Source organism: Dryas octopetala, chromosome 4, assembly GCF_963921425.1.
Source record: "Dryas octopetala chromosome 4, drDryOcto1.1, whole genome shotgun sequence".
Classification (NCBI taxonomy): Eukaryota; Viridiplantae; Streptophyta; class Magnoliopsida; order Rosales; family Rosaceae; genus Dryas; species Dryas octopetala.
The window spans coordinates 6,636,024-6,708,112 of NC_141369.1; the positions used below are offsets into that span (position 1 = coordinate 6,636,024).

At 37.2% G+C, this 72,089-nt stretch overlaps 2 protein-coding genes, 1 long non-coding RNA gene and 1 pseudogene across 12 annotated transcripts in view; 1 reads left to right on the forward strand and 3 right to left on the reverse strand.

Moving 5' to 3' along the window:
* The window catches only part of LOC147286376 (CDPK adapter, putative (DUF1423)), a 5,008-nt gene extending 373 nt beyond the window's left edge, over window positions 1-4,635 (reverse strand). The window contains exons 1-6 of one of the 2 annotated variants that reach the window (XM_086241299.1): window positions 4,505-4,635; window positions 4,318-4,382; window positions 3,258-3,650; window positions 1,829-2,391; window positions 1,665-1,731; window positions 1-811 (exon numbers count right to left, since the gene is read on the reverse strand). The exon at window positions 1-811 is cut by the window's left edge and continues 373 nt beyond it. In XM_086241299.1, the coding sequence (XP_086097425.1) occupies window positions 375-811; window positions 1,665-1,731; window positions 1,829-2,391; window positions 3,258-3,636 (1,446 nt within the window). In that variant the 5' untranslated portion in view covers window positions 3,637-3,650; window positions 4,318-4,382; window positions 4,505-4,635 and the 3' untranslated portion in view covers window positions 1-374. Of the gene's footprint in view, window positions 812-1,664; window positions 1,732-1,828; window positions 2,392-3,257; window positions 3,704-4,317; window positions 4,383-4,504 lie in introns of both variants that reach the window. The other variant, XM_086241298.1, reaches the window with a different exon arrangement.
* Window positions 4,636-18,343: 13,708 nt separating this feature from the next.
* On the reverse strand, window positions 18,344-23,498 carry LOC147286377 (uncharacterized). 7 transcript variants are annotated; one of them, XR_015121837.1, is made up of 8 exons: window positions 23,112-23,498; window positions 22,203-22,265; window positions 21,216-21,376; window positions 19,512-19,570; window positions 19,364-19,409; window positions 19,193-19,274; window positions 19,055-19,111; window positions 18,344-18,542 (listed from the first exon to the last, which is right to left on the reverse strand). It is a non-coding gene; the product is annotated as an uncharacterized LOC147286377 (long non-coding RNA). The 7 variants fall into 7 exon arrangements; XR_015121836.1 differs by having other exon boundaries at window positions 22,112-22,265; XR_015121834.1 differs by having other exon boundaries at window positions 22,112-22,369.
* An 11,796-nt stretch (window positions 23,499-35,294) lies between these two features.
* LOC147286378 (long chain acyl-CoA synthetase 1-like) lies at window positions 35,295-41,151 on the forward strand. 3 transcript variants are annotated; one of them, XM_086239350.1, is made up of 20 exons: window positions 35,295-35,397; window positions 36,228-36,391; window positions 36,597-36,660; window positions 36,757-36,846; window positions 36,971-37,027; window positions 37,166-37,214; window positions 37,539-37,615; window positions 37,714-37,753; window positions 37,837-37,931; window positions 38,184-38,351; window positions 38,520-38,630; window positions 38,842-38,929; window positions 39,045-39,111; window positions 39,191-39,266; window positions 39,379-39,496; window positions 39,628-39,873; window positions 40,093-40,232; window positions 40,400-40,582; window positions 40,711-40,830; window positions 40,967-41,151. In XM_086239350.1, the coding sequence occupies exons 2-20, from the start codon at window positions 36,246-36,248 to the stop codon at window positions 41,012-41,014; spliced, it is 1,983 nt and encodes a 660-aa protein (XP_086095476.1). In that variant the 5' UTR covers window positions 35,295-35,397; window positions 36,228-36,245; the 3' UTR covers window positions 41,015-41,151. The 3 variants fall into 3 exon arrangements, with proteins under 3 accessions (XP_086095476.1, XP_086095477.1, XP_086095478.1); XM_086239351.1 differs by lacking the exon at window positions 35,295-35,397 and adding an exon at window positions 35,987-36,122; XM_086239352.1 differs by lacking the exon at window positions 35,295-35,397 and adding an exon at window positions 35,997-36,056.
* Window positions 41,152-47,179: 6,028 nt separating this feature from the next.
* On the reverse strand, window positions 47,180-57,757 carry LOC147286379 (uncharacterized; annotated as a pseudogene).
* Window positions 57,758-72,089: the final 14,332 nt, after the last annotated feature.

The window sequence follows — 72,089 nt, forward strand, 5'->3', positions numbered from 1 at the left end:
CCCTTGTTGGTCTTTTCTCAATCCCTCAATCAATTCTTTCACAGTTCTTGAGTAGACAACGCCACAACCTCTACATAACCTCTGCATAATCTCTACATAACTTCCACATATTATCCGGTATGCTCTGTTTCATAAACCACTAAGGATTTCTGCTTCTTCAGCAGGCAATTCATCCCATTGTCCTGCTTCTGAGGATGAAATTTCATCACTACGACGCCAGCAAGACCGTCATGCATATGAACCTCAGACAAATGTGACAGCACAATCACAAGAATATTGTACGGCTACTCAGTTCGAGCCACAAGCCAGTTCAAAGTCAAAATTTAATGAACAAATGATGAAATTAGACCATCATAATCAGATAAGGGTTCACTTCATCCCTCAATTTCCAAATTGAAGTGCTCCTTAAGGATAGCTCTAGAAGTCTTTCCAAATCCATTGGCCACTTCTTCCATATCCTTGAGCTTTGTGACCTCCCTTTTAATCTGCTTCACCCTGCTCAACACAGTATCCAGCAAAGCATCTGGGTCAGCTGATGTGCGACATGCCAGATCAGACTTCTCCTTCTCAAGTTGCTGATACAGATTAAAAAGATAGTTCTTCTGTGCATGAAGGCTTTCCTCCGCCATTTTATATTCAGACTCTTGTGACTTTCTTAGTGCCTGCAGAACCTGATCAATCTCTTCCTCAAGTTTTTGAGATTGAGTTCGATAATCAAAAGATATAGACATCATTTGCGAGCTTGTTCTAACATCTAAGGGGTCTTGATGGTTTGTAACTTCCAGGGCAGTATTTCCTCGATGAGAAACATCTGTACATAAATGAACACAGTCCATGAGAGAGAGAGAGAGAGAGAGAGAGAGAGAGAGAGAGAGAGAGAGAGAGAGAGAGACAGTCGTGTCTACAACTACAATTTAATGAAAAGGGATACCCATTTCTGACTTTGGGATGAGAGAGAAAATGTGTCTTGTGCCCTGTGGGTGGGTTGGTATCAATGTTCTAATCCAACGTATTAACAAGCATCCCCATTGGCATCACAGCAATGAATTTCAAGAACTCATTGATATGCACAAAGCCTATATCATTAGGAAAAAAAAAAAAAAAAGCACTACCATTTCCACGAGAGAGGAAAAGAAAATAAATAAATGAAAGAATATTTGTTATATTCTTGTATGGCCTGGCATATCAAGTGTGCACATCTGCACTTAAAGACTATACTCTTGTATGGCCTGGCATAGTCAAGTGTGCACATCCGCACTTAAAGACTTCCCAACCAGTGGTCCAATGATCATATCTATCCAATTTTTAAATGTTCCTTCAAAAAAAATAAAAACCTTGAAAAAATGAGCCAAATCGAAAATGGTTTAGCCCTTTGATTACCATCACCATTTCAATCTTATTGAACCTAATTAGACAACCAAACAGTTTTCAATTTGGCTGATTTTATGTAGGGATGATCTTAAGGATATCCATTGACAGTTGAACAACATTGCATACTAGCACGTCCGCACTTTTCTTAAAATGTGATGTCCCACACTTGAAACTCCTTACTTTACATACATACTCAAATTAAAAATTTTAACGAATTATATTTCTGTCCTGCATCCAAACAGTTGTAAGTTGTTCATAACATAATTACTTGATTTCATAGGGGGGAAATTTACCAGTAGAAATAGCTGAATTGTTGTCTTCCTCTTTCCAAATATCTTCAAGATGAGTCCCATATTTGAGCTGATTAAAATAGCAAAGGGTTATAGTGTTAAATTTTTGGTCTTTGAGAACTCTAAATGTAAGCAATGCTAAACTACTGTAAAGCTATTGCTTTTACCTTTGCAATGGCCAATTCAATACGTTTCAGCAACTCCTTTGCACTGGTTTTTTGTGAGTCACGCAAAATGCATATACCAATATTTAAAATCTTCTCAATGTCATCCCGAGAATGAAGAGATTCACATGTATGTAAAATCCTTGTAACATGGGAAACCAGATCTGTCCTTTCATCACAGCGCCGGCAATAATACTCCGCATCTAACCCAATGCTTCCTCCAACTGTTCCAGCCATGTAACACCGCACAGCACAGCCAATGTGGGCAGCATGCCCACATATACAACCCTCACGTATCATTGCTTCACATCTGATGTAATCATACCCTCCATAGGAAGAATTTATAGTCTTCCAACAAAGAATGCAACAGCAATCACGGCAGAACTTAGGTTCACTGCAGCAAATATCACAATCCATGACTGCTAGAGGTGGCTTTTGTGCTTGTTCCAACAAACTGTTGCACATCTTATTTCCGGCCTTACAGCAGACATTGTCGGACTGGGAATCAGATTCTGCAATCTCTTCGGGAGGTGGAATAAATTGCATACTCCGAAGCACCGCAGTACCTATATAAACTCCAAAAAAAGAAAGGACATAGTTAGATTAGGAAAAACCATTTCCAATGACAAAAACTCATGCATGTCAACAACTATGTACGAGATCATTCCAAACATGAAGTCTCAACATGAAAGTAATGGTATTGATTCTCAATAAACTGAGAAGTATAAGAACTAGCATGACATGTATAAATCCATGTTAGATGTCTGTCCATTAAAAAGCAAAATTTATTCAAAAAAATCTTGAACATGGATTTTTCTTCTTAAGTTTTTTTTTTTTTGGGGTGAAAAACTTAAAAACCAAAATCAAGAATATCATGTTATCGCAGTTTGAATTTTTTGTGCATGCACATCACACAATGTTCACTATGCATAAAAATCTCAAGAATCATATAAAATGAGGAGAAAAGTTGAAAATAAACATCAGTCCGGATAATGGATAAGAAAAGAAAACTTTAACTTATAGGGATTTAAATTAGAATCTGACAGCCTTTAAATACCCCATTAGTTTTTTCCAGAATTGAGACCACGAGTCCAGCCATTCATTGCAGGAATTTCATAGAAGTTCATACTCATTAGAAAACAAACAGTTATTACAGATGTGACTTAAAGACATGAGTTCACGATTAACAGCTTAGCCACCCATCATCTTGAAGAACAATGGATAATTCCTCTGAGTTCAAGAAATTGCAAGCAAAAGAAAACAAAGAAAAAAGAAGAAGCAAACATTGTTAACAAAAACCAAATCATTTCATAGACAGACAAGGAGGTGTGACTATTTTATTTACATAGAAATTCCAAAATTAGATATGAATATAACTGAATGTAAAAGCACAAAACTTGGGAAAAGAAAATCAACATTGGTAACAACTGACCATTTGCCAAGGATGACTGTTTTGCTGGGATTTTCCAGGAGAATGATGCAAAAAATGCATCAGCGTTTGTACCCGGAAATTCTGTTTGGATATATCGTTCAACTGCAAGCTTGCTTGCAAAACCATGTTTCCTACTTGTTCCATTCCCAGAACGACGAAGACGCTTTGGAAGATACAGGTACCTATCCAGAAAGTGTCCAGTTGCAGCAACTCTCTTTCCTACCTTCCAGCGCCAATTATCACCAGGATTAGGCCAATCCATGGGAGCATAAGGCAAGCCTTCACCAGACTCGTCAGGTAAAACTGGACTAAGGGAAAAACCATTTTCCGTTGTCCTAGGTGTGCTTCCATCAGTTTCATTGTAAATTTCAATCTCCATGATTGCTTTATCAGCTGACAAGTGGCCAGGGGTAGTGTACTTTTAAGCAGTTAAAAAGTATGATAACCTACAAATAACACAAGTATAAAACCACTCTGTAGACTCCAAAATTATTCATTCTGATTACAAAATAACTTCAGAGTGGAAATATCACAACTAAAGCATATGCCAATAATTCATTTATTCCAAGAAATCATATTCTTGACGTTGCATAAGTAAATGATATCCATGGGGTTGCGTCAATTCATAATACTTTGCAATACATACAGGCAACCGACCTTGACCTCAATTTGCAGCCTACCCAAATGGATAGGCCTAGTTAGGACATCAGTATGAGCAGGGGCGGACCCAGGATTTTAAAATAGGGTGGGCTGAATGTCCAAGCTAATTTCTCATTATTGTTAGTGAAAAAAATTTGTGAAATTTCGACAGCATCTTATTTGTTTTTATGAAATTTCCCAAATTTACACAACCTATTAAAGCACTCCTATAATTTACTATCAAACAAAACTCGACGGCACGAGTCATTTACTATCAAAGACAATATGTATATATGCAATGCCCAGCCCTAATTTTTTCTATTCCATAAATCCCTAATTAAATCTTAATTAGGGTTATTCAAATCCTAAATCAGACCCTAAAACTTGAAATTCTATATAAAATAAATAGTAAGTTAGTTACCTCCTTAGACTTGGGGTGACTGCCGAGTGCCGATTGGGGTAAAAACAATCACAGAACAACTTCAGCTGGATTAAAAATGAAGAGCATATAAGAAAATCAAAGTTAATCAAAGAAAAAAAGAGATAGAGAAAAAAAAAAAAAAAAAAAAAAGGAAGAAGAGGGATTGAGTATATGAGTGAAAACTTACTTGGAAATTGGAAAAGTGTGTGAGATTAGACGTCTGGAGCCTGGAGGAGTGGAAGGGGAAGTTGAGTTGGTGCAGGGGCGGAAAACGCATAGATGACCTCAAGGCTGAAGGTCCTGAACTCAGCGTGAAAAGTGAATAGGACAAATGGGTTTGAGCTGGGTATATTTTTTTTATGTTTTTTAACAGTTACCCAGACTCTATTTGCACCTCATTTTTGGAATTAAAAATTAAATTAATTTGTCACATTAATTTAAAAAAATTTAAAATATACACCTTCCGTCGAAGTTCGTCAATATTTTTATTAAAAATAAAGAAATTTTAGTCTTTCTATGTTAGTTTTCTATTAAAAAAAAAAATCACCACTTCATTATATGTTTGACATGTGTCATATGCATTAAACATAGACTTTTGAGGAATTAAAAAGTAATGGAGTATTCAATCAAGAAATCAAGAGATAATCTATCAAGAAAAAGTCTTTGAAAGTCAAGTAGAAGTATTCAAAATGTCAATGAGTTTTATGGATTTTTCTAGATAATAGACTTTTGTGAACTTTTAGCCTTGAGGTATAAATATCAAACCACATTATTTGTCTCTTTTTCCCCATAAAAACTTTTGTAGATTTTCATAAGAGAGAGAAAATGTATTATGAACAGACGCACAAAGATGAACATCATTATCACCACAGTTGAGATAAACATTTGAATAGTTACTAGGCCATACTCGTGGATGATGAACTACTGGTAGTTTGACAAAAAATAATGACAGTTGGCCACTGTTGAACGAATTGAAAATAATCAAACGGTTGAACAACAAAGCTTATACTAAAACACCCAGCCAAAGAAAAAGCAAAAACAAAACCAATGACAGTGTATACTAGAATAACTTAAAGCTTAAAACTTTGATTTTGGATGATTCAAAGTTTGATTCACTGAATAAACTAGTTTGTGTCTGGTTAATTAGCCCTTTTAACTAATGTATTTTGTTTATATATCAATCAAATCACATCCTTGGATGGATGCCTATATAGTGCTTGATTATTGTTTTGGTCATTGTTTGTTTGACATAGTTGAAGCCTGAAGAAGTAAATGGCATTATGAATGACTTTGCTGAACTTGGTTCACTTGCTCCAACTGGGTTGTATCTTGGGGGCACAAAGTACATGGTCATCCAAGAAGAGCCATGAGCTGTCATTCGAGGCAAGAAGGTAGATTAACCCAATGTTACACGGGTCGTGGGTCGTTGTGGTACGTGGAACGGGTACGGGAACGAGGGACGTTAGTGTTAGGCAACGAGGTACGTTGGGATATACCCAGTCGGTACCCTATTTCGGGTCGTGGTTCGTTCTAAAATTTAATTTGGATCGTTTTCATTATTATATTTATAAATAAATTTTTTATATGTGTTGAACCGTAAAAAAATTCAAAAAAATACAAAGGTTGAGGTTGAGATAAGATCCCCATATACCATGTGCCACATTAATTTCAAATGAAAACAAATTGAAAAGTGAGATAATGTGGATTTATCTGAAAGCTTAATTATCCCTTATCTGATGAGTTTAAATTTAAATGGAGAGAGTTATCTCATCTCCATCTGATCTCATCACTTGGACTTCCCATGGACTCTATAAATAGAGCATAAGGGATTCAGAAAAGAGGAGAAAAAAAGAGGGGGAAGACCGAAAGGTTGAAGGAGAAAGTGCAGAGAGAAGAGAGAATTACTGCAAGACCGTTGCTGTTCAAATTCAAGGTAGTGGCCCTTGGCAGTGTTCTTTCTTTTAAAGATGGGGGTTCTGGTCTGAACCCCCCCCCCCATAAATCTATCCTCTCTCAAGAGATGGGGGTTCAGAGACAGAACCCCCCATAAATCTATCATCTCTCAAAAGATGGGGGTTCTGGTCTGAACCCCACAAAATTAATTTTCCAAGTTGGTGGTTCTATGCTGAACCCCACAAAGGAAATCACCTTTTCTACCATCAGCCAACAAAGAAATCAAGTCTCATGGCTGAGATATATTTCCTTTGCATTAGACAAAGAAAATAAAGCCAAGGAAAAATATAAATGGCATTTGTCATCTTTGTAGCGGCATAAAGTCAAGAAAGCCAAGCAAAAAGCAATGATTGGCCTTCTTGCTCTCTGTACGTCAAACAGAAATGAATGGAGACTTCCAGCTACAAAAGCAAAGTAAACAAAAAATATCTCACTTTGCGGGCCCGTGGACACAAGATTGCTGTTTGGAATTGCTCCAAGTTAGAGACCAAGAGAAGGCAAGGCAACAAAAAAAAAAAGACATTGAAAGAACAGCCCTCAAAATGACGAAAAGGAAAGAGGAGTCATGGGGAATTTCAATCTCTCCTCTAATAGTCGGTCCTACATGAGAATGCCCATTTCAATTGGGAATGTTTAAAGACCAGTATTGCATGCCTAAAATTCTAAGCAGTTCATCTATTCACGCTAACAAACACACCCAGCAAAAGAAAGCAAATGCTACTCCAAATCAAAGCTAAAGCAGTGTGGGTCACAAATAACATTTTCTTTAAGTTGGAAGCTGGAAGGTTTATGTTAATTGAATGAGCTAGCAGAAAAGCAAGTGCCTTCAATTAAAGTTCAATGGGCAATTAGGCATGTTATCCGAAACAGCCCATCAACAAAACAAACCACCAATTGACAAATCTTTTATTGGTGTGAATTCAAATTAAGGTTAATTGGGCTTGTCTCCAAAATTACAATGCCCATTAATAAATAATTACCAATTAACATTTAGTTGGTACAAAATCTAATGGATCTCTTTCAAATTCTTTTTGCCCATTAAAAATATAAAGAGTATCAATTAATAAATAATTGATACAAAGATATTAGTGGGCACATAACCAAATTCATGTTAGCCCATTATAAAAAAATGTGTCATTTAACAAATAAATGATACAAAAATATTAATGGGCACATTTTTCCTCAAAATCCCAAATTCTTAAATTGGTACAAAACCAACACTTTCAAATCGGTATAAAACCAACTCTCTCAATCGGTACAAAACCGAAACCAAATCCAAACCCCAAATTTAAACTCTCAAATTGGTACAAAACCACCTTTCTCAAATGGTACAAAACCATCTCTCTTAAATTGGTACAAAACCAAATATCTCAAATCTAAATCCTAAACTCAACTCCAAAAATGGCACGAAGCCAATCAAGTCAAATTCTTTCACCGAACTACGTCTGGTTTGATCTCATCATGGGTACGTAGGCAATGTGAGCAAAATTCACACTCAACCTCATTCACAAAATTCTTCAAATTCCCTTAGGAATTAATTCATACAAATTTCTTTGAATTAATTTCGTATCAAATCAAATCCACCCAAATCCTTCAGAAATTAGTTCTACACACAAAAGTTCTTGAATTAATTTCTCAAATCAAATCCAAGGGCTTTAAACCCTACCCAAATTATACAAATCTTTTGAGTGGGTCATCCACCCATTTAATTCCCAAAAACTTGGAACTACGTGTGGTTTGATCCTGCAATGGGTACGTAGGCAACCTAAAATACAGGTGCAACCGCAATCACAAATAAATCACATTTCAATGGGTCGTTTACCTATTGGAAATCCAAACACTTGCAAGATGATCCATTGGTTTCATTGCAATTGGAATCAAAGGGTATTCCCTTGAGTCAAGGGACTGTAATTAAGAGATGTACTTCATCTTGAATGGGTCGTACCCAAAATAATAAAACCCTCCTTCCATAAATGAATTTGGGTGAAATTATGTTGGGTAATATTATTTGTATTTATTTACAATTTTTGTTCAACATAATTTTTGGCACGCCCGGTGGGATCCATTCTCCCTTTCATCTCCAATATAATGGAACTAATCCTTTATATTACATTTGCCTCTCAGGAAAGTCAAAGGAGACAGAGAGATAGATCAAATGGCACCACAAGTCACAATCTACTTCCATGAGCTTTCAGCCTCTCAAACAGAGAGCGGATGCTCGAAACATGCTGGTTACCATACCACATTTGTCATCGATCAAGCACCATTTTCAAGCAACGTTCCAGGGCTAAATGCTGGAGTCAAAGCTAAGGTCACCAAGGCCCAACAAGTAAGGACTTCATCAAAGAATGCCACCAAAACTTCAAAGAAGCGGATGGCAAGAGCTCTAAGGAAGAAAGCCACAAAAGCTAGTGCTGTTGAGGTTGCTAAAGCCATTTCAAAAGTAGCTGTTGGAGCAACATCCACCACAGCCAATGCCAGCAAGGCCAAAAGTCACATAGTCACCAAGACTGCCCAAATTTTGATTGGGTCTATACCAATCAACTTGACCATTACAGAGTCAACCATGTTAATTTCCAGCAAAGAAGAAGAGGAGGTTCCAACAAGCCGAAAGGCCGAGACCCTCAAATCTACAGAACAAGCATTAATGGAAGCTACAACAACACTTCCACCACCCATTAAAAAAGACATCATTGACACAAGTGCCCAATCCCAAGTACAAGATTTTGGTTCACATTCTACCGACCCACACATGGGGCATGGTAGAGATGTTCAAGGACCATACCCATGGGGGCAGTCAACAATGAACGAGTTTGTGGACCCGACGAAGGGGGCATTTCTTGAGTCCCAGGTCGAGTCAAGACCCCACCTAGTCCCCATCATTCCTGCATGGGTCTGGGCGATGTCATATGGGTACCCAGAGGATATGTCGATCCCAAATGATACCTCTGAGGATGAAGACCCAGCATGGTCTTCCAATCCTTTGTATGGAAACGCTGAGTCTTTCTTTCAAGAAGAGGAAACTCTAAAGGAATCAACAACCCAGTCTGATGTGTCCAAGACAAATGAGGACGTAAAGTCCGAATACATGTCAGTTATGGTTATTAGCGCAATGAGTATTGAGGAACAAAATCATGAACTGCAAAGAAAGATTGCTGAAAAAGAGGCAGAAATGAAAAAATTGAAGGATGAACATGATGTAGAAATAGCAAGATTGACTGCTAAATTAGCCAAGGCTAATGTCAACAATAGTGGAAAATCAGAAAAAGGACAGGGTTCCACATGTCCGCTTACTAAAAAGGACATAGAGTCACTGGTAGCTGAAGAAATCAAGAAAGCTCTGATGTCCCAAAATCCACCAATTCTTGGGTATTTGAAACCTTACCCGGACCACTACGATGCATGCCCATTCCCTAAAAATTATCATAAACCAGTCTTTGATAAGTTTGATGGGATAAACGGCTCTCCCCTTGAACATCTAGCTCATTTCTATTCAGCTTGTGGGGAGACTTCACGGTCAGATGCCTTGCTCATAAGACAATTTGTTCAGTCGCTCAAAGGATCAGCTTTCACCTGGTATACTCATTTACCACCATATTCCATTCACACATGGGAAGACATGCAAAAAGCATTTCTAGCTCAATTTGTCAACTCCAAGAAAAAAGTCACACTTCTTGACTTGACTGAAGCTAGGCAAGGTCCCTATGAGAATGTCAATGAGTTCATTGCCAGATGGAGAAGCCTTAATGTTCAATACATAGAGAAATTAAGTGAACAATCTGCAGTACAAATTTGTTCAAGCAATCTCTTGCCTGAGATAGCATCATTTATCTGCGCTCGAGAACCCCAAACATTTGATGCATTAGTCTCAAAGGCATGCAACGTTGAAAAACAAATTGCGCGCCAAAAAAACATAACCCAAGAGGTGTACTCAAGACATGACACAACTAACAGTGAGGAGGAGACCGAGTCAATGGCTACCTTTGCTGAAATTGACAAAAAGTCTGATAGAGGCAAAGGAAAAGAGGAACCAAGGGAGCTAATGCTCAAAGAAAGGAAAAAAACCAAATTCACCTTTGACGAAGAGGATGTCGAGGAAATATTCTTTGAGCTTCTCAAAGCCAAAGCCATCAAGCTTCCTGAGCCAAAACGACCAAATGAAGCCAAGAAGGCAAATAGCTCCGGATATTGTCGGTATCATCAAGTTACTGGTCATCCCACAAAGGATTGCAACGTTCTCAAGGACATAATCCAAGAGATGATCGACAACAATGAGATAGTGGTGGATTTAACTTAAAGCCACATGTTTCAAAAAAAAAAAAAAAAAAAAAAAAAAAAAAAAAAAAAAAAAAAAAGCTCGCTAGGCTGAAAACCCGAAAGGGCGGTCTAGGCAAAAGTTAGAGCAAACCCGTTGGATTGAAAACCTGAAAGGGCGGTCCAAGCAAAAGTTAGGGTTGAGCTTTAAAAAAGGCCTGTTGAGCTAAAAATCCGAAAGGGCAGCTCAAGCAAAAATTAAGGCACAAAAAAAAAAAAAAAAAAAGAACTCTATTCTGAACTACGGCTGGCTTGATCCCTCTAAAGGGGTACGTAGGCAATCTAGTCTCCAAAGCTAGATGCAGCCACCCAAAAAAAAAAAAAATCATTTCTTCCCCAAATCAAAGGGGTGAACTACGTATGGCTTGATCCCTTAAAAGGGTACGTAGGCAATTTAGCCCCAAAAGCTAGATGCAGCCGTAAAATCTCAAAATTCACTTTTCTCCACCAATAGTATCTGCACGTGACTAAACTGCTGTGTACTACAAAGTCTTCCATTTATGTTATGGACAAGTTGCAAAGAAGCCTTAAGTGTGTCTTTATAAATGGATCTCAAAAAAGAAGAAATTTCAAGCCTCGCACGTGCAAAGCCGTTCCACGCACGATGCTTGAGGGGGCATCTGTTGAACCGTAAAAAAATTCAAAAAAATACAAAGGTTGAGGTTGAGATAAGATCCCCATATACCATGTGCCACATTAATTTCAAATGAAAACAAATTGAAAAGTGAGATAATGTGGATTTATCTGAAAGCTTAATTATCCCTTATCTGATGAGTTTAAATTTAAATGGAGAGAGTTATCTCATCTCCATCTGATCTCATCACTTGGACTTCCCATGGACTCTATAAATAGAGCATAAGGGATTCAGAAAAGAGGAGAAAAAAAGAGGGGGAAGACCGAAAGGTTGAAGGAGAAAGTGCAGAGAGAAGAGAGAATTACTGCAAGACCGTTGCTGTTCAAATTCAAGGTAGTGGCCCTTGGCAGTGTTCTTTCTTTTAAAGATGGGGGTTCTGGTCTGAACCCCCCCCCCCCATAAATCTATCCTCTCTCAAGAGATGGGGGTTCAGAGACAGAACCCCCCATAAATCTATCATCTCTCAAAAGATGGGGGTTCTGGTCTGAACCCCACAAAATTAATTTTCCAAGTTGGTGGTTCTATGCTGAACCCCACAAAGGAAATCACCTTTTCTACCATCAGCCAACAAAGAAATCAAGTCTCATGGCTGAGATATATTTCCTTTGCATTAGACAAAGAAAATAAAGCCAAGGAAAAATATAAATGGCATTTGTCATCTTTGTAGCGGCATAAAGTCAAGAAAGCCAAGCAAAAAGCAATGACTGGCCTTCTTGCTCTCTGTACGTCAAACAGAAATGAATGGAGACTTCCAGCTACAAAAGCAAAGTAAACAAAAAATATCTCACTTTGCGGGCCCGTGGACACAAGATTGCTGTTTGGAATTGCTCCAAGTTAGAGACCAAGAGAAGGCAAGGCAACAAAAAAAAAAAGACATTGAAAGAACAGCCCTCAAAATGACGAAAAGGAAAGAGGAGTCATGGGGAATTTCAATCTCTCCTCTAATAGTCGGTCCTACATGAGAATGCCCATTTCAATTGGGAATGTTTAAAGACCAGTATTGCATGCCTAAAATTCTAAGCAGTTCATCTATTCACGCTAACAAACACACCCAGCAAAAGAAAGCAAATGCTACTCCAAATCAAAGCTAAAGCAGTGTGGGTCACAAATAACATTTTCTTTAAGTTGGAAGCTGGAAGGTTTATGTTAATTGAATGAGCTAGCAGAAAAGCAAGTGCCTTCAATTAAAGTTCAATGGGCAATTAGGCATGTTATCCGAAACAGCCCATCAACAAAACAAACCACCAATTGACAAATCTTTTATTGGTGTGAATTCAAATTAAGGTTAATTGGGCTTGTCTCCAAAATTACAATGCCCATTAATAAATAATTACCAATTAACATTTAGTTGGTACAAAATCTAATGGATCTCTTTCAAATTCTTTTTGCCCATTAAAAATATAAAGAGTATCAATTAATAAATAATTGATACAAAGATATTAGTGGGCACATAACCAAATTCATGTTAGCCCATTATAAAAAAATGTGTCATTTAACAAATAAATGATACAAAAATATTAATGGGCACATTTTTCCTCAAAATCCCAAATTCTTAAATTGGTACAAAACCAACACTTTCAAATCGGTATAAAACCAACTCTCTCAATCGGTACAAAACCGAAACCAAATCCAAACCCCAAATTTAAACTCTCAAATTGGTACAAAACCACCTTTCTCAAATGGTACAAAACCATCTCTCTTAAATTGGTACAAAACCAAATATCTCAAATCTAAATCCTAAACTCAACTCCAAAAATGGCACGAAGCCAATCAAGTCAAATTCTTTCACCGAACTACGTCTGGTTTGATCTCATCATGGGTACGTAGGCAATGTGAGCAAAATTCACACTCAACCTCATTCACAAAATTCTTCAAATTCCCTTAGGAATTAATTCATACAAATTTCTTTGAATTAATTTCGTATCAAATCAAATCCACCCAAATCCTTCAGAAATTAGTTCTACACACAAAAGTTCTTGAATTAATTTCTCAAATCAAATCCAAGGGCTTTAAACCCTACCCAAATTATACAAATCTTTTGAGTGGGTCATCCACCCATTTAATTCCCAAAAACTTGGAACTACGTGTGGTTTGATCCTGCAATGGGTACGTAGGCAACCTAAAATACAGGTGCAACCGCAATCACAAATAAATCACATTTCAATGGGTCGTTTACCTATTGGAAATCCAAACACTTGCAAGATGATCCATTGGTTTCATTGCAATTGGAATCAAAGGGTATTCCCTTGAGTCAAGGGACTGTAATTAAGAGATGTACTTCATCTTGAATGGGTCGTACCCAAAATAATAAAACCCTCCTTCCATAAATGAATTTGGGTGAAATTATGTTGGGTAATATTATTTGTATTTATTTACAATTTTTGTTCAACAATATGTAAAATATCAAAGGATCACGGGCCAACATTGATTAAGCATTAAATGATTCAAATTTCAAGAATCTTCATTTTCTCTCCTAAAAAATTAAGAGCCTCAAAATTAAGTCACATAACTCTTCATTTTCTCTCCAGATCTCAAAAGTCACAGAACTCTTCATCTCAGAAGTCAAATTCCAAAACTCTTCATCTCATAAGTCACAGAACTCTTCCTTTTCTCTCCTGATCTCAAAGCCTCTTCTTCCTCACCTTAAGCCAGCCAGAGTCGCCAGACTTCCAGAGAGAAAACAAGGCCACAAGGGTTGATCTCCATGCCAGCAGAGTGAGCGACAACCAGAGTCGAACGTCGATGCCAGTAGAGTGAGCGAAAACCAGGGTCGCTTGCAAGAGAGAACTGGTGCGCGAATGCACCGCGTTTTGGGTCGAGTGATCTGGATCTCCGATCGATGCTGAAAGGAGTGAACCATGTAAATCTGGATTAACCACAATCCACATGCATAATTTATGCCTATGCTTTTTATTCTATTATGTACCCAGCCAAAGAAGATGGGTTAATTTCTTTAAAACCACGGGCGCATGCAGTATTGATCTAGCTTCTTTGTTGTTCTTTGCTTAGATTTTGAATTTTGGGTTAAATAGTTATTCCAAATCACTAAGAATTAAAAGCAAAAGCGTGTGCACGTACAGAATTGAGAATTCTTCCTAATAACCAATTTTGATCTTGGATTGTTTCATTAAAACCACGTAGTATTATGCTTCTATTTGTAGACTTATCCCTCTCATGGACCATAGCAACAACAACAACATGCTGCATTGAACAAACCTCATTGGGCACTCTTGAAAATTTATAAGAAAAATTCTAAACTGGTAGAATATAAAAGGATGATCTAGAAAAATGATAAAATTTTTAGCACAAATGAGCGTATGTGATATATAGATAACGAGAGATTATAAGAAAAAGTTTGTTGTTGACATCTTTCTTGGACTCCAAGGCAACTATTATAATTTATTAAAATTCATTGAAAGTCTATCAATCTCTATGTAAGTCTTTTATATAAACTCTATTAAAGTCTATAAAAGTCTATGAAAGTCTCTCATAATTCTGTGAAAGTCTATAAAAGTCTATAAAGTCCACAAAACTCTGTCACTTAAAAAAAGTCTATAAAAGTATGTAAAAGTCAGGATTGAATACACCACCCTAAGATTAATAAATAAATAAAATATTTTTTCCCTTATTTATCTTTAAATAAAATTAAAGGATAGCTGAGGTAACGGAGAACCAAAGCCTACTAAAAGAAAACCATGTACAGATCTGATACTTCTCTTATGACTGGACCTCCTGTGAATGAGGATGAGAACTTATCCTTGCTGACTGGGGAGACCTAGTTAAAGAAGGATACTTGACCCTAGAACCAAAATCAAACTTGCCAGTAAATTAACCTGAAGAGAGAGAGAGAGAGAGAGAGAGAGAGAGAGAGAGTGGAAAAGAGGGGAGGCGACTAGTCGAGAGGAGGGGAGGGGGAAAGGGTGGTCAGAGTGAGGGACCACAGCCTCTGAATGGAGGGTGGGGTGGTGCAATTGCTGCTTTGTCTTTATCTTAAACAAATCTTCTGGGGACCCAAAAAGACTAAAATTTCCTTGAAATAGAGGTCACATGAGATGCACGTGACTATTTTTAGACAGAAACGGAGGTTGTACATTGCAAACTTTTAAAATAAGGTAGCAGATTGATTCAATTTTTAATTCGGATGGTGAAGTGCAAATGAGTTCATAATCCAGATGGGTGACTTATAAAAAATCCTTTTTTGGTGATTAATTATTGGGCTGGGCTGTTGGGTATTTGAGTTATTGGGCTAAAACCCTAAAAGACTACTACTAGTTTTTTTTTTTTGCAGCCCACCTCATCCTTATCCTAGGTACCCCACTGTATGAGTATCATGTCTTCTCATCATACAATTATAAAACCCAAAGCTCGATCAGAGAAACGATATAAAAATTTGAATGGAGAGACTTTTGGATGAGAGAAAAACGCGTAGGAGAAAAGAATGGACTACTGGGAGTCAAAAACGTTGGGGAGTAAAAGACGTTGTGTGTTAGTGGTAGAAGTTGTAATATTTTTGAACTTTCAGGAAAAAAAAGTGACATGGATGTTGACTAATCGATGACCAGGACTAAAAGGATTTCTATAGTAAACCTAAATTCCTCCTACTGTTAGTGTAAGAAGAGTACTAAAATTGGACCCATCTCATCTGTGTGTGCACACAGAGCTTTCACTTCATTTATTTCAACAGAAAAATAAAATCTGTAAGGAAAAAGAATTATGCTGGAAATTTTCTTTAGAGAACTTTTATGCTATTAGGGAGATTTAAGGCAAGAGGTTTCGTCTAATGAGGGATTAATGTGAGATGTGAGACATCGAATGCTTTACATTGTTGGAACATTGTCTCACATTCCACATTAATCACACATTAAAGAATTCTTATATAAGAAAATTTCTTTAAGTGTTTGGATGAAGAAATTAAACTCAAGATTTGATTAAAAGTCGGAATTTGAAAAAAGGGCAATCTCAATTTCCTTGTTTGGCATCATTAAAAAGGAAATCTTTAAATTCTATGTAGGAAGAAATGTGGAATTCCACCAAAATAGGTGTCATCAAAACGAGATTTTAATAAATAAAAAATGCCCCAACTTCAACCATCCAACTACCATCGTTGTCATTCCCACGACCAATGCCACTACCTCCACACCCCAACACCACTGCCACCCAAGGATGAAAATATTGACGATAACAATGATATTTAGGCCAAAAAATCGATTTTTTTGGGTGCCGATATTTGATTCACTTAGAAGATACAGGGCCGGCCCTGACTTTTGGAAGATTCAGGGGCAAAATCTAAATTAGGCCTGTAATAAAATCTTTTGCAAAATAATTTACAATTGACAAAAAATCAATTAAGAAATTTTCGATCACATCAAGAAATCAATTAAGAAATTTTTGGTTGAATATCAAGAAAATAATTGAAAAAAATAATAATTTATAGGAATATAAGAGAAAAATTAAAAGGGCAAAACACACACTCAAACATTAATTACTTTCTTACCCCAATGAGACCTCTCTAATTTCTTTCAGATTGAAAGAGCTTGTGGAGAACAACAACAAAAAAAACCAGTTTTCCACAAGACTATATGCATATGGAGAGGCAGAGATCCGTCTTTGCCAATTCAAAGCAAACATGCTCTTTGAATCCAACTTTCCAGAAAGAAGACATGTACTTTTTATGAAAAAGAAAAAAAAAAAAAAAAAAAAAGGAAGAGATGTAAACTCAAGGGCAAAAATGACCCATTGCCATGCAGATGAGGATTTTGGCTTGCTTCTCTTGTGATTCACGTGAGAAGCCAAAGAAAAAAATGAAGCAAGTTGGCCAAACACAAGTTAAGGAAATAAAAAGAAATAAAAAGGTGGCTTTCAACTAATAATCAAGGAAAAATAGGTTGCAAAACCCAAACTTTATATTTTAGAAGGGCCTTTTTTTTTTCTTTTTTTGGTACAAAGGGGGCCCAAGCCCAAAAAAAGAAACTAGCTTACTACAGCTCTGGCACAATGAGTAAAAGGACCTAATTGCAGAGAAGACATTATTATACACTACTACAAAAAAACTCATACATGTCAGTAATTTACTGATATCTAAGGCCCATAAAATTCGATATTGGAAAGCGTGATATCTATTCTCATTGGTTTACATATCAGTTTTGAACTGATATCTATAGAGGTTTTTAAATCAGTTCCTTTTTTAAATGCGATATATTTTTCCTTCCCGGATGGTTAAAAACGCAATAAATGATATATTTATAATATATTATATCAGTATTATATTTATAACTGATATCATATATATTAATAATATGCGTTTTAATCGTATAACTGGTATAATTATTTCCATAGACATCTGTATTGTGTATAAGAACAGATATCTTAGATCAAACTTATATGTTCCTGAATTACGGAACTGGTATACACTGTATCATAGACATCGGTATTAGTTCTCATAAATGATATCTGATATGTGAATTATATGTGTTTGAAATATGAAACTGGTATTCATATTCTCATAGATATCGTTATTTTTTATAAGAACTAATATAGTATATGTGAATTATATGTTTTAAGAGTATGGAACTGGTATAAATATTTTCATAGATATCGGTACTGGTTAAAAAAACAGATATCGTAGACATCTATTATATGTGTTTTTATTGTAGAACTGATTATAAAGCCATGATTAGTATCAGTTTATTTTCCCAAAATAGATATCTATTCTCGATACCAAATCATTTTTTATATTAGAATTGATCTAATATATTTCAAAATTAGGGTTATATGACACCGGTTTTGATATCGGATTTATTTTCAGAAAACTGATATAATTGGTTAACACCATTGAACCATCCAGTGCATATTTATTTGGTTAACAGCTAAACAACAATCCATTTCATGTATTTCAACAATCCATTCCATTTCATCAGTTGTCATATATTTCAAAGGACCCAAAAATTGTCTACATATAACAAAAATTAGGGGGAGACCTCATCATCTCTAACCCCTTCCTTCAAGTATATCTAAGCTATGCTAGGCATCACTTAAAACTACCCCTTCCTTCAAGTATATATAACAAAAACTGTTAGGCACTTAGGCACTTAGGCATATATGCATTTTGTAAATTCCCCATTCCCTTTACAAAATATGGGCATGACATTAATTAATTGAATTAGCTAAGTTGTAGAATATCCACAAAATGGCATACCCAGCAGTCATCACCACATTATACCAAAGCCTACAGATAAGTCGAGTTAACAAAGTCACCCCATTCAACTGGAACATCATCAATTTGGTCTTGGGTGTAACTACATTGCTTGATCCTCGAATTGCTCCACTGAAAACACAAAGGAAAATTGCATTATTTTTTGGTGTATATGCATTATGGTATAAATTGCTAGGCAATTTTTCAAAGGTTAGAGGAATTAATTAGACAGTAGAATGGTTAAGTTTGATTAGTAGCAAACAAAAGATAACTTAGTACAAGTTGAATGCATACATTAAGCAAATTCTACAGTCATGACAAATTTAAGAACAAACACAAGACTATGTTCAACGTCTGCTGCTTTCATATTAACAACCAAATATGAGTAGGCTGCACTCCCTAATTTTTAAGAAAACCCACACACCTTTAAATGCACTAAGAAAACTCGACATGGATCTAGACTTATTGACCTTCTAAGTTCTGCCAGAACATTTCCAGCAACCTAACAATTTTAACTCAATAGCCCCATACCCATCAAGATCCAAAATTTTCTCATACAACTTACTGCGTCAAATTGTCAACAAAAAAAAAAAGGCACAAGTACAATTAATTATGGATGTCAAAATAGGCAATAAAAAAATTACCTTGCCATTGGCAGTCACACGATCTCCATTATTCAACTTTATGTACTTTTTCCTCCTCTGCCATCCATCAGTTTAGTGAGGTTAAGAGAAAAATAGTTTAAACAAATAATAAGAAAATAATAATACAGTTAAAAGTACCTAATCCCAATGATAAACAGATTTCTCTCTCTTCATGCCCACATTATCATCTGCAACTAGATCTAAAACAGCACCATCCAACCTACAAAGAAAAATAAAAAGAAAATAATAATATGTACGTAATACAGAGAGATCTAATTCAACGGTAAAACTGGACTAATTAAGGAATACCTTTTTTCTCCTTTCCCTTTAAAGGAATAATCTCATCTTCGACTTCCTGTGAGTACCCAAAATTCATTTTAGCCAATGGGCAATACAAATAATTCAAAATAAAATACTCCTGGAAAACATCATATTTAATTGATTATTGAGAGCAAACCTTGAATTACACTATTCAGCCATCTCAATTATCACCCCAATTTCCTGGCAATTTTCATCCTAATAAAAATTGAATAGCAGCAATCTCAATTATCAATGACAATTTCATCCCAATTATCAGTCCAATAATAAATCAAACAACTAGCAGCCATCTCAATTATCAACTACCAAATTATCATCCCAAAAAAAATGAAACAATAGCCATGCATATCAATTTTCATCAATTTCCTGCCAATTATCATCCCATTAAAAATCAACTAAAGTACAGGTCTCAAGCTCTGTATGCATATTTTGCAGAGTCCTTAAGTGTATCCTTCAATTCGATACTTGACTGCTTTATTGATAACATTTTCCAATGAATAAGATTTTTTTTTTTTTTTTTCAGCCAAAACACTGTAAGACTACAACTCAATTAAACAAAAGGCACACAGTAGAACTTACACATAGCATTCTAGAGACAACGATACAAACTAGCAATTCATGTTAAAAGAGTAAACTCAAATAGACCATTGAAAATAAATGCTCCTAATAGCAGCAAGTATTATCCCCTTGGTTTCAGGCTTACTGATAGATCCTGACACTAAATGCATATATACATGCTGCCACCAAGTATAAAACCCTTAGTATACTTGCTCCATCCTTATGGCACTTTTTAAGCATCTTATAAGAATGCAGTAGGTAGGTTTCTGGATGACAGACAAAGCCATGATTGGAATGGCACTCCTGTATTACATTCTTGATATTTAAACCTCAAAAAGTTGATGTTAACCATCTAGTGTGCTCTTTCATATCCAAAGAAACAAAGTTGATCTTCCTAGCTTATAATTTTCTTATGGTAATTAAACCAGCAAGTACTATAATTCAGATTGAGAGAATCATAAAATTTGCTCTAAAAATTTGAAAATGAGGAAGATTTAACATTAGGATGAAACTAATTTGCCCTAAATGCTTACCAAGATTACACTTGTCCGTTTACAACCTTGATCCCCAACTCAAACAACTAACAAAATGTATGTTTTTGTGATAAAATTTCATACTTAATTACTGCACATATACATTCCCATCAGATAAAGGGAGGAGTTGTTATGAGAATTACCATCATTTTATATAGTAGCCTTAGTATATATATTATCGTACATGCAGAAAATATGAATGATTAAAAAAGCAAATGGGACATGACTATAAAACATGAATGATTAAAGCATTTTAGTGCCATATAGAGGCAAAACATAGAATAAATAAACAGTATATGCCCAATGTAGAATCAAGTAGATTTTATCAATAGCTGCATTAACATTCAACTAGTTATAGCTTCACTAATATTGAATTCAACCTTAATTTCAAACTAAGATGCATTTTCCCACACACCTCAAAATATTATCAACTCAAACAATTCAAAGTGATGAATGAGAACTCATCTCACTGATAGCATACATGTGCTGCATTATTGTCAAAAGGTGGAAGTACGTAGATCCCCCTCGTTGTATGTAGCAATTATGACATCTTCCAATAGCAATCCATCTAGTTCAGTTTCTACTATTTTCTTGTTTATGTTATCCACATAACCCCTGTGGTGCTTCCCCTTGAGCTAAACCCACTATAAAATAGTAATTATCTAACAAACAAAGAGAGTGGAATGCACAACATTTGATACAATCATAGACATCCAATTAATTGATGTCTTTATATATATTTAAAACATTACCTTTTGCTCGAGCTTCCGACCTCTTGCCTCTGTTTCCTTGCACCTCTCTTCTGCAAACAGAAGCTACGGTGCTCTATGAGTTTATCAAAATTACATTTACACCAATGGAGCACTCTCATATTTCCCAAAATGAACATCATCTTTGTGTTTAATGAATGGTGCTGCAACAAACATGTCCAAGTAAGAGCATTATATTAAATTTGATCAGCTAGAGATAGCTATTGCAGCCCTTTAAAGAAAGAATTATATCCAAATATAATAAAGGAGTAACATAACAAAAGTATTAAAATCCATGAAACATAAAGAGAGGTCATGACAATATCTGATAATTCCAACCCCACGCGCAAAGTACATGATTATACTAACTACATATCAAACAACCTTTTATAAAAACTTTACAACTTCAGTGAAACAGATAAGTCATAGTATACTGAGTGAGAATTGACTGTGGAGCTCATACAAATTATAACCTTATGTGCAAAAGACTTTGTACAAAGACAGTGTGCAATATATTTTCATCTTAAACTTTGTTTTTAAGAGAGACATCAAGATAAACTAACATAACCAGTCAAGACAAAGTTTGAAAGAAAAAAAGCTCCAAAGAAAATTGAAAACATTTAGCAAAATAACTTCATTTGCGGACCGGCTTCCTAATATAACTACTTTATTCTACACTATGGAAAAGGTCACAGTAAGTCTGCAAAAAATTGCAACGAGTAAAAAAAATCAATCTCAAAATCCTCCCAAATACACATTGCCACAAAAATAGAAAAAGCTGATGTATTCTAGGAATCAAGAAAGCACAAAAGAAAAGAAACAGAATGTAAGAAAACTATTGTATAGTGATGCAAAAGAAAAGAAAAATGCCAGAGATTAAATTGTATAGTGATACCTACATGCAAGCAACACTCCAAATCTAATCCTGGAATTGCAAATGTTTTCAATTGAAGGTTCCCAAAAAAAATATGGTATCAAGGTGGGAAGAACCTCAGCATCAATTAAATGGACATCCTTCACATGATACGGAGTAGCTTCATTATTCTCCTCTCCCTTCAGAACAACATGAACATCAGTTACATAGGCATCCTCAATGTTTGCACTGCCAAATGCCGTCAAATCAATATCTCCATCACGAAGATATGTTTTCAATGGAACTGACCCATAAGGAAAAACCTGTGAGATTAACAACAATACAAAATTGCAGCCTTAACTTATAACCAATTCAATCACATGGATAAACTAAGAAACAACATTAGCAGCATCACTGGCCCCTGTATAACAATAAACTAGAAAACAACAGTGCATACTAGTTTTCTATAATGCATCACTATATAGCAATTTGAATAGGCAAATTCCTACTTTTAAGCCAATTAAGAAGAACATACAAGATGATGATTAACCTATTATGAATTTTTTTTTTTGCCAATAAAAAGAGAGGAATAAAAGAGAAGCATCAAATGAATGCATATAAAACAGACTATCTGAAATTACAGGTAACCCATATTAATATCATCACTGAGGAACATGATTCAGACTTCAGAATACCAGAAACTTCAAATAAACCAAACAGAGATCCATGAGCAGCCCAAAATGTCAAAATCAGGTAGAGCCAAATTCTCGGTGAGAGGAACAAAACCCTGGTAGAGCCAAATTCATAACACATACCCAAAATGAATGTTTACTGCATAATGTTCCATATTTCAAGTAAATACAAAGAATTCTAGCACCCAAATTCAAACAAACCTGAGTTCAAACAAACTACAAAACACCCAAATTCCAGAAACACCCAAATAACAAACACCCATGTTCAAACAACCTGCAGATATTAGAACCCTAAATCCGAAATCTAAACTTCAAATTAAAAAGAAAAAATAACAAAACAATCTCATCAAATACCTGAAATCGAGAAGGCTGGGTGGTGGTATCGGGAAGGCTTCCTGGGTCGATCTCGATCTCGCGACGTCGTCTAGATCGAGCTCTCTTCTCTCTTTCTTTCTTCGCAACTTCTCAGACTTCTCTCTGTCTCTCTGTCGCATTCGCACTCTACAAGCCTTCGCGCGCGCTCAACCCATTGATCTCGATCTGCAAGCCTTTACTCTCAACGTCTTTAAGGCTGGGTGGATTGGAAAACAGCTAGCTATATAGCTTAACCTTCGAGCTCAATCCATATATCTTCGTCGGAGATCGATGAAGAAGATGATGAGTTAGGGTGTGAGTGTTGGTCTGGGTCTGGTTCAGTTTGGATGTGAGTGTGGGTGTGTGAGTGTAAGTATGTGTAAACTCGGGTTGTCAAAATTTTTTTAAGTGGTGAACAGTACCGCATTTTTGCCCTTCTTAAATTTTTGCATCATTTATTTGCATAGATATCACTTTTAAAGCTGGATTAATAAATTTGTCCAACATAATATATCACATCCAAAATCTTAATGATATGTAAAATAGTTTATATATCAGTTTTTGAAAAAAAAAACTTTTAAGCGATATTAAAAACCATATTATATCGAATACCTTTAAAACTGATATTAATATAGTGATATATATGAGCTTTTTTGTAGTAGTGATATAGACCCAACAACTATTTAATTTTTTTAATATATATATTAATATATACATAATATAAAAATTTGTGGGCCCTAGGCGGTCGCACTCCGTGCCCCCCTTCAAGGCTGGCACTGATAAGATATATCGGCAAGCTATCAGCAATTCCATTGAGTCATCGACGATTTTGGGCAAGCTATCGGTGAATGTTGGCAAAATTTCTTCCCAATTTACAAAGTAAACCCAAATTTGGTATGTTGGGCTAGAAAGAGATTCAGCCCTCACAATCTCTCTGTTTTTGTTCTTGACAATGAGTTGCCTTGCCCGCTTACAGAGGTTCTGGTATGTCTGCTTCAATTCGACAGCTACAAAAACACTTTCTTCTTCATTCCTTCAACTACTCAGCACCTCTCTCTCTCTCTCTCTCTCTCTCTCTCTCTCATTCCTCTCTAGTGGGTAAGTCTGGTTGAATGGGTTAATGGGTTGGGTGTGTTTATTGTATGAGTTTTATGGGCTGGGTGTTTATTGAATGGGTTAGTGAATGGGTGTTATTATTTTCTAAAACTATTAAAGAAGAATGTGTGTTATTATAATTAATATGTGAAGGGGGTTGCTATCCGATGTGTTTACATTCCTAAAGTTTCACTTAAAATACTAATGTTTTAATTTCATACTTATGCATAATTTTTTTTGCTACTTATGCATAATAATTTATTATATATAGTTCAAATTTTGTTTTCATACCTATCAGCAATGCATATTATATACTCATGCATATCATATAGTTTTATCATAGATATAGTAGTTTATGATACATGTGTTAATGATTGATTCAATATTTCTTAGAAACCACAAACCTGCGGATCTAGTTTTCTTTCCCCTAAAAGTGAAAGTTTTTCGCCCTAACACTCCTGCTAGGTTTCTTCAACCTTGACAGCTAGGGTTTTCATTACGTGTCCTTGGCAGCTAGGTCTCTCGTTTTTGCACCTTGGCGGCTAAGGTACAGGTATCGGAAAGTAACAGGCAGCGGTCTCTCTGCACAAACACGACATCATGGAAGAATTTTAAACTAGCTTTTCCAAAACTCTGGTGCTCACTGAGGAGGAAGTCGATGAAGTCCTGGTTGGGAAGGTGGCGGTGGAAGAAAACAGTGAGATCCTTAAGCTTAGTCTAGTGGCACAGGTTATGACTCGGAAATATTTTAATCGAAAAGCTTTCAAGAATACAATGGTGAAGCTGTGGGATACCCTTGGAGTGGTGCATGCCAAGGATCTGGGACAAATTAAGCTTATTTCTTTTGACCTTTGCATTTGCTCTACCAAAAATATGGTGCTTCATCAGGGCCCCTGGACTTTTGACAGGGCTTTGGTGTTATTGAATTAGTTTGTCGCCTAAAGATTCCTTGGGAGACAAATCTAGTAGTTTGTCGCCCAAAGTAACTTGGAGCAACGAAATATATCGTCGCCCAAACCCTTACGATTTTAGGTCATGAAATAAGACATTTTTCGCCCAAAGAAACCTTGTGCGACGAATTTGGGTTCGTCGCCGAAAATAATTTTTCTTGTAGTGCCGTCGGCTTTTGATTGAGACATTTATACCTTACCATAACGGTTCTACCATTTAAAAACATGATGAAAGTCTAATTTTGGATATGATTGAAACAATTTCGAAACTACGAGGACTTGATTGAAACAACATGAACAAAATTAAAATAACCACCAAAATACACGCACCAAAATGGTCGTTTGCGCCCCCTTTTTTTTTTTTTTTTTCGCTAGAGTGTCACTGTTGTTGTAGTTAATGCAGTGACACAAACGAATGTAGTTACATTAATGGCGATTTTTGGGTTATGAAGGATTATTTGAATATATATGAGTATGTTTTAGTGCTTTAGAAAATTTATGAGTTTAAGATTTAAGATTTTTATAATTTTTATGAGGTATATAAAAGCTGTAGTTAAAAAGTACCAACAATTAGCTAGGCGTAATTGAATGCAATGCAGTGACAGTGAGCATTTGAATGCTCTATGTCCAACCAATTACTTTTCGAAATATCAAGGAGGGAAAAATTTACAAACATGACACATACTTTGATGGTTGTTTCATTTAAGGACATTAATTTTGATTCATGTTAATGAAGGACACATACTTTTATTTTGTGTCAATTAAGGACCATGTTTTATCTCAACTTTGGCCCGACATTGGACCCATCAAAACTTCACCAAATTTAGCAAACTTATATTTGGTTTAAAGCTATGCATCTCTTCTTTACAACTATATAAAGATCACTCAAATCGGACATCAACAACTCTAGATAATTGGCCCAAAAGTAGGGTACCCGAAATTGTCCAATCGGACCTCGGGAAAAAAATTTGAAAAATCGGATAGTTTCAGGTACCCTACTTTGGAGCCAATTATCTGGAGTTGTAGAGATCTAATTTAAGTGATCTTTATATGGTTGTAAAGAGGAGATGTATATATGTAAACCCAATATAATTTTTCTGAATTTGGTGGAGTTTTAATGGGTCTTCGGTTATAGTTACTTTGTTTGCATGTGGACCGAATCTGGTGCTTTTGCCAGTGGCTTTTTGTTTTTGTTTTTGGTCTTGATCTTCGGTTAAAAGTTAATTACTTTGTATATTTAGGCCATCACTATCCGAGAGGTAAATAGGAAAGAACAAGTACTAGTGCTTATCTTGTTGCCAAATTTGCTCAAGTGTCTGGTAGATATAGTAAAAAGGTCAATTAATATGTTGTGCTATTAGTTGTAATGGAAGATCCACTACTAAAAAAGCCCCATTAACCACGGATATCCATCGGTATAGTGTATTGTTCGTCACTAATGATGTTATTACAAAAATACAAACAGATTTCTATTGGGAAAATAATGAGCGTCAAGTTTCCTATTCGTCAGTGGAGATGGCAGTGTTGGTAAAAGTCTCTAGCTCAAGTCCTCAATAATAATGAAAATAAAGTGTTGTCTACTTGTCTAGATGATTATTAGTAATAGAAAAGTCGTCATTAAAGACATTAAAGACATTTTCCAATGGTTCTTACCAATATCAACTAAACAAGTTGAGGGCAGATCCATGACACCATTAAAAAGAGGCGAGACACAAATTTTAAGCCATTGGATGTAGTCACTTAATTTCAATAGTTAGGATTAAATGTTTTTTTTAATCGGAATTAAATGTAATTTTAATTTCAGCTAAACAGCCTAAACCTAGCTATCCCTACCCAGCAGCCCCACGCCTTCCCTTCTCTTTCTTTTTTCAGCACCTTCGATTCTAAGCAATCATGGCCGGAGCTTCCAAAGACCAAGTACTCTCACCCCTCACAACAGCCAACAACCACCGCGAAATCATGAAACAAGTTAACTAACAATAAAACTGGAATCATGAAAAAATATAGCATTTAAGTATGGACATTGACACACTGCATGTTGATGCCGAAATCTGGTCGGCTAAAAACTACGTACGTATATTTTGATCTTCTTACGTATGCCCTAGTATATTTTTGTATTTGAAGTTGGGAGTGGCCAAGCTTAAAAGTGGACCGAGAAGGAGACATAAACATGGAGACCCACAGATAGGCCGAAACTTAAGGTAGGCAGCCCATCTGCATCTCCAGTATAAATTAAATTCAGCAATCACTTGCATTCATTTATAGCACGGTAGAGGGGTTGGTTAGGTTGAGTAACTCCTTTGACAACAAGGACCACAAGGGAAGGGTAGAATATATCCATCTCTTCATGTTTAAAATTGTGTTCCTTAATTTTCATTTTTGACAGATTGGTGAGACAATATTTCCATTTCAAGGATACATTCATGAATTGTCACTTGTCACTTGTCAGTCATGATGAAGAAAAAATTGTAAAGAGGTCATATATGCACTTGAACAAGTATGGTTCAAGGATTAATGATCGCAGCTATATTTAGTTGTAGTAGCGCTCTAACTAATCAGTTAGTTAGATAGCACGACGTTAATCATTATTTTGGGTTCACTATACAACGTAATATTATAACTCAAGTCGTTTATTTTTTAGACACCAATTTAAAGATTATCCTTTAAAAACGGTAACTATGTGACAGTTATCAATTAAAAAATAGTATGCGGTTGTTATTGATTTATATGTAATTTTAACAAATTGGATATTGCTGAAGTCAGCAACATATCAACATAGTGACAGGATCCATAAATTGCTATTTGTTTTTTGTCCGTTTGTTAATTTACATAGTTTCTCTTAATTTTATTTTGATCAATAGTAACTATCATGATATTTTGAAAAAGTTTATTAATTAATTTGTGATATTGAAAATATTTATTGATTTTTTTTGTAATTGACCCTTGTTTAATCTAACAAATTAAATATTGAAACTAAAAAGAGCAAATGGGTCAGGTTATTATATCAGGTGGAGCTGCAATTTGGCCTTGAAAATAAAAAAACCCTTAAATTTATGATATATGACTAAAATTAAAATAAGTAATAGCAAGTACAACAAATGATCCATTTCTTTACTTAAGACATGTAACGGGTCTATAGTTTCAATTAATATTTGGATTATGAAACATGTTTTGAATAGTTGATCATATATTGTAAACAATTTACATTTTTTTTTTGATCATATATTGTAAACAATTTACATGAGTGGATGAATTCGTGATTTTTCAATTATAAATAAATAGTTTGTGAAATCATTTCAGTAGAATCGTGATTGTCTAACAAGACAAAAATTGCAATGCATATACAGAGAAGCCTGAAGGCACTTAAAAGCTAAAATAAAGTAGATGTGAACTGTGTCATTAAATTCTTAAGCAACACTAGGTGAGGTCTGACCATATATACATGCCAAAGATGGTGACAATTTCCAGCTATCTTGGCCTGTTTCTGTGAAAAGAGAGGGACCGTCCGATTAGAATCTTTGGGAATGACTTCTCATTATATATGGATGATGCATGATGGATGATGGATGGGACATATATAAGCAATGATCGGAGGGCACATATCTAACCTAGGACCATATAATACAAACACTTAATAAAGAAAACTTTATTTTTATTATTAAATATGAATTCTTTACTGTTAAGTGTGTTTGTATGCTATACGGTTGTCATATCAAAGAATCTATACCCTAATAAAAGAAAGTTAAACTATCAACATCCAATGGTCGACATTAGATGTTTTGTATGCGATACCGACACTCTGCTAAAGAAATATATTCTTTACTTATAAAGTTGAATAATCCATACCTTAGCAGTAGAGAATTGAACAGATCAATATCCAATAGGTCAAAAAAAATTCGTATAATGTTTGTGGATAAATCCACATGGATTCAATGGCCAATCACAGACCAACACGTGGCACACCAAGTCCCATTTTTGCTCAGACTCTTTGATGGTCAACTTGGTCAGACCCAGCCATCTGTGTCATCATCTTAGCTCAGCAAATGCCAATAACATGTACATCTGAGATCGGCTCTTACCTCCGGGTTACCCATGTCCGATCCGAACCGACATTGAGATCCACCAGGAATTCGAGAGATTATCTTTTTCGAACACCATCAGTTCGGCTCAGATCTGGAGATCATCTTTCTCCAGTCACATCTCAACCATTGGTTCGGCTCGGCCCGGACCAATGACCGATCACGATCAGACGTGCTTCGACAATCTTGTCAGCACCTGATCATCTCAACCATTGGTTCGGCTCGGCTCGGCCCGGACCAATGACCGATCACGATCAGACGTGCTTCGACAATCTTGTCAGCACCTGATCATCTCAACCATTGGTTCGGCTCGGCCCGGACCAATGACCGATCACGATCAGACGTGCTTCGACAATCTTGTCAGCACCTGATCATCTCAACCATTGGTTCGGCTCGGCCCGGACCAATGACCGATCACGATCAGACGTGCTTCGACAATCTTGTCAGCACCTGATCATCTCAACCATTGGTTCGGCTCGGCCCGGACCAATGACCGATCACGATCAGACGTGCTTCGACAATCTTGTCAGCACCTGATCATCTCAACCATTGGTTCGGCTCGGCCCGGCCCAATGACCGATCACGATCAGACGTGCTTCGACAATCTTGTCAGCACCTGATCATCTCAACCATTGGTTCGGCTCGGCCCGGACCAATGACCGATCACGATCAGACGTGCTTCGACAATCTTGTCACCACCTGATCATCTCAACCATTGGTTCGGCTCGGCCCGGACCAATGATCGATCACGATCAGACGTGGATCTCCACATCACCACATCAACTCAGTCCATTCCATTCCCAGTTCGGATCGGCTCAGCTTTGGTGATCGTCATCTCAAAACCTAGTTGCGGCCGGATTTCACTTGAGGGGATCACTGCACTACCCACCTGATCGGCTTGGCCGACTTGTCTAAATCCGATCCGATCACACATGGGTTTCACGTCTACACGTGAGGACATATGTTCGGATCGGCTCGGCCTCCCACCGCCATCCTAAAGAAGATCACGTTGGGACGAACCGCCATACTCAAGTGCACCTGACGTGACTCTCTGACAGATAAGACATTCCAGCTCACAGCCATGACTATTGGGGCATTCCACCTGATCTTCCATCCTTGCATTCAATGCAGCATTGAATGCAAAGGAGGTGAGTAGCTTTGCATGCTACTAGTTATGACCGAACGCGTGGATCTCTCTCAGCCACTCAATCACATGCAGGTAACTTACTCTCCACACCTTCCCTTGTCTATATAAACCAACTTATATGCACAAAGCCAGAATCCCCATCCACCCAGCCATCACAAAGCAAACACTTGCACAAACTTTGGCTTACCAAAAACACACTTGGACTTGCTGAGAATAAACCCAGAACATTTGCCTTGTTCTTCCCATTCTCCCAAGTTCATCACATGTTCTTCCTCACTTCCATTCAAACACCATCAAACACACATCACTGACTTCATCATCGGAGCGTGTTTGGCTGGTACCACACCGGTCCATCTCCTTTGATCTTGTGTTTGTCTACAGGAAGATCTCAATCAACATCCACGTCATCATCCGGCAAAGCACCTGATCAGCCAGATCAGCTTATCTAAGTTGTTGCATCTACCTTACGAGAATTTGCATCAACAGATTGGCGCCGTCTATGGGAAGATCGACTTCAGCCGTTGTGTTCATCACCACAAGTGCTAAGCTCTTCCTTCACACAGAGTCATCATGACTACCATCTTTCGCGACAGTAGCTCTTCCTCAGGAGGATCCCAGAATGATGAACAACATCAGCCTGAGACACCTGAAAAGACGAGAAGGGCCAATCCCTCTGGAAGAGCTGGGATCAGCAATGACCCAGCCGATCTCAGAGCTACCAATAGGCTCTTGAGAAGGGTAAATCAAGAACAACTTTCTGCTGAGAACGAACTTCTTAGGCAGAACAATGAGCTTTTTACCAAACAGGCAGAACAGACCGCCGAACTGTAACGCCTCCGAGCTCAGCAAGGGATGAGTGTTCGGATCGGCAATAACACGAGAATGACCCGAGCTGATCCCGAGGTTCTTTCTCCAGCTCGTCCCCCACAAGTCACTCAGGCTGACATCGACAATCACCCTTGCCGACGGAACATCGATTGCTCATTCCCTGGCTTCGAGAGTATGCCCTTGATTGATCAGCTCGAGTTCTTAGATGCTCGGCAGATCATCCAACAAAAACGCCAGGCCTATGTCAGAGGCTCTACTTCACCTCCCGGAAGTTACCATGATGATCCGAGCGAGGAACCGAGATCGCCGATCCGAACCAGACTGGGGACTCCACTCGGAAACCCAATACGGACCAGATCGGCCGAACAAAGAACTCCAACCAAGAGTAGACTTGGTCCGCAGCCGAACGTAATCCCGGAAGAAGAGCCCGAACCTTCCTCTTCCAGCACCCAGACCGGCAGACAACCTACACGGGATCGGCTCGGCCCAACCATGGTCACGTCACGAACAACTGCTACTCTCTTCGCGACGCAATAGAGACTCTCGCCCGAGCTGGCAAGATTAATCGATTCCTGACCGGAGCCCCAAGGGTGAAGATCACTGACCCAAGGAGGACCACCAACACCGTTGAAACCAGAGATGCTCATTTGGTTGAGGGCTGAGACCTTCGACTTCGCCTCTGGCCCTTCAGATCGGGTCGGATCATCCCGGCGGATACCCCACATCCAATCCGACCCGATCTGAGAATCTTCTAAGAATTGAGTGTTCATCTTTTCTTAGTTATCCCAGCTCGGCTCGGCTCGGCTTTGGTGATCATCATTTCAAATCCTAGTCACGGCCGGATTTCACTTGAAAGGACTACTGCATGATCCGCCTGATCGGTTCGGCCTCTTCCTGTTAGGGATTGGGAAGAAGTCCCGGTTTTTTCGAGGAGAAATCGGACCAACCTGTTCGGATCGGCTCAAGACTCAGATCAGCTCGGCTCAGTGCTCAAACGCACTTGCATACCTACGCACAAATACTGAAGTGTTCGCCTGGTTCTACAATGGTGTTCTGAACATTTCCTCTGACTTGATCAAGATCGGGGACTATCCGATCCGATCTTCTTTCGACAAATATAGATGAACACATCTAGATCCACATTGATTCTCAGATTTTGAAGCTATAAACACCTGGTCCAAGCCGGTGCGACTGGCCACAGTCCCGGCGCCCAACAGGAAAAGACTCAAAGGTCTCTAAAAACACCTGGTCCAAGCCGGAGCGACTGGCCACAGTCCCGGCGCCCAACAGGAAAAGACTCAAAGGTCTCTAAAAACACCTGGTCCAAGCCGGTGCGACTGGCCACAGTCCCGGCGCCCAACAGGAAAAGACTCAAAGGTCTCTAAAAACACCTGGTCCAAGCCGGAGCGACTGGCTACAGTCCCGGCGCCCAACAGGAAAAGACTCAAAGGTCTATAAAAATCCCTGGCCGAGCCGAAGTGACTTTCTACAGTCCTAACGTTCGACAGGATATTTCCAAAAAGAAAAATATTTTCAAGCTCAAAACTTTTATCGTGCATACCGAGCCGATCTGAAAGTAAGTTTGAATATTTTTCTCAAAAACAAAATTCCTAATATCTCAATGGACACATCAAACCCATCTGAGATCATCAGGGATTTATAGTTTCTTCTTATTTTCGTCATGCTCATCAGACTGATCCGAAAATAAATTGAGAGTTATCATTGCATTTTATCATAATGGCCAAGTCAGGCCGAATGTCACTTCTTACAGGTCATCACTTTTTTCAACTTCCAATCCATCACAAGTCTGCTCGGACCGGAAGTTGGGGGACTCCTGTTTGTGGATAAATCCACATGGATTCAATGGCCAATCACAGACCAACACGTGGCACACCAAGTCCCATTTTTGCTCAGACTCTTTGATGGTCAACTTGGTCAGACCCAGCCATCTGTGTCATCATCTTAGCTCAGCAAATGCCAATAACATGTACATCTGAGATCGGCTCTTACCTCCGGGTTACCCATGTCCGATCCGAACCGACATTGAGATCCACCAGGAATTCGAGAGATTATCTTTTTCGAACACCATCAGTTCGGCTCAGATCTGGAGATCATCTTTCTCCAGTCACATCTCAACCATTGGTTCGGCTCGGCCCGGACCAATGACCGATCACGATCAGACGTGCTTCGACAATCTTGTCAGCACCTGATCATCTCAACCATTGGTTCGGCTCGGCCCGGACCAATGACCGATCACGATCAGACGTGCTTCGACAATCTTGTCAGCACCTGATCATCTCAACCATTGGTTCGGCTCGGCCCGGACCAATGACCGATCACGATCAGACGTGCTTCGACAATCTTGTCAGCACCTGATCATCTCAACCATTGGTTCGGCTCGGCCCGGACCAATGACCGATCACGATCAGACGTGCTTCGACAATCTTGTCAGCACCTGATCATCTCAACCATTGGTTCGGCTCGGCCCGGCCCAATGACCGATCACGATCAGACGTGCTTCGACAATCTTGTCAGCACCTGATCATCTCAACCATTGGTTCGGCTCGGCCCGGACCAATGACCGATCACGATCAGACGTGCTTCGACAATCTTGTCACCACCTGATCATCTCAACCATTGGTTCGGCTCGGCCCGGACCAATGATCGATCACGATCAGACGTGGATCTCCACATCACCACATCAACTCAGTCCATTCCATTCCCAGTTCGGATCGGCTCGGCTTTGGTGATCGTCATCTCAAAACCTAGTTGCGGCCGGATTTCACTTGAGGGGATCACTGCACTACCCACCTGATCGGCTTGGCCGACTTGTCTAAATCCGATCCGATCACACATGGGTTTCACGTCTACACGTGAGGACATATGTTCGGATCGGCTCGGCCTCCCACCGCCATCCTAAAGAAGATCACGTTGGGACGAACCGCCATACTCAAGTGCACCTGACGTGACTCTCTGACAGATAAGACATTCCAGCTCACAGCCATGACTATTGGGGCATTCCACCTGATCTTCCATCCTTGCATTAAATGCAGCATTGAATGCAAAGGAGGTGAGTAGCTTTGCATGCTACTAGTTATGACCGAACGCGTGGATCTCTCTCAGCCACTCAATCACATGCAGGTAACTTACTCTCCACACCTTCCCTTGTCTATATAAACCAACTTATATGCACAAAGCCAGAATCCCCATCCACCCAGCCATCACAAAGCAAACACTTGCACAAACTTTGGCTTACCAAAAACACACTTGGACTTGCTGAGAATAAACCCAGAACATTTGCCTTGTTCTTCCCATTCTCCCAAGTTCATCACATGTTCTTCCTCACTTCCATTCAAACACCATCAAACACACATCACTGACTTCATCATCGGAGCGTGTTTGGCTGGTACCACACCGGTCCATCTCCTTTGATCTTGTGTTTGTCTACAGGAAGATCTCAATCAACATCCACGTCATCATCCGGCAAAGCACCTGATCAGCCAGATCAGCTTATCTAAGTTGTTGCATCTACCTTACGAGAATTTGCATCAACATATAACATGTAGTGTAACGGTGTTAATTTGCATTGTAGGATTTTCCATAACCTAACTACGTACTCGTCAACTACGTACATTGATTGATTCACCGCATAATTAATATGCATAATGCTCTCTCTTTGTTAAGTACAACCACCACCACGGGAGGAGTTCAATCGCTTTAATGGCAGGACACAGAGGTTGGTAATCCAGACCTGTAATGACAGAGTCACTGAGTGGCAGAGAGTAGCTGGTTGGTTATTATTGGAATAAGCAAAAGACGTTACAGAAATTGTTGCAACCTCATTCATAAATTCATTTGGACTGATATGTATGTGTTGGGGAGAATGTGTTTATACCAAAAAAGCAAATGTCATCACTTGTCAATTCTATTTCTCGATGGTGCACATGGGTAATGAGGTTTCACTTCAGTTTTCTTCCAGTAAAAATGAAAAATAAAATGTCATAATTAATGAACTTAAATGGCCTATCCTTCCCCACCTATAATTCCAACCAACCAATTAACACAACCTGCATGTCTTCTATCCCTCATCTTTCTCTCATAAATATGAATTTCAGTTTACTTCTTGGAGACTACCTGAAGCTGCACCACCAATACCATTGCATCAACTCACTTCCAAACTCCTCTCTGTAAGTTCCGATTCCTCATTTAATTTCTTGCTAATTCGATATACGTTATTAAGAGTATTTCTTACATAGTATCAGAGTCTTAGTTGTAAAAGCTACATCTATACATTTTTACGGAACTACGTACTGGAACTACACCTATAAGTTTTCTAGGAGTGTGTTATTTGATATACGCTGTCGTCTCATCCCCTTACAGCTTAAGTTTCAGAGTTTGATAATTGTCTAATATCTCTATTACACTCACAAAAACTATGTGTATATATGCATATATATATATATATATATATGTGGGTTTTGATCATACACGTACATAGAGTAATAATAAGTGCCTAGCTATATACGTGTAGGCGCGTGTGTATATGCTTCACAAATATTTATACGTAGCTGTGAATTGTATTTGTAGTAATGGGTTTAAGAGGTTTTATGTCAAATATGGTTTGACTTTGTTTGTATTGAGGTCAAACCTTATTTTATGAATGGTTGTTTTGGTGGCGTCATGTTGGTATAGAAGTCAAACCTTCTTTTATGTGTCTTAATTACCCTCTTCCATTGGGCTTCTTCTGAACCTTCCTTTTATTCATGGCGTCAAACTCAAAAGGTTTGCTCAAAATTTCGGAGGGCTAGCTTGCATAAACGCTGAAATTTCTGACCAATATGTAGTGGTGGGTTGACAATAGTATTGACTTTGGGTTTGCTTTACATTAAGTGCTGAGTATGACACTATAGAGGTGCTTCAATCTTCATACATTTTGTCAGACCTTGTGGGCTTACTTAGTTTTCACAAACAATATAAGTTCACACATGACTGTTGATGATATATCCTAATTGTCCAGCTTTCAAAACCAAAAAGAATGAAGATTTTCTCAGCTCAAGTTGAGGAAGGAAGGAAAGGCGAGGATGGAAATCCTTCTGTTGGTCCAGTGTTCCGTAATTTACTCTCCAAAGATGGTTATCCTCCACTTGATCGTCAAATAACTTCATCTTGGGACCTTTTTAGGTAATTCAGTATCTATGTGAATTGATTTTTTGTTCAGTATATGTGTGCCTGATGAGCTCCACAGTTTTATAATAACAACTATCAGATTTACTTGAATGTATGCACTGCTTGTGTTACACATTTAAAGTGTCTATGCTACATGTTTTCAATAAAAGTATGTCCTTTTACAAAATTTCTTTTGACAATCACAAAATTTGATGCACAGTCAATCTGCTCAGAGGTATCCTGGAAATCAGATGCTTGGTTGGCGTAAAATTGTTGATGGGAAGGTGAAGTATATTAAGGGATGCAGTAGTGCTATAATTTGTGATTACTTCAGTTGATTTGGCAATTGAGTTTTGACTAGTACATACTATGCTCTTTAGTTTGGGCCTTACATTTGGAAAACATACAAGGAGGCTTATGAGGAAGTTCTGCAAGCTGGTTCTGCATTACGAGCATCCGGTGTTGAACCAGTAAGCATGCATGAGTGATTGTGAGAGGCTTGTGATTTGAGCACTGCATAATAGTTGTAGATTTAGGCAACTGCAACTGGTCTATTAATTTCTCTGTATGGCTTTGTTGATAATCTTGTAATAGGGCTCCCGGATTGGAATTTATGGTTCAAATTGCCCTCAATGGATTTTGGCAATGGAGGTATTGTTTGGACATTCTTTTCACTCTCATTTTGCATTTGTTAAATTTTTCTTTTCTGTTTTCATTACTAGGATTCTTTTATATGTAAACAATATATGATCAACAATGTGATGAACAACTTGTTTAAATTTTGTGTAGGCTTGCAATGCTCACAGTTTGATTTGTGTGCCTCTCTACGATACCCTTGGTAAACATTCTTTTGAGAAGAGTTCCTGCTTTCAGATTCTCTCTCTCTGTCTCTCTCTCTCTCTCTCTCTCACACACACACACATTGGTTGAGAGTATATAGCCTGACAGTCTTGAATTGATAATAGCCTTCTTACCTTTCTGTTCATTGCTTGCCATAGGCTGGTGTTGATTTGCCATAAACTTAGGATAAGGTTGAAATTCTGATTTCAGTAACTTTTTAATCTTAAAATTATCGGATGTATCCTTTTCATTTCATATTTCAAGTGGTTCATTGATGCCAAGCAATTTAATCGAACTTCCCTTAGGGGCTGTCTTCATGCAGGGCCAGGAGCCGTAAATTTTATTATAGATCATGCAGAGGTTGATGTTGTTTTTATCCAAGATAAGAAAGTGAAAGAAGTGAGAACTATGAATATCTCAACCTGCATTGTAATCAAATCATATATTCCAACATGCTCAGTTTCTGATTGGATACAATTACTTTGCTTGATTTGTAGCTATTGAATCCCGATTCTAGGACTCCTGAACGACTAAAAGGTGAAAACGATGACTAGTAATTATTTATGTTCCCTGCAGCTGTCTGCTAGAAGGCCTTGTACTGAGCTTGGTTGTGGTTGCAGTTATGGTCTGCTTCACTGCCTTGACAGGGGAAGAGAAGGATAAAGCAGTGCAGATTGGGATAAAACCATACTCATGGAATGAGTTCATGGAAATGGTTAGTTTCTTTTATGTTTAATATAAGGAACCTGCATAACAACTATATCTAAAGATACAAGTTCTTGAGATGAGGAATACTGCTTTGATGTTTAATTCGAATAGATTTTACGTTTCTTTGCTTGAAAATGGCATGGTATTAAATCCTTAAGAATCCCAAATTTCTTCACTGTAAATTGTACTTGTAAGATGTGTCTGCATTCCTTGTACTTTTTTTTTTTTCCCTGTTGCGAGTGGAGTTTTTTGTTTTCAGGGTAAACAACAACCGTCAGAGATTCATCCGCCGCAGTCTGATAATATCTGCACAATTATGTACACAAGTGGTACCAGTGGAGATCCTAAAGGTGTAGTCATAACACATGAAAATATTGCATATGGTGTGAGAGGGATCGATCTCTTTATGGAACAATTTGAAGACAAAGTAAGTGTGAAGTATGATCTTCTAAAGGCTGTGTAGATTGCTTTCTGGAAAATTTTATAGTAGGAGTTTGTATGTCATTTGAACACTTTTTTAACCCTTGAATATGACTGGTGCTAACAGTATAGTTTAAATATGTGACAAAGTGCATTAATTTATGACTTTGTGTAGATGACAACGGATGATGTGTATCTATCTTTCCTTCCCTTGGCTCATATTCTGGACCGCGTGATTGAGGAGTATTTTTTCCGCTCTGGTGCTTCTGTTGGCTACTTTCATGGGGTATGCTACCAGCCTACCAAAACTTTTCATATCTGGTTTGAACTTTGAAGGTTATAAATTGAATCCTTCATATACGTCTCAAACTGTCCTAGAATCCAAATGATATCATGGAGGATGGAGCTCTAAATTCCCCTGTCGATGTTTCACTTCACTCAAAACTCTTTATTTCATCCACCTGTTAAATATAATTGCATTGTTGCTTTATTTGAAGGATCTTAATGCATTGAAGGATGATATGGCGGAGCTAAAGCCAACACTTCTTGCTGGGGTACCTCGAGTTTTCGAAAAAATACATGAAGGCATGAGAAATTTTGCTTTTCATCTCCCTGCATAATTAAAATTTAAAACTAAATATATTATATAGTTTTATTGATTTGAGATGGACCTACCAATTCAAACTCATTTGTATTTCAGGTATAAAGAAAGCAGTGCAAGAGCTCAATCCCAGAAGGAGGAAGATTTTTGACCTTCTTTACAGATAGTAAGTATTCCTTTCATTAATTTCCAAACTCTTCAATTTGAATATGAAGCTAAGCTAACACCCTTGTATGGTTATACAGCAAACTTGCTTGGATGAATATGGGGTACAAAAATAAACATGCATCACCAATAGCAGATCTATTAGCCTTCAGGAAGGTTGCATCTTTCTCCTCAAAATCATAAGCTGTTTCGGGAATGACCCGACAATGTATATCAATCAAGCTTACAAAATTACAAGTCTTACCTTCTTTTTCATTTATTTTTAAAGGTGAAATCAAGGTTGGGCGGTCGAATTCGACTTATAATATCTGGAGGTGCACCCTTGAGCTCTGAGATTGAAGAATTCTTGAGGGTTACTTGCTGTGCTTTTGTACTCCAAGGCTATGGTAAACAACTTTGTTTTAGCAGTCAATGTTTTTAATTTAGATCATATATAAGTAGAGGCCATAAATTCATATATAGGATTCAAATTACTGGTCACATATATTATATACATATTATATTGTGGTTGTTCCAGGGTTGACAGAAACTATTGGGCCCACTACACTTGGGTTCCCTGATGAAATGTGCATGATTGGTGCTGTTGGTGCTGTATCGGTATACAATGAGATGCGCCTGGAGGAGGTTCCAGAAATGGGCTACAATCCACTTGGGAATCCTCCTTGTGGTGAGATTTGTTTGAGAGGGAAGACTGTTTTTGCTGGCTACCACAAAAGTCCTGAGTTGACAAGAGAAGCCTTCAAAGATGGCTGGTTCCATACAGGTTCGATCAACATATTTATACTTAAATATATTGAAACTTTCTATTAGAAGACAGTTTGATATGTTATGTTGTCAAGGCTGTCAATTTAACCAGTCCTATAAAATAACGTGTCATGAAAAAACCTTACTATATATTCATTTGAGACTATACATTTGAGAAATGATCCACATAATCATTGATTCAGATTCATCCTGACAAGTATATATATAACCATTTCAGGGGACATAGGGGAAATACTTCCAAATGGAATCGTCAAGATAATTGATAGGAAAAAGAATCTTATTAAACTCTCCCAAGGAGAGTATGTTGCACTTGAGTACTTGGAAAATGTCTTTGGCATTGCTCCTGTTATTGAAGATGTGAGCATATATCTTATCTCTCTCTCTCTCTCTCTCTCTCTCTCTCTCTCTCTCTCTCTATATATATGTATATATATAACTTGGTTAATTCTTAAGATCGATACACACATGTTCCCATAGCTTATCTATGTACTGTTTGGTGCTGCTTGATTTCATTTTGATCCAAGATCTGGGTCTACGGGAACAGCTTCAAGTCGATGCTTGTTGCAGTGGTGGTACCAGAAGAAGAGACCACCAAGAAGTGGGCTTATTTAAATGGTCACATGGGTTCCTTTTCTGATCTTTGTTCTCTTGATCAGTTAAAGAATCACATCATGGCCGAACTTAAGGTTACAGCTGAGAGAAACAAGGTAATTAATTAATCAATATCTAGCTTGGATCGATATTAATTAATTCTTTGAAGTTTTAATTTGTGTTGTACTTAATTAATTGGCATGGGATGATCATTAGTTTCCTTTTGTTTGGTTTCAATTACCAGCTGAGAGGCTTTGAATTTATCAAAGGAATCATTGTCGATCCTCGCCCTTTCGACATGGAAAGGGACTTGGTCACTGCAACGTTGAAAAAGAAAAGAAACCAATTGCTCAAGTATTACCAGGTAACATAAATTGACATCCTCTCTCTCTCTCTCTCTCTCTCTCTCTCTCTCTCTCTCTCTCTCTCTCTCTCTCTCTCTCTCTCTCTCTCTCTCTCTCTCCTGTGAAGCAACTGAATGACAACTCAATATTTTGCAGGTTCAAATTGATGAACTGTACCAAACCCTGCCTGGGAAAAAAATGTAGCTATATATACCAACCCTGCCTGGAAAAAAAAATGTAGCTATTAGTAAGGTCTTCAGTATCTCTGGTATAACACATATGATTGTATAAGGGCTGCATGGTTATCCATTTCATATGTATAAGGGCTGGATGGTTTGATATACTCAATGCTTAAATTTGTGGAATGTGTCAATTGACGATTTATACCATAAAGTAATAAACTCTGACAAAAATAATATCAAAATGTGAAAAAAAAATAATCATAAAATACATTCGTTCGTTGACGTCTTGCAGAGAGAAGGGGCATGTATATATATATGGTAAATAAGGGATTTCCTGTGGGGTCCATTTCACATTATAATTCGATGATCGAAATTGTCTATATTTTAAGTCTTAATTTAAGAATTAATCTTGTAAAAAGTTAGATAAATTATAAACCATTTAACCGTTTGACTAAATGGTCATCATTTTATGTGTTTATCAAAAACATTACATTCATTAATTTATTTATCAAAATTAGATGTCTTAATGATTTTCAATTTATTTGATTTTTTGCATAAATGATTTTTGAATAGAAATGTAAAAGATAAACGGCTTGGATCGTTGAAATACAATATAGAATGGGCCCATGAGGGATCATTTCCCTTAATGGAATATATATATATATATATATATATCTTGGTGTGATGCCTTGGGAAAATTTCCTAAATTTAAATTAGTAGTATTTGAATTTTTGGTGAAAATGAGAAAATACCCTCTTTATTTTTTGGGTAATTATCATACTTTTTCGAGGCCAAATGATCAAAGTGGGACCATGGTTGGATAGTGCTCGTAGTCACGAATCAAAATTAGGTTAGGATGTGTTGATCAAAGTTTAGAAGAAAATGAAATGGATTTCCAAAGTTGGACAAGCATTTAAAATTATTTTGATTTTCCGAAATTTAATTTGAGGTGTTGGAATTTTCATAAAAAATATGGAAGTTAAAATATTATTTTAAGGTCATAGATAAGTAGTACTTAGGCTTAGTTTGAGATTGCTGTGAGAAAAAACAGCTGTGAAGTAAAGCAGCTGTGAAGTAAAGTCAACTGTGAAGTAAAGCAGTTGAGTGTTTGGTAAACTATATTTTCAAAAGTGCTGTGAGTACAAAAATCAATATGAAGGTGTTTGGTAAATTGTAATGTAAAACTGTTGTGGCTATTTATAATTACTTAAATGAGGGTATTATGGGTAAAATAAAATTTTCATTGTTGCTGTGATTCATTGTAGCTTTCAAAAGCACCTACAAACTTGCTTTCTATTTTTGCTGTGGGGAGTTGAGAATTGTGGGGCAAAGCACTTTTTTATTTTTTTACTAAACACCATAACTGTTGTGGGTGATTGAGAATTGTCATCCACAGCAGCTTTTGGGTCTTCCACCACAATCTCAAACGGGGCCTTAGTGAGATGAGTCTGTAAAATTTTATGGGACATTTTCAAAGCGCGTATGAATTTTGGACAAATTTCCAATGTTGGAATAAATTTAGAAATGGAAATTTAGAAGGAAAAGAAAATAAGAAGATGATGTGGCGGCATTGCAGCCATCCACTATGCACCAGCCAAGAAGGATTAGAAGGTCACGCACGCCATCATTTCCTCTACTCTGTCCCTCAGGTCGCTAGGCATTGTATGAAGACTGGGCCTCCCTTTGGCCCAATAGCCGCGTTGTTCATCGTGTTCCTATGCATGTCACCTAGCAGTTTGAGGCTCAATCTGCACGCTCGAGTTTCCAGCGCGCTTGTCCAACGCCAGGCTTACATGTAACCGGGCCTTCTACCTCCTCTTCCCTATAAATAAAGGCTTTATTACACTTTACTTACCTGAATTTTGAGCTCAATCTCACTTCACCATCTAAACAAAAAATTGTGTCAATTTACCACCTGAATTAAAAATTTGTTGCAATGTACCACCTATGATTCATTTTGTCTAAATTTTTATTAAAAATAAGAGTGTTTTGGTCTTTTTAAGTCAATTTTTTATTGTGTTAAAGCAAATAAAGTGTAAAAAATCATTTTTTCTAACAATAGAAACTTGAAAAGGAGTAAAAAACTCTTATTTTTAACAAAAGTTTAAACAAAATGAGCCAGAGGTGGTACATTGCAACAAATTTTTAATTCAGGTGGTAAATTGACACAATTTTTTTTTTTTTAGGTGGTGAAGTGAGATTGAGCCTATGTTGAAGTGAGTCAATTGTGCAGGTATTATAGAGATTTGTAAGAGAGATTTGTGGGATCGTGTAGCTTAATTTGTGTAGTTGACTTACCATACTTGTATATCTGTATTCCTATATAATTCCTCTAATTGAGAAGAATAAAGATATCAGAAAATAATCCCAAACCTTTGAGTTTTATCATGGTATCAGAGCTTGGTTATCCGCGTGTAAGGCCCAACGGTCATATGTGCTCCCACATCACTCAATACAATTTGTTTATGTGTAAGGCTCCAAAATCTCGCCACACGTGCGGGGGCGTGTTGAGAGTAATGTGGAGTAATGTCCCACATCGAAAATCTAGAGCTTAGCATATGTACTTATAAGTCTTGGGCCTCTCCACCTATTGCCAATTGGTTTTGGGTTGGATGCTCTAATTCTATCATGCTCTAATTCTATCATTGTCAAAACCCATTTCTCCACATTTTATTACTAATGCCAATGGTGTGTCCTCTCCCGTTGTAGGAGTCGGTACTGTGTCCTTGTCTCCATCTTTATCTTTATCCAATACGCTCTTTGTTCCGTCGCTAAATTGCAATCTTATTTCCGTTAGTCAACTAACCAAGTCCCTAAATTGTGTTGTCACTTTTTTCTCACTCATTGTATTTTTCAGGACATTCGCACACATGAGAGAATTGGTAGTGGTACTAGAAGAGGGGGCTTGTATTATCGAGACAGTGATGGAAATTTAGGCCGCTTTGGACATGCTCATTTAGTTGATGACAAAGTCTTGGGGAATAAGAAGCTGGTTTGGTTGTGGCATCGCCGATTAGGCCATCCTTCGTTTTCTTATCTTCGACGGTTATTTCCCTCCTTGTTCATTGGTTGTAGTGCTTCAAACTTTCGGTGTGCAACTTGTGTGATGGCTAAGAGTCACCGTACTTTGTTTACTCCAAGTGATCATCGGGCTACTACTCATTTCCAACTTGTTCATTCTGATGTTTGGGGGCCCACTCCACTGACTACTACTCACGGTATGCGCTGGTTTATTACTTTCATTGATGTTTGTACCAGAATGGTGTGGGTTCAGTTTCTTCGATATAAATCTGATGCTTGTGCTGCAATTAAGTCTTTTTATCACATGGTTCAAACTCAATTTCCGTCTCGTATTCAAATTCTTTGTTCTGATAATGGAGGTGAATTTGTCAATCACGAGTTACGTGATTTTTTTGATTCTCATGGCGTCCTTCATCAGACTTCATGTTCTCACACTCCCCAACAAAATAGGGTTGCTGAGAGGAAAAATCGACATTTGTTGGAAGTTGCTCGAGCATTGTTGATTGGTGGACGTGTAACTACTTATTTGTGGGGTGCGCGCTGCCCTTAGTTCTGCTGTTTATCTCATTAATCGAACTCTGTCCAGTGTTTTGGAGTTTCGTCGGCCTTTGGATGTTTTGTCTGATAACTTTGCTCTTCCCTCTATTTTACATTTGGAGCCTCGGGTATTTGGTTGTGTGGTTTTCGTCCACATACATCCTCATTAGCGTGACAAGCTTCACCCTCGTGCTCTCAAATGTATCTTTATGGGTTATGGCTCTAACCAAAAAGGTTATCGATGTTATGATCCTTCAACTCAGAGATTCTATGTGACTATGGACGTTACTTTCCATGAACATGAGTTATTTTATCCTATGACAAGTACTGATTCTTCCCTTCCGGGGGAGACGAATGGTGAAGGGACGAGTCAGACCGAATGGGTTTTAGACTTGGGGTTTTATGATACATTCAAGATGAAATAGCCTTTAGAAGAGACAAAGGCAATTGAATATGAGCATTCTACTTCTTCTAGTGATCACGGTCGTCCTAAACGCTCATCCGAACACTCAACTCCAGAAGGGAATGGTGAACAACATGCTCCTGAACATATTATTTCTGGTGATGTCCATGATAATACAACTCCCTCTACTGAACCACTAGTACAATCACCTCTAGATGTGCTTCTTGAGGTACCTTCTTCTTCTGATTTGTTTGATTCTGTGTCTAATTCTCCAGAATATCAACTTTCACCTCGTAGTACTCGAGGTATTCCTCCTGTTATGTATGAACCTGATCCTAAAGCCAAAGTCAAATATCCAATTAATAATCACGTTTCATCCCATAGGTTATCCAAGTCATATGCATCTTATGTACATCAATTATCTTCTGCATCTATCCCTAGTAAATTGCAGGATGCTCTAGCAGATTCTAGGTGGACCAAAGCGATGACAGAGGAAATGGAAGCATTGAAGAAAAATGGAACTTGGGAACTTGTTCTCCTACCAAAGGGAAAGAAAACCGTAGGATGTAGATGGGTATTTGCAATGAAACATAGAGCAGATGGATCCATTGAAAGGTTCAAAGCTCGGTTGGTTGCAAAAGGGTACACTCAGTCTTATGGTGTTGACTATCAAGAGACTTTTGCACCAGTTGCCAAGCTGAATACAGTCAGAGTGCTTTTATCGTTAGTTGCCGATCAGAATTGGCCACTTCTTCAGTTTGATGTCAAAAATGCTTTCTTGCATGGAGACCTCACTGAAGAAGTATATATGGATCCCCCTCCAGGTATATTAGAGTATTCAGACACAGGAATGGTATGTAGACTGAAGAAGGCTTTATATGGATTGAAGCAGTCACCAAGGGCTTAGTTTGGCAGGTTCACCAAAGCTATGAGGAATTTTGGCTACAAACAAAGTAATTCAGATCATACTTTGTTCTTGAAGCAAAGAAGAGGTGAAATCACTACTTTGATTATCTATGTTGATGATATGGTGGTCACAGGAGATGATCATGATGAGATGTCTAGTTTACAGCAGTATTTAGCTTCTGAGTTTGAGATGAAGCAGCTTGGAGACTTGAAATATTTTCTTGGGATTGAAGTGACTCGATCGAAGCATGGTATCTTCTTATCCCAACGAAAATATGTCCTTGACTTGCTATCTGAAATAGGGATGCTTGGATGTAAATCGTGTGACACACCCATCGAGCAGAATCACAAGTTATTTGAGTATTTGAATGCATCTCCTACTGACAAAGGGAGATACCAAAGGCTTGTGGGAAAATTGATCTATTTATCTCATACTAGACCTGATATTGCATATGCAGTAAGCGTGGTAAGTCAGTTCATGCATGATCCTCGGAAACCTCACATGGATGCCGTAGATCGCATACTGAGATATTTGAAGGCTGCTCCAAGCAAGGGTCTATTGTTTTCTAATCATGGCCACCTAAAGGTGGAAGGCTACACTGATGCTGATTGGGCAGGTTCGGCTGACGATAGAAGGTCTTCCTCTAAGTACTTCACCTTTGTCGGTGGTAATCTGGTAACTTGGCGAAGTAAAAAGCAACCAGTAGTAGCAAGGTCAAGTGTTGAAGCTGAGTATAAAGGTATGGCACTTAGAGTATGTGAGTTACTATGGCTACGAAACTTACTTAGGGACTTGGGTTTAAAACCAAGAACTGCTATGAATTTATATTGTGATAATAAGTCAGCCATAAATATTGCACATAATCCAGTTCAGCATGATCGGACTAAACATGTGGAGATTGACAGACATTTTATTAAAGAGAAGCTTGAAGCTGGAATTGTTAACTTTCCATTTGTGAAGTCCGAAGATCAATTAGCAGATGTACTTACTAAAGCAGTACGTGGCCAGCAGGGTATTTAATGACTCACTAGTCAAGTTGGGTATGTGCGATATCCACTCACCAACTTGAGGGGGAGTGTTGAAGTGAGTCAATTGTGTAGGTATTATAGAGATTGTAAGAGAGATTTGTGGGATCGTGTAGCTTAATTTGTGTAGCTGACTTACCATACTTGTATATCTGTATTCCTATATAATTCCTCTAATTGAGAAGAATAAAGATATCAGAAAATAATCCCAAACCTTTGAGTTTTATCAGCCTAAAGTTCAGGTGGGTAAAATATAAAAAAGTCATAAATAAATCCCCAACCTTAAGTCCAAAATCACACCAGTCCACTCAAATTTTGGGCTTCTTGATGAAACTCTCTGTTCCCATTACATTTGACAATGGAGATTATTATCACATCCTCTTCACCTCCTTGGAAACCATCAACATTTCACACACTTACAGAAAAACCAGTGTCAATCTTTACTGTATTTCTTGACTTTTTCTTGAATTGCATAAACTTGATGTCAAAATTCAGGCTTTAGGTAAAAATAATTCAATATTTTTTATTTTCTCTATAAGGAGGTATTTATAAAATTATAATAATACAATCCTCATTCCACAAGAAAATAATAAGAAAAGTAATAAATCTATCCTAATTAGACTAGGTCTGGGAAAACATAGAATAAGGAAGGTAAATTAAGACTAGGACTTCTAAATTACAACTCAGGGCAACATTTAGAGCCTTGTATGGTGATATGACCCCAACACTAACCTTCTTTTTTGTGCCCGTGAATTTTGTGGCCCAAAAAGAAGATTTAAGAAAATTGACTTGTATCATATATCTACAAACCTTCTATGAACTAGAATTCTTAAAACAACAAGTACATCAACCAACTTAAAAAACAACTACCTTTGTAATGCTTGCAACTCAGAAACCACAGCACCCCACCATATTTTTCTGGCTATGCCCATGACCAAATTTACCTTTTTCATGAGCTAAATTTATCAAAGAGTATAGGATCCGTACATATTTCCCTTAAGGAAACATATTTCATAGCTTTTTCCATTGACATTTCAACCAGCTAATATCTGATTTTCGTATAAATCCCTTTTGGGAAATAAGCTGATGATGGATGCACTCTATATTGGATATGGAGAAGGGGCTTCTCGTGTCCTAACATTGACAGCCTTTCAAACAAACTTCTTCCAAATTCAGCTTTGGTCGAAATCTATTGGTTTGATGATATTTATTAAGATATTAAGACAATATAAACAAGCTTATCTTAATGTAAAAAATGTAAACAACACAAAGATGTTTGCCTCAAAATCTCTACGGCCACGTGTCGGGTAGGCCGCGAATCAAGGAAACTGCATCCTTCTTATGTACGTTGGGCGTTCCAGTACGAGGCCGCAGGCTGATTGTACAATTGTGTTTTTTGCGCGTAAATTTAACTTCGAACCAAACAATTGTGACCGAGGAAGGAACGAGATCTTGATCTAAGGTTCTTACTACCTTGATGATGCAAGGACTATTGAGAGGGCATAGTGGGTGATTATGGATATATGGATGGTGAGTGTGAAATTGATGAAAATAAAAAGTAAAATAAACAAGTAGATGCAGGAAAAATAAAGTGCAATCAAAACAAAGGTAATCTTAAAGATTTAATAGAAATAATACGAGTGTGAACAATAAAGTGCAAAAATCTAACACTATTCTAAACTACGAAAGCGATAAATAAAGAGATAAAGAAAGCAATAAACCTAATTATGGGCGGAAAATAAACCTAATTATGTACGGAAAATAAAATCTAAACTAACAATATGTATATTAAAGATCACACTCATAATAAAATTAAGAATTCTATAAAAAAACCAAATGTTTTGAACACTAAACTCTTGAGCAAAACCATGAAATCTCCTCAAGAACAATCTACAAACTACTTGAAAAGAAAATTAAAATCCGAATAAGTTCATGAGATTAATCATGAGATTAACCTCAATCCCTTAAGAATAGACTATTATAAAAGAGAAAAACTACTAAATCATGATAACTAGGAAGCTTGAAAAGCCTGAATGATATTTGGTGATAATCTTGTTGATTGATTGATTTTGGGGGGGTCTTGTTGCCTCTATGCTTCTCTAACTGCTTGTATTTATGAGGTTCAATGATAATCGTAATGGGCCGGGCCATTACTTGACCTCAAAGAAATCTTCTAGCCAATCTCAGGAATTTGATGGGAGATAACAATCCTTATCTTCTATTGACTTGATCTCCAAGACTATCCAAACTCTTTCCATCGTGGGCTCGAAGTAGACTTAGGCTTGACGATAACATCTTTGGCATTAAATTCTTGAAATATTTCCTAAGTACGGTCTTGATCTTTGCAATTAATGAGATACCCTCAAATCAGGACTCTCTTTCAGCTTTGAATTTTGAACTTGAGTGGACTATTGTTTTTGTAAAAGACTGAATGAATATGGAAGTCCACAATTAGGCCGTCGGCCGTGGTTCATCATCTTTAGGCGTTGAATGGACTTCCATGATGCTCTTAAATCATTTCTAAAGACTGCAGTCGAAGCCTCCTTGTCAACATATAGCCGCTTAGTTGGAATAGTGATAAACAGTATAAGTGTTTTGGTAATTATTATTATTTTTTTATTATTCTTCCTCTATGGGGCTTTATATAATGTGATTACAAGTAGGTTTCGTAAGGAATCCTAATTACTCCTAATTATACAACTGTTATAACATTCCCATAAATACACCTAATTACTCCTAATTATACAGCTGTTATAACATTCCCATAAATACACCTAATTACTCCTAATTATACAGGTTTGAGCTGTTACAACATTCCCATAAATACACCTAATTACTCCTAATTATACAGGTTTGAGCTGTTACAACATTCCCATAAATACATACATGTATCTAATCAATATTTAGGACTATTCAACACTCCCCCTCAAGTTGGTGCATAGATGTCTCGCATGCCCAACTTATCAATAGAGTCATAGAAAATTTTGCTGGAGACGGCTTTGGTAAGAACATTTGCAAGCTGATCTTCGGTCTTCACAAAAGGAAGTTCATTGATACCATTCTCCAACTTCTCATTGATGAAGTGTCGGTCTATCTTAACATGTTTGGTACGGTCATACTGTACCGGGTTATACGCAATGTCTATGGTGGCTTTATTGTCACAAAAGAGTTGCATAGCTTTCTTGGGTTTACGACCCAAATCACGCAAGAGACTACGCAACCACAATAATTCCTGAATTCCATGTGCCATACCCCTGTATTCCGATTCTGCACTAGATCGGGCCACAACTTTTTGTTTCTTGCTATGCCACGTAACAAGATTACTCTCCACAAATGTAAAGTATCCTGACGTGGATCACCAATCAGTAATTGATCCGACCCAGTCTGCATATGTATACCCCATAACCTCATCAGAATTATTCTTACAAAACATAACACCAATACCTGGAGACGTCTTCAAGTATCTCAGAATTCCGGTAACTGCATCCATATGAACATTACTAGGATTATGAATGAATTGGCTAACCACTCCAACTGCATACAAAATGTCTGGTCTTGTATGTGATAGGTATATCAATTTTCCCACCAACTGTTGGTATCTCTCCTTGTTTATTGGGACTTGGTTAGGAAAGATACCCAACTTGTGGTTCATCTCTATGGATGTATCACATGTCTTGCAGTCCAACATGTCAACCTCGGCAAGTAGGTCTAAAGTATATTTCCATTGAGATAAAGAGATGCCATGTTTGGATCTGGCAACCTCAATTCCAAGGAAATATTTCAGATCACCCAAGTCTTTCATCTCGAACTCAGAAGATATGTATTTCTTCAGTAGACAAATTTCTTCACTATCATCTCCGGTCACTACCATATCATCGACGTATATGATCAAGACCGTTATTTTTCCTCTCTTGTTCTTGATGAACATAGTATGATCAGAATTGCTCTGTTTGTACCCAAATTTCTTCATGGCAAGTGTGAATCTCCCAAACCAAGCTCGGGGTGATTGTTTCAACCCATACAAGGACTTCTTCAGTTTACATACCTTCCTCTAGTTTGAAATAGTCATCATGTCAGGGAGAAAATCCATATATACTTCTTCCTTGAGTTCACCATGGAGGAAGGCATTTTTGACATCAAATTGCAATAGAGGCCAATCATAATTTGCTGCAAGTGATAGTAGTACCTTAACTGTATTCAACTTCGCGACTAGGGTGAAAGTTTCTTGATAATCAATGTCGTATGTCTGGGTGTACCCCTTAGCCACAAGTCGTGCCTTGTACCTTTCAATAGAACCGTCTGACTTGTATTTAATGGTGAAGATCCATTTGCAACCAACATGTTTCTTCCCCTTAGGTAGTGCCACAATATCCCAAGTTTCATTCTGTTTTAGGGCAGTCATCTCTTTGTTCATGGCTTCGATCCACTTTTCATCTGCTAGAGCATCCTCCACTTTACTTGGAATAGATATAGAGAAGAGATGACCAACAAATGCATCGTGAGACTCAGACAATCTATGGGTAGACACATGGTTACTAATGGGATATTTCGATTTTGCATGTATGTCAAGTGAGTATTGGGTTTTGGGTTTGCCTCGAGTAGTTCGAGGTGGTAATTGGTATTTAGACACAGATTCATCATTCTCAACATTCTCAACATAATCATTTGAGTCATAATCAACATGTTAATTATCAGAGTTAAGTAGTACCTCGTTTTCGAGTGTTGATTGGTGCATTGGCAGGGCAGATGGGTTAGTTTCTTCATCAACGACGACATGAGATGGTGCTTCAGTAGTGTCTTCATCAACTATATGGGATGTATTGGGTCCAGATGCATTGGGTGTAATTTCGGTACTGGCAAAAGGGTGCCCGAATGAAGCAAAGTGCGAATCTTCCAAAAAATCAACCACTTGGTCTAAGTTTTCAACCACTTCGCGATTCGGCACTTCACTCCCCCTCTCCCCCTGAAGTGGAGAATCGAGAGAGTGTGAACAGAAATATGCATCATCCTCCAGAAACTGAACATCAAGAGTCACGATGGTCTTCTAGGTAGGTGGGTGAAAACACTTATAGCCTTTCTGAGTAGGTAAGTACCCCACAAACACACATTTGGTAGCGCATGCATCTAATTTAGTCCTGTGAGTAAGATCGATATGAGTGTAGGCAACACATCCAAACACTTTTGGTGGTAGTTTGGATACAGATGACACATTGATATGTTGAGAAAAAACTTGAAGTGGTGTTTCAAATTTGAGGGATCGGTTAGGAATCTGGTTGATCAAATAAGCTATAGCTAGCACAGCATTGCCCCACAAATAGTGTGGAACATTCTTTTCAAGCATAAAAGCCCGTGCCATTTCAAGGAGTTGGCGATTCTTCCGTTCAGCTACCCCATTTTGTTGTGGGGTATACGTGCATGAGGTCTGATGTATCATGCCTTGTTCCTGAAAAAATTGAGACATGCTATTGTTGACAAACTCGCTGCCATTATCATAGCGTAATGTTTTAATCTTGATCTGGAATTGACTGAAGACCATGGCATGGAAATCCCTGAAGGCTTTATTGACATCACTTTTCTGCTTCAAGAGGTATACCCAAGTCATTCGGGTACAATCATCAATAAAAGTTATGTACCATTTGTTACCATAAGAAGCAACCTTAGTAAGACCCCATACGTCAAAATGAATTTACTCAAACGGGAGAGCAACTTTATTATAACGCAGTGGATAAGAGGTACGGTGGCTTTTGGCCATCACACAAGTTTCACAAAAGAAATCATTGTTTGATAAATCGGTAAATAATGAAGTAAACAATTTCTTCAAATAACTGAAAGAGACATGTCCCAAACGGCGATACCATAACCAAATTTCTTGCTCCTAGCTTGAACCACCACTTTGGACTTGACAACCATGACTAGCTTTATCAAGTGGTGACGTCTAGTAGTACAACCCCCCTCTCCATTTACCATGCCCAATCTTCTCTCAGGTTGTGAGATCCTGAAAGTAACAATAAGTAGGATAAAAAGTACCAAAACAATGAAACTAGTCTAAAAACTTTTCAACAGATAGGAGGCTACCATTGAGAGAAGGAACATGCAATACACTAAACAGAGGCAAATCAAGGGATATTGAAATGGTACCCTCTCCGATAACTAGAAAAGTTATGCCATTGACACTTGTAATATATAGAGCACGGGTATGGGATTTTAGATCACTAAACAAGCTAGAGTTACATGTCATATGGTCAGATACACCTGTGTCAATAATCCATCCATATCTATCATAAGTATTAGCTTGAGTACTCAAAATAATTTTAGAGGTACCTGACTCAGGAGGGATGGAGTCATCTCCTGGAGTAACTGCTAAGGAGGCCTTAGGAGTGGAAGATGACGATTTTGGGACATGATTGCGGGGCTTGTAGTCATCCCACCATTCTGGGTATCCATGTTCATGGAAGCACTTTTCAAATAAATGGTTGCCACCATAATGAGTGCACTTTTCACCTGGTGCAAGATCTTTGCGGGGATTTGTTGGGCCTATTTGATGGGGCAGCAAGGATACATGACGTGTGCCGGTACGGTGGGGCGGTTTGTGAGTCTTAATTGCCATAGCACTCGCACCACCAAGCATGGAATCCTGACGAGTTACTTCTTCCATAACCTGAGCATAGGCTATCTTAATATCAGGAATAGGATCTGTTGCTAGGACACGGCTGCAAACATTATCATATTGAGGTTCTAGGCCTCCCAAAAAATCAAATACACGGTCGCGGTCAATTTCTTTCTTGCGAAGGACAATGTCAATAGCAGATGTATGTTTATTAGGATTCAACAGATCAATTTCATGCCAAAGCAAAGTCATTTTTTCATAGAATTTGGGAACATAATCATTTCCCTACATAGTGGTCATGGCTTGACGACAGAGTTGAAAGAGTCCGGAGCTGTTTTGAGTAACTGTGTAGGTCTCTTTGGCAAAGTCCCACACACCTTGAGCAGTTTCCAAGTTCTTAAAGAGAGGGCGGACCGAGTTTGTCATGGAGTTAAGCAACCATGATAGGACTTGGCAGTTATCTTCATCCCAGGGGTTGTACTCGGGGTTTCAGATGGCAAGAGCAGGTTTGGTATTATTGATGAAACCACCCATACATCGGCCAACAATGGAAATTCTGGCATTTCGAGACCATGATAGATAATTTAGATTCATTCAACTTCATTGGGGTGATTGGAGTAGATGAATCACGGACATAAGTAGAGGACCCTTCGGAACCGCCGGAGTTTGAAGCATCATTTTTGGGTATATCTTCGTTGTCCATAGCAAATTAGAGGTATGGTATGGTAAAGCTTATCACAATCCACAGGTTCAGAGATTGTGCTCTTATACCATGATAAATAGTATAGGTATTTTGGTAATTATTATTATTTTTTTATTATTCTTCCTCTATGGGGTTTTATATAATGTGATTACAAGTAGGTTTCATAAGAAATCCTAATTACACCTAACTACTCCTAATTATACAGTTGTTATAACATTCCCATAAATACACCTAATTATTCCTAATTATACAGCTGTTATAATATTCCTATAAATACACCTAATTACTCCTAATTAATTATACAGGTTTGAGTTGTTACAACATTCCTATAAATACATACATGTATCTAATCAATATTTAGGATGACTCTATTCAACAAATAGCTTGGCCGCAATCAACCTCGACCGCAATCAAGCTTGGCACGCCGCAATCAAGTTTAGCTACGGCCATCAATTAGGTGAGGTTGTTAAATGTATACGGTCGTCCATGTGGTCAATGGCCATAAGAATATTCAACCTAAATATTGATTTACTTCTTAATTTGGCCGAAATAGAGGTCGACCTAAACTAGAATCAAGATAATGATATAAACCATCTCAAAGCCCAATCTTTGACTTTACTTGGCCGTCGGGCTATGGCTTAAACACATTTCAATCCAGGCCACACAAGGATTAATACATATTAATCGCGGCATAAATACATCGTAGCCTAAATACTTCTTAATCCAAGTCATACAAAGATATCTATTATATAATTTTCAACCTAAATTCACTCCAACCGTCAGATTGCAACATAAAATATATTTTGGTCCATGGGTAAAATTTTGGTTCAAACAAAAGGATAAAACCAAAACCTTGATTTTAACCATAATAGGGAGTTGCTTCTCATCTCCTATGAAAATAGCATAATTGTAGAGGAACGGTTGATTCACATTCTTTAAGCTCAACAACTTTTGTCCATGACAAACAATTCCAGAGGTTTCAATATTGTAGTTGTACATGTACAATTTGGCAGAAGTAGAAGCAGTGAAAATATTAAGCATGCATTTTCCAAGTAGAAATTTCTTATTGCAAGTATATTGATACATTTTGAAACATAGAATTCCTGAGGAATTAAGCAACTTCAATGTACAAACACACATTTTACTCAATTGTGTAAAGTAACCGACAATGCTTCTTGAAACTTTGAAATCTCTTAGGAATACATTTAACCCTCCATTAGAAAGAACCTATACTTGTGCAATGAAGATTTAATAGACTTGAGCAAACCCAAAGCACTAACCATGTCATTCACCACATACCTTCAGTGAAATGCAAGAACTCCTCAAATGTCAAAGGATCATCCTTGCCTTCACTTTCTGCATTTCCATTAGTATACTCCTTATTTTCTTGAACTTGCTCTGTGTTTTTCATCTCCCTTTTCTAAATACAAAGAGTACTGTTCATATGGATCCTCAAGTAAATGTATCAATGATTCTAACAAATGCTTCCATCCGGATAAAGAAACCAAACACTCAACCATGATTTTAGTACGATGATCAAGAAATACCTTAAGAAGCTAGTTCAGTATTATTATCAACCTCTATTCGCTTCTGGTTCCTAAAGAGAACTATATCTCCAAGTCCATACTTGCCATACACAAGTGACTAATTAATCAATCTCCGGAGCCGTGCTGTCACTTCTAACACAGCTATATTGGTGGGAGCACATCTTAGTGTCCTACAACTCAACTTAAAGAGAGCAAAGAGTGACAGATTGATTGTCTTTGTTTTTCCAGTACCATGAGGACCCCATATTAATTTGACAGCATTCTGCTGATGGCGTTTACGTACTCAAACTGCAGCTTAGTGGGATTCATTTAGATTATATATGAGAGCAAATTGTGGGGCATATAGTAAAAAGGGTAGCAGAGCAACTTTCTTTGGAAACACAAATTGTACAAGAATTCCCATCCTGTAAGAAACAAACATAAAATGTAGTGAGAAATGTAAAACGCACAAACAAATGGATTGTTGAGGGAATGAAAATCTTTGGTTCATTAGAAAACTTTCACTCTTTTTTCTACAAATTTAGAAAACCAACCTGTTTGAGCTTGAAAGGACCAAGATGGCGTCATTATGTGAATCAAAATACCAAATCCCTCAACCCATATCTCGACTCGATCTAGACCATAAAACTGCGTTTACATAGTCCAAAACATGTTACTTTTCTAAATTTAAAAGGAAAAAATGGTTAAGTTTCTTTTAATCCAATAATGTGATGATGTGAGTGTTGTGCAACAGACTAGCGACGTGTCCCACTACCAATAAGATTCATACACCGATATTGTCCTCACTTACCACCTAGGTCCACCATCCAGGTTGGGTAAGGCTCAGTGGACCTCTTTAGGTGTGAGGTTTAATCTCATACACCAATATACTTGAAGCCTAAAGCTATTTAATAAAGGTAAGAAACTAGAAGCAATGAGATTAAAACTAGATTAAAAAACCATAAGCATTTGTAAATATAAGATTGGAATAAATGCACAAGTTGGTGATATTCACTAAACCTTTTCTTTACTCATTGCTTAATTAAGAGTGGAAAGAAACTCAAAGGGGGACATAAATAAAATTAGAGAATTGCCAAGCATGTGCAAAATAGAGCTTAAAGTCAAATAATATCAACAGCATTACAAATAATAACAATTATTTCCTACTAAACTCAATCCATTTTTTACTTTCAAATGAAACCACTCTACTGCATTTACATAATTAAAAGCTTTTGCCATAAAAAAATGACGTTCTAAATATTAAAACACCTCCTATCCACCAAGCCACTGCAGTTCCATAAAAAAGGAATCCATTGACTACAGCCCTGTTGTTGCTTCTTGCTTGCTGCTAATTAGTAAGAAATAACATTGAATTAGTCAAGTAAGACAATGCTCTATACAAAAGAATGCATTGACCGGCAGTTAGATCCATCACCAACTCGAGAATATTTAACTTGTTTGGTCTTAAAATCCACTGTTAGCAGCTGCGTTACCTGCATATCACAATGGATTTTGAACACTTGTTCGCCACTATTTTTAAAAGCAAACGGTAAGAGAAAAGACCCTAGCTTGTGTAGGGTTACACTATATAATGTAGTCCACAATTCCACTGCACCATATTGCTGCATGGCCCATAAGTGGAGATCATAACTTGATGGTCCTCTTGTCTATTGTTTGTCAATTTTAATTAAGGCAAGGGACTCCTCATGTATTAAAAGAATGGGCGGGCGACGTGGTGGTTTTCCCAAAGATTCAGGCATCTTTATCTTGGAAAATAATTCAGTGAACATATCAAAGGACACAATGAGATATTCATCCCATTTTCTGTCACGGGGTAGAAGCCAATGCAAAGCACCATTGACAAAAACAAGTTTAGTAGGTGTAGGTGTTCGGGATTTCCGAGAGTACCATTGACCAGGATAAGTAGCAGCAGCAGCAGCAACAGATGGACTAAGCATTTTCCAAGAGCTCTGGCTAAGGAGTAAATCTAAACCCCAATGGGGTGTCCCTAGTAGAACCACCACGAGAAGAATCATTACTCAAAATTCTCAGAACCTTATAGTCATTGGTCTGGGAATCGTAGCCAAATTAAGGCAGAAATTTGTATAAACCACCTATCATCACCATCACCATCACCATCACCAATAATACTAGGGCTAGGAAAAGCCACAAGCTTTCTAATAGAAGGGTTCCAAATTAGTGTTATTGGGGGGATTTGAGGGAAGCATGAGTCATTAGCAAGGCATATGAGGCGCTTTACAAGTTCCGACAAAATTGAACGTCGAACTTGAAGAACTAAATTCGCTAATTTTGTCTCTTATATATATATTGTAAGTGAAAGGAGTTATAAACTTGGTACTATTGGTAATGGAATACTTACCACCAAATCCAAATGTAAATGCAGAACAACAGAAAATCACTAAATAATCCACATCTTAATACAATACTACAATTACATCTTTTGTGTTATTATGCATTGTGATTAACCATTGCAATTTTGAGACCTCGCCAAGTAGGTCATGTAAATGTAGGTAACAAACTTTGAGAAAATATCAACTTTGAATCTAGCAAAATTGAGTTTGTAAAAGGAGGAAGATCAAAAATATAAATAGAGTAATTATTCAGGAATATTACAAGAAGCTTAGGAATCTTGCTATGCTTCAATAGTTAATTGAGTTTCTGAAATTCTACATATTTTTTTATTTTGATACATGGATTTTATATAGGACCAAGTTGCAAAACGCGTATACTTCAAGCACAGACATGATTGGAGTGGGTGGTTTGAGACTTGGTCTCCATGGTGAGCATCTTTAGAGAAATTTTTCGTAGATAATCCAACTGAAAAAAAAGATCCACACAAAACTTAGATTACAGTGCCATCCATAACACAAAGAGAGTTTAAAAATTAAAAACTCTAAGTAAAATATTAGGACCCCGAGAGTTATGGAAGTACCTGACTTGTGACAACAACATATATTTTATCCTCAAACTTTGCAGCAATTCTCTCTAGTTCGTGCAATCCCTCTTCACCGAAGAAGGGAAGATGTATGCCGCTTTAACGTTTCAGTTCTTTATATGCAATACATTTAGTAAGATATTGACATGAAGGAATGGAGATGGATTTCTTAACAACAAAAGTGGATTCTAAGTGAATAAATAATTTGACAAAACTGTCCCAAAAGCAAAATATGAGGATTAAATTCAGCAAAAAAAAAAAAAAAGTGCAAGAATAATAATCGATCAGTAGATTTGACATGAAAAAAAAAATACAGCATTGGAGTGTACTTGTGCAAGAAAAAAATAGCATGTGCTATTTTCCTTTAATCTCATGCTTGTTAGGAAATACATATTTATTTCCAGGGTGAAAAGATACAAACGAAGAAGTTGTCATGGTTGAGAACTAGAAAACGAGAAGTAACAGTCACTAGTCCAGCATCATATTAAAAAAGAATATCTACTTGACTATAACAATTTCCAATACATCCATATGAATAGGAATTCTCTTATAAGCATGAGAAAAGTGAGCATACATAAGTATGAGAATGGTGAGCTTTTGGATAGCAAAACACATATTTTATTTAAATTAAAATCTTGCAATCCAATGGCTCACATTTCTCATGCTTATGTATGTATGCTCACCTTTCTTATATGCATAAGTGAATTTCTCTTTGCACTCGTAGGCTTCATCAAAGAATTTAAACTGCTAACTAAATGCCTCTACATTCAATATTGAGATTGCCCTTTATAACAAACTATGACACAAGTGTCTCTGACTATTTATGATCACTTCCATACAAATTACAAAACCTTTTCTGGCATGAACTAAATAAACTTTCACCCATTTATAAGGTCAATAATTTCTAGCTTTTCCTTCTTTTTCAAACATACTTACATCTTTATGATAGTTCTTTGTCGTCCATCTGGCAGAAATTCCAATCACCTGTGTCCATTGAGGGTTCTCCACCTTCCATCAAATTAATCTAACCAACCAAAAGAAACTTCAAATGAACAACAATTTGAATTGCAATTCCAGATGAAAGAGGAAAGTGTAAAAACATATACCCAAATCTAAAAAAAACCATCAATAAGAAATTAAAAATGATATGCTCTATATTAAAAAGTACAATTTAAAACATATAGTAAATCAATTACCTAAGAATTGGATTAATGTGACTGAGACTGAACTGAGTATCAAAAATTGAATCTAATGGATATAAAACAGAAACAAACTTGGGGTTATTGCCTTGAACAAGAGATGGGTTACCTTAAGGATGGAGTTGCAAACAAGAGTAAGAGAGTATGAAAGAGGTTGAAGACCAGTGAGAACAGAGGTTGAGCGAATGTCAATGTGATCCAAAGGTGCTCAGGTTCTAAACTTGTCAATGAAGTTTACCTCATTTCTCACTATAATATACAGACTTGCATCATGTGATATAGGATTTGTCAACTCCAAAAAAGGAGGAGAATATTTCTAGACTTAATTATAGGCATGTAAAAATGGGCCAAGCCCAATCAACCAGCTCTAACTCGGCTCTATTTTTAGGGCTATCGGCCGATCCGAATAAATGTTATACGCTGACTTAACCCAGGCCTATTTAGGGGTGGGAATGGGTCGAGTCGGTTGCATATCGGCCAAACAACCGACTCGAATTGACCAAGCTGATAAGGCCATTTTTGACAGCCAACAATCGATCCACCCATTGTGGGTCGGTTGCGAGTCAATTGCTGATAAGGTCGATATAGGTGGGTCGATTGGAATTATTAGACAAACATTTTATCAATTTCAAAACCAACATCCGAACCAATTTTGATCGGTTGGTTGGCATTATCTGCCCGACTTGGTGGGTCGGTTGTTGGTAGAATTATCCACTGGCCGATAATGGGTCGGTTGACCGGAAAAACTGACCCATTCCCACCCCTAGGCCTATTTGTACAAAGGGTAGTATATGATCAGCCTTACTCTTTTTGCTTTGGACCGGCCCGACCCTATACTAGGAGCTATAATTGATAATTAATATGACTTTTCTCATCTATATATATATATATATATATAAAGCAAACAGGGCTAAGCGAAATTTTCAAAATATAAAAAAATGCTCATATACTTAACTAAAATTTTAAAGTAAATAAAGTTCATTTTACATCTCTTATAATGATAAAAAAACTCACCTAAAAAGTTGAAATGATGAATAGATCTGCTTTGTACAAATAAAGACCACGTTATGTTTTGTTCCGTGTTTTTGGCACCAATGGGTTTTTATTTTTTTTTTAAAAGGGCAAATTGCCACTGTCACCCAGTAGCAATCAATGTCACTGCCTAATAGTGGCAATTTATAGAGTATAGATGGTAACAAAAACGAGGTCGAACCACAAAGATTGTTTGAAAATGAATTCAACTAGAGTTAAACTTTAATTAATTTAAAGTCAACCTAGATAAGAAGTTCGATGGTTGAAAACTAAAATAAAAATGAAATAAAATGCAAGAATCTAAAATAAATAAGAATAAAATGCAATAGACTTGGAAAGTATATAAATCTAAAGAAATAAAGGAAGAATGCTACAAATCTAACAATTTAAAGGTTTAAAATTTAGATAATGATATAAGTGTAACTATGTAAGAATTACATATAGGGTCAGAAAAAAAAAAAATTTTGTTTTAAGCCATTCCATGTCACTTAAAAATAAATATAACTTTTACATAGGTTTCTGAGTGAAAGCTGCAATTTTTTGTGAATTTTTACTAAATTGCTTAAAATAGAAACCAAAATATTAAAAATAAAATTAATTGATTTTTTTTTTTTGTATTTAATTTATCATATTGCCTTTTAAAAAAAAAAAATTGGGTTTATTAATTTGAACCTTATTATTTTGAATCTTATTCTTAGCCCAACTTTTTGTATGTAATTTTTCCCCCACATTCATACTTGCAAAAAACTACAACCATTGATAATTTATTCTTGTAGTTTCCTTTGTTTTAAGAACCATACCTCTTCAAAGCCCAATTTCTTAAATAAAACGCCTCAATTAAATCAAACAAGAAAATTTAAGAACTAGGTATTACAAAAAGAGTAAAAAACAATTGATGATGATGATGATTAGTGCAACAAATGTGTAAAATATAGTATTCCAACAATAATTTTTTAATATGGGCTCATAATTAATTAAACTCTACTTGTAAATATTTATATGAATTCATAAAATTCTTATAATTATATTTTGTAGTGTCATTTAAAGAATGTGTCATACCATTCATACTAATTATGTGAGGATTTAATATAGGCAAATGTACACAACTTAACAATTTCATACTTTCTTTTTTCATAATGGAATTAAAGAGTTAAAAAAAAAATTAGACACTATTGAAATTATTTGGTGAGAATTAAAAATTTATTTTTTGGACCCCAAGCATAGAATCTTCTCTATTCCTTTCAGTTAAGAGTTTCATTCCCAAAATTCCCCAAATTTGGAGAGAAAGTAAGTTGAATTTTTGACTCTTGTGATCATTTTCCCTTTAATTTGTTTCCAGCTTCGATTTTGATCTCTCTCAATTCATCGTCATTTTTTCTTGAGGTCTTCTTAAATAATCTAGATGAATAGACATGAAATTTTGCATTTTATATACATCCCCTCATTTTGGACCTATTTCTATCTCTTTGATTGCATTTTTTTACATACAGACATACATATTTTACATATATGCATATTTGTTATTTAGGTTGAAGTTCGCAAACAGAGACGTGCGATAAAAGAGCTTCAAGAATGGAGCTTAAGAGTCTTAGGCTTTGTTCCCGCCAGTGCCACCAGTATTTGTTGAAAAAACATTGCGTTCTCTGGTTGGGGATCCATACCCACTTACAACCCCTAGTCAAGCCCCATTAGAGGGACCTTCGGGTCTTCGCATTTGGTGCCTACTCAACATATCTGAAGCTTTTCGTCAATTACATATCGGAGAACAATTGCTGACACATCATGAACACCTTATTGTGGTTTGTAAAGGGGTTAGTCAAGGGCGGCGTTGACCATGCCATTGTGGCCAAAAGATTTATCATGTTTCTGAAGGCTAGGGGATACTGAAAATGTTGATGACGTGCTTGAATCAATGGCTTTCATTGCCAGAGAGGGTGATGAAGTGGCAGTAGGCATCAAGCACACTGCGATTAAAGTCTTGAGAGTTGGATAAATTGACGTGGAGACGATGGGGGTGCCATGAGCAATATGGAGAAAAAGATTTTAGAGAAGTTTTTGGAGGCACTAGCGGAGATGTTTGTCATGATGGTAAGGAGGTAGTAGAGTCCAAGTGTCACGCCCCAAAACCCGGGCCCGTGAAAAACCAAAAAATACATTTTTAATGAGCCAAGTACATAAATACATTTATTCAGAACCAATGTTTGGTTTAAAACATTTAATCAAATCCTTTCGGATTCACTGTCTTGTTTTCTCCTTACTGCCTCCTCCTCTTGATTAACCTACAAAACATAAACCCTACACCATATTCATGGTACACCGGGTTATACAACAAATTCGATAAGTTCTAGGAGCTTATATGAGTGAACTAATACAACATAAATCCCAAATATAACATAATCAGGATATAACCAAAATATCCTCAATTTAACCAATAGTCAGCAATAGATCATTCTGGAAATCACATGCCCAATTATCAACCATAGATAATCATCAACTTCAAACTCAGCCTGTTTTCAAAATAGAACCTATAATATCATGGAAATTCATAATAAATCTCATTTAATCCTTATGCCCAAAATCATCATTAATATTCCACTAATTCAAACATAGGATTATCTAAATCCTAGCACACAACATGCAAAACAAACAAGACATACAAAATTCACTCACTGTACTAAAGAGTCTAACCAGATAAGTTTCACTCACAGTGCACTAGTTGACATTTTACGTTGACCACGTGAAATGACCAAAAAGCCCTTTGCTTAGGTTCAATAACTGAAACGGCATCAGAACGGAAGTTCTAAGCCAACGCAACCTTTACAACTGGGCCTACTCCCAAAAGTGGCCGGAAATGGTCGGAAAACACTAATTTTCAATCAGGTACACTATTCACCAACTGTTTTCAAACCTACAAGAAAATCAACATAATTATAGTGGATTTGAAACTTGAGATGAAAGGAATCCAAAAATGGAAGAATCGGAACCAACCGACATCGAAGGTGACCGAAATTTGGTTGGAAAGCTCACGGCACCGCGAGCTTCTTTTGCTTGATCCATCGCATGTGGTGGTCGAATGAGTGATCTGAGACCACCAGTGGAAATGTGTCGTCGATAGCTTTTCAATGATACCAAGATTGCCGAAAATGGAGGATGAAAGACTTATTGCCGGTCAAAGTTTAGCCTTTAGAGAGAGAAAGTGAGGAGAGAGAAAAGAGAAATCTGGGGTAGAGAATGAGAGATGTTAAGCCATAACAGTAATATGGCTTAGTTAGTAGCTTAGTTAGCAAATCAGTTATTACTGATTACTGTTGTAATTAGTTAGTTATGTGTGTTGGCATTCAGTTAGATGGTTACACTGCCTCTTAGCCACACATTTAAGATATGTAAAACATAGTTGTAATGATTCATTGTGTGACAATTAATCAAACACTTCCTCACTTTCTTTTCTCTCTTATTTTCTCTTCTTCTTCATTCCTCTTCTCTGTAACTCTAATCTGAATCTTAACATGGTATCATAGCCGCAATAGGTTTCGCCATGACTGTTTCTACGATCTAGCTTCATCATTTCTTGTCTCTACAATCTTGTTTCATCGTCTCTATTTTTTTTCATCATGCTCCTACAGGTTCTTTCTCTTTGGTTTCTCTCTAATTTCTTTGGGTTAATCTTTCTTCTTCTTGCTTTGGATTTCATCAATCTTCTTCGCACTGTGTATTGCGATTTGCTTCGATCTTCTTCTTGTTCTTTATGGTTCTTGCATATTGTTGATTTTTTGGTATTTCTTGCTGCAATTTCTTCAAAATTTGGTCATAGCTTCTCTTACAATTTCATTGATGTCGAACATTTGTAACTTGGTGACTGTGCGATTGGATGACTCCAATTATGTTACTTGGCTATTTCAATTAGAGTTCATTCTTGAAGGGCATGACTTACTGGGTTTTGTGGATAGGTCTTATCTCTACCCTCCTCAATTTGTGATTATTGAAGCTAAAGGTGTTACTTCAATTCCTAAACAAGAGTACAATGAATGGAGGAAACAAGTTGATCGTGCCTTGATGTCTTTAATCATTGTAACTCTTTCTAGTGAGGCTCTTTCTTATGTAATTGGGAGCAAAACCTCCAAGGACATATGGTTAACCTTGAAGGAACGCTACTCTACTATCTCACGTTCCAACATCATGCAATTGAAAACCAATTTGCAGACTATTCAGAAAGAAGCTGATACTGTGGATACAAATCTCAAGCGCATCAAATCTACTCATGACCAGTTGGCTGTTGTTGGAATCCCTGTCAGTGATGAAGATGTGGTAATTCTCACATTGAATGTCCTTCCAATAGAATTTAATACTATTAAGATTGTGTGATGCGTGCTCGTGAAACTCCAATAACTCTTAAAGGGTTTAGGACACAATTGCTTGTTGAAGAGGACACCCTTAACTTGACAGCTCGCAATCTTGCTTTCCCTCATCTCACTACAATGATGACTCAGAATCCTACTTTCATGGCACAGTCTTCTGCTTTCATGGTTCAGCATTATGGTTTTTCTCCAGGTGCAAGTTCTTTTACACAAGTTGTGCCATCCAACATCGTCTCTACAGGGTCTCCCAGCTATGTGGTTTCTAATACCTATCTTGGTTCTAGTTCAAATGCTGTGACTCCAACTGATCCTAGCCTTGGTTCTTATTCTCCTCTTAGATTGGTTGGTTCTTCTGCTTCATTTTTCAATGGCATGTCTGGTATTTTCACTCATATGCCTGGTTATGTTGCTCCTTATGGTTTTACTTATGGTCCTACTAGTTACAATTCTAATGGTGAATCCTATGGTGTCAATCCCTCTTCTGGTTTTTCTAACTCAAGACCAAGAGGTTGAGTTCGAAATTTTAACAAAAATTTCAATGATAATGGTGGAAGGTATTATAATGGACATAATAATGGCTCCGTTCATGGAAATGGTTCTGGTAGATTTTCTCATGGTGGTAGGAACAATGCTCCTGGTAGACAATTATTATGGGCAGTGGTGAAGCTCTCAATATGCAGAGTATTGGTCATACATCTCTTACTCCTCAACATCATACCTTTCATTTGTCAAATGTGTTTCATGTTCCCAAGTTATCTGCTAACCTACTTGCTTTGCATATAAAGACAGTCACTGTCAATTTATGTTTGATGAATGTTCTTTTGTATACAGGACAAGCACATAGGGAGGACACTGTTCAGAGGTTTGAGTAGTCATGGTTTATACCCTATTCCTTGTTCACTTCCTTCTCAACTTCGTTTTCAGTTTACTTTTTCTTCACCTTATGCCTTTCTCAGACATAATGTTTAGTGTGGTGTTTGGCATCAGAGACTTGGCCATCCCAAAAATGAAGTTGCTACACAAGGTCTTCATAAGTCTCATATTTCTTTTTCTAAGGATTCACTACCACAAATTTGTCAATATTGTTTACAAGGCAAATTGTCAAAACAACATTTTTCTTTTTCTAGTTCCAAGTCTTCTTTACCTTTTCAAGTCATACATACTGATGTATGGGGTCCTTCTCCTTGTATTTCAATTTAGGGATTCAAGTATTATGTCATTTTCATTGATGAATGTACTCGTTTTACTTGGATATTTCCTATGATCGATCAATATATCAGATGTGTTTTCTTTTTTTGTCAAATTTCATTCTTATATGTCTACTCAGTTTTCAGCTTCTATCAAAATTCTTCAATCTAATGGTGGACGAGAATATATTAGTAAAACATTTCAATCATTTTTAGATAACCATGGTATTTTGCACTATGTTTCCTGTCCCCATACTCCATAACATAATGGTTTAGCATAAAAGAAACATAGGCATATTCTTGAGACAGCTTTTACCTTTTTATACACAGCCTCTTTACCTCAGAAATTCTGGTATTATGCTTGTGCTACCTCTGTTTTCTTGATTAACAAAATGCCCAATAAACTCTTATCACATAAGTCCCCATATGAGCTTTTGTTTAATCATGTACCAGCTATTGATTTTCTTAGGGTTTTTGTGCATGCTACCCATTTCTTAAACCATATACTAGCCATAAACTTCAGCCCATAACCACACAATGTGTTTTCTTGGGATATGCACAAGGTTACAAGAGTTATGTTTGTTTTGATCTTGCTACCTCTAGAATTTATTTGTCAAGAAATGTTTTTTTTTTTTATGAAGCTTATTTCCTTATCCATATTTGTCTACTTCTACTATTGGTTTACCTTCTTCACCATCATTACCTTTTGTTATTTTAGTTTCATTTCCTGTGTCCATACCTATGTAGCACCGAAATCTATTTCTGCTTGTTCTTCTTCTATTGTCTCCAATTTACCATCTTCATTGAGTGTTTTTTATCATAACCATGTTACTCCCTCTGCTACCTCTAATGCAACAGAGTCTCATTCCCCTGTGCTTGCTACTGTTGTTTTGCTTCTTGCTTCTACTTTAAGTCAGCATCGTATGCAGACATAATCCAAGCCCGGCATTTATAAACCCAAGGCTTATACTGTTGCCCCTTTTTTTGACTTATCTCAGCAAAAACCAAGATTTTTTGCTTATGCATCCAGGGTTCTTAAGTGGAAACATGCTATGTTGGAAGAATTTGAGGCACTCCAAAAGCAAAGTACATGGAGGTTAGTACTTTTGCCTCTTAATAAGAATTTAGTAGGGTGTAAATGGGTGTATAAAATCAAAAAGCACCCTGATGGTTCTATAGCTCGACCTAAGGCCAGACCTGTTGCTCAAGGATTTAGCCAAGAGGCAGATCTTGACTTTGAAGAAACTTTTAGTCCTGTAGTTAAGCACTCTACTATTCGAATATCTTGGCTTCGGCAGCTCAATTTCATTGGAAGTTAAAACAGTTAGATGTAAAGAATGACTTTTTACATGGCATTTTGCATGAGGAAGTTTACATGGCACAACATCATGGCTTTGTTGTTCCAACTCATCCTCAGTTTGTATGTCGCTTAGAGAAATCTCTCTATGGCTTAAAACAAGCAACACGAGCTTGGAATGAAAAATTCACTAGCCATTTGCTTGGTTGGGATGCAAAGCCTCTGTTGTAGATCCCTCACTCTTCATTAGATGTCAAGATCAGACCATTGTCATTCTACTTCTTTATGTAGACGACATTATCTTTATAGGAAATGATGAAGCAGTGGTGCAGTCTATCATTACTCAAATTTCTTCTGAATTCGATATAAAAGACTTGGGTGAATTGAGCTATTTTTTGGGGTTACCTATTCATTCTTCCTCCACTAGCATCTTTGTTAACCAAGAAAAATATGCTAAAGATTTGCTGCACAAGGTTGGAATGACAAACTGCAAACCATGTGCTTCTCCTTGTTTAACTCATGTGAAGTACTCAAGCATGAAGGTGTTCCACTTGCTAATCCCACCAAATTTTGAAGTCTTGTGGGCGATTTACAATATTTAACCATCACAAAACCATATATAGCTTATTATGTTAACACAGTTTGTCAATTTATGCATGAGCCTACTGACGTGCATTATAAAACAGTGCCTTCAATGATGCTGACTAGGGCGAAGAGCTAGATGAAAGACGGTATATATCAAGTTATATTGCTTTTCTTGGAGACAACCCTATTTCCTGGTGTTCAAGACTTCAGCACACTGTTTCAAGATCTTCAACAGAAGCCGAATATTGAGGCCATAGCAGCCACTGAGTTGGCTTGGTTAAGGCAGGCGTTTTGTGATCTTCATGTGATTTTAGGGTCATGTCCATTGTTGTATTGTGGTAGTCAGTCACTATATCATTATCATCCAATCCAGTGTTCCATTTTCGCACTAAACACATAAACATTGATTATCACTTTGTCAGGCAGAGAGTAACAAAAGATGATTTACAACTTGATCATATTTCGAACAGTGAACAACTGACATATATTCTCACCAAAGGTGTGCCTTCTCCTCAATTTACTTTTCTTAAGCACAATCTCCAACTTAGTCCTCTATACTTGAGATTAAGGGAGGATGTTAAGCCATAACAGTAATATGGCTTAGTTAGTGAATTAGTTATTACTGATTACTGTTATAATTATTTAGTTATGTGTACTGGCATTCAGTTAGATAGTTACACCGCCTCTCAACCACATATATAAGATATGTAAAACACAGTTGTACTGATTCAATATGTGACAGTTAATCAAGCACTTCCTCACTTTCTTTTCTCTCTTATTCTTCTTCATTCCTTTTCTGTTTAACTCTAATATGAATCCTAGCAAGAGACTGGGTCCATGAGTGTGTCAGCAGGAGAGAGAATGAGAATTATAAACTGATTTTGAGGTATTAAAACTCACAAATGTCATCTTACAAAAATAACTCTCACTTGCATGGTTCGTAACTCTCAAACCATAATCCCGATTGAGGTATGGTTTGCATCTACACGTTCATGGGCTTGAGACCTGTCTAACGAGTCCAAGTTCGAAACCAAAAGCCCAATAAAACAAAAAATTAACTTTTGGTTAAACCCATTTTAAAACAAGAATAAAAATTTACCCAAAACATTTTGTTTTTCAAATAAATTTCCAAAAGTTTTGAATAAAACCTCAAAATAAAATTTTGTAAAAATATGGGGTCTCACAATCTACCCCCCTTAAAAGAATTTCGTTCTCAAAAGTTTCAAGGAAAAGTAATAATAGAGTGACTGCTCACAATCACAAACAAGCACAAGCAACAACAAACAACAGCTCAGAAAACAACACACACCTAACTGCTTCTCAAACTGTGCTTACTTGATAACCTACTCTCACTAGGGTTAAACTGTTCAACTCACTAATTTACCCTTTTTACTCTTAGAATCGTGCACTCAATTCTCAATTGATCAACTTCACTAGAAATTTAATCTCAATTGATTCAGCTTACCAAAACTTCAAACTTTTCTAAAATCTCTGAGGAGTAAGGGAGACGGTGGCAGTCCAACGGAAACCTTTCTCAAACATTTTCATGGCTCATAAAAATCATTTTCTTAAAACAATTTAAAATTTTTGTTTTCTTTTCTTTCAAACTTTATTGTTTTTTATTAGGGAAAATCGTCTTTCCACACCCGGCCGATGTGAGATAACTCACCTCACCTCACCTCACATGGTAGCCCATCACTGCACCTACATCTGAAGATGAGATTGAAGAAGCTTCGCTAATACTTGAAGATGGGGTGCAAGCTACCGTGGACGAGTTGAAGAAGCTTAACTTGAACACTAATGAAGAGCCTAAGTTGATTTTTCTCAATGCACTATTGAGTGACGTTGAAGAAAAAAGTTGTCATGAATTACTCCTTGAGTATAAGGATGTTTTCGCCTAGACGTACAAAGAAATGCTAGGCCATGATCCAAAGGTGGCAGTGCATCACCTAGCAGTTCAGCCTAGTACACGTCTAATCAAGCACACTCAAGGCCACTTCGGTATGAAGCTTCTCGTCCAAATTGAGGCTAAGGTTGACAAATTGAAAGCAGCTGTTTCATCAGGGAGGTCTAGTACCCAAAACCGATTGCAAACATTGTCCTAGTAAAGAAGAAGAACGAACAAATTTGGGTTTGTGTTGACTTCCGGAACTTGAATGATGCTTGTCCAAAGGATGACTTTCCTTTATCAATAATTGAACTCATGGTTGATACAACTACAGGACATGAAGCTTTGTCCTTTATGAATGGTTCATCTAAGTACAATCAAATAAGTATGGCACTTGAGGATAAAGAACTGACAACATTTCGTAATCCAAAGTGTATTTATTGTTACAAGGTGATGTCGTTTGGACTAAAAAACGCAGGAGCTACCTACCAACGCGCTATGCAGAAGATCTTTGACGATAAAAGAGTTGAATGCTATGTTGATGATTTAGTGGTCAAGTCTTAAAAAAAAAAAAAATCATTTACAAGACTTGCGTACAATATTTGATAGGTTGCGGAAGTATCAGCTCAAAATGAATCCATTGAAGTGTGCCTTCAGTGTTTCATCTGGAGAATTTCTCGATTTCATTGTCAAACATCACGGCATTGAAGTGGACCAATCAAAGATTAAAGCTATCCAGGACATGACTGCACCGAGGAACCTACACAAGATGAAAAGTCTGCAAGATCGACTTGCTTTTATTGGCGATTCATCTCAAATTTAGCAGGGCATTGCCAGCCTTTTAGTTGACTCATGAAGAAAGACGTGTTGTTTGTGTGGAATGAAGCATGTTATAATGCTTTTCAAAGCATAAAACAATATTTGTCGAGCCCACTTATCTTAGGAGCTCCTGTAGCTAGTAAGCCACTCATACTCTATATTGCTGCACAAGAAAGGTCGATAGGAGCGCTTCTAGCACAAGAGAATAAGTATGGTAAAGAGAGAGCACTCTATTATCTAAGCTGAACATTCATCGGTTCTAAATTGAACTACACTCCAATAGAGAAAACGTGCCTTGCACTTATCTTTGTGATACAAAAGCTTAGACATTACATGCAAGAATACACTATGCACCTGGTGGCATAAGTCGATCCAGTCATAAACATTATGTCAAAGCTAGTTTCGACAGATCGATTAGCAAAATCGGCCTTACTCCTCAATCAATATGAAATTATTTACATTCCCGTAAAGGCAGTCAAGGGCCAGGCTCTAGCAGACCATCCAATTCTAGCCGACTGGGAAATTTCTGATGAATTACCTGATGAAAAAGTTTTCTATGTAGACATCTCGCAAGCTAGGATGATGTTCTTTGATGGATCCGATCACGCAGATAGTTCTGGAGTTGGGGTTATCTTTGTATCACCTTAAAGCCATATATTTTCATACTCGTTCTGTCTCATCGAACGCTGCTCTAACAATGTTGCTTAGTACCAAAAATTGATTATTGGCCTACAAATGAAGATTTCAAGTTTAGAGGTGTATGGAGATTCTCAGTTAGTGATCAACCAACTTTTAACTCATTACAAGGTGAAGAAAGACGACATCGTTCCTTATTTTCAATTGGCTACATAGTTTCTTCAAGAGTTTGATGTAGTTGCATTGGTACATGTGCCAAGGAAATGAAATCATATGGTGGATGCTTTGACCAACCTATCCAAGGATAACAAAATCAGTAGAATCACCGAAATATCGGGTAAGATATCGGAATTTCAGAGCGTTGATGTTTAAATAGGTTGTAAGATATATCTTATAGCATGTCGCCAATCTATC

What these genes read in the sequence shown, in the direction of transcription:
- LOC147286378 (XM_086239350.1), top strand. Translation starts at nt 36,246, where the DNA reads ATGAAGATTTTCTCAGCTCAAGTTGAGGAAGGAAGGAAAGGCGAGGAT. An exon ending in GAGCATCCGGTGTTGAACCA is followed by an intron (nt 36,847 to 36,970) that starts GTAAGCATGCAT and finishes ATCTTGTAATAG; the next exon opens with GGCTCCCGGATTGGAATTTA. An exon ending in AATTGCTCAAGTATTACCAG is followed by an intron (nt 40,831 to 40,966) that starts GTAACATAAATT and finishes AATATTTTGCAG; the next exon opens with GTTCAAATTGATGAACTGTA.